General features: G+C 45.3%; 1 non-coding gene across 1 annotated transcript; it reads right to left on the reverse strand.

The window, feature by feature from the left end:
• Positions 1-20,260: 20,260 nt before the first annotated feature.
• Positions 20,261-20,364, reverse strand: LOC146854216 (U6 spliceosomal RNA). Its single transcript, XR_014958885.1, has one exon. It is a non-coding gene; the product is annotated as a U6 spliceosomal RNA (small nuclear RNA).
• Between the last annotated feature and the right edge of the window lie 51,725 nt (positions 20,365-72,089).

A 72,089-nucleotide genomic window follows, 5' to 3' on the forward strand; every position in this document is an offset into this window, starting at 1 on the left:
CGATTCCACCTCCTGTTCCGTTGGTGCGGTCTCTGTGGTTGATCTTGTAGCCGTCAGGGATGGCTATGGCGACGTCAAGTGCCGAGGAGGGGTTCATCAAGGTCTCCGTCAGGAAGGCAACATCTGGGGCGGTGGAGTCGAGTAGGTCCCAGAGTTCGACTGCGTGTTTGCGGGAGGAGCGGGTGTTGAGCAAAATGCATCTGAGGTTGTTGTGTTCTTTCTCGGTGGGTGGATTGGCGGATCGGATGCTGGTGAAGCTGCAGATCCGGCAGGAGAAGGGTCCTTGTGTGTGTTTCGGGAGGCCAGGAAGCAGGTGTGTGATCGTCTGGTGTTGAGTGAGTGGAGGGTGCTGGCATCATAGCAGTGTCGGGCGATGTGGCATTCGCAGGGGCCAGGGGTTCTGGCGCTGGGTGCGGTCCAGGCGCGGACGGGCGCAGAAGGGCTTGCCTTAGGCACACCTTTGGCACGCCAGCATCCGCCATATAGGGGAGGTGGGAGGGAGGAGCAGCTGGGAGGCGGAAGTGGGGCGGCGAATGGGCGACCAGGGGGGTGGAGACACAGGGGACGCAGCGGCAGGAACGGGGGCACAGAGGTAAACACGGGGGAAAATGAAGGAAAGCACAAGGCAGAAAAACAACACAACCAAAAATAGACAAGGCAGCAATACAGAATTAGACAAGGGAGCCAAATAAAACAAACAGAGCAAAATACGGCAGTACCGGACTACCGAGTCCGAGGGGCCTCGAACCTGCGGCAGCGGCGGTGACATGCAGCAGAGGCACAGAGACTCACTGGTGGAGCTGTGCGGTGAGGGGGGGCAACCTGCCTGAAGACAGGGTCAAGGGTCGCTCTCCTCACTGCGCAGCGGCCGCCATATAACGGGAGGTGGGAGGGAGGATCAGCTGGGAGGAGGGCGGGGTGGCGAATGGACGACCAGGGGGGTGGGGCTGCAGGGGACGCAGTGGCAGGAACGGGGGCACAGAGGTAAACACGGGGGAAAACGAAGGATAGCACAAGGCAGAAAAACAACACAACCAAAAATAGACAAGGCAGCAATACAGAATTAGACATGGGAGCAAAATAAAACAAACAGAGCAAAATACAGCAGTTCCGGACTCCCGAGGCTGAGGGGCCTCCAACCTGCGGCAGCGGCGGTGAAAGGCAGCAGAGGCACACACTCACTGGTGGAGCTGTGTGGCGAGGGGGAGCGACCTGCCTGAAGATAGGGTCATTACGTTTAGGATAGTAAAATGTTGTAAAAAAACTCCTATATAAAATAATATTACAGCTGCTGCTCCTCTTGGTCTGAACAGAGAATCACCTGCTCTCAGGAGCTGCTCCTCCCCACTGGCCCCATCTCATAAGTAATTTCTCTGCACTTGGTACCAAAGTAACTTTGCATATTACGGCCTTCAATAGACCTTCAAGCTGTGAGTTGGATTGCTGCCCAGCTTGACTCGTGATTGAGGGTGGAGCAGGCATCCCTGCTTTACTTAAGAGCATCATTAACCTTTCAGTCTAATAGCTGCATTTTTAACCGCATTTACAGCACCCAACACCTTTGCTGCAGAAAGTCATCCCAGATGCAAATCGTGGATGCATTTCTAACATTACATTTACTGGAAAAGCATTAAAAAGCTGTATTGTTGTGACTCGGAATATATACTGTGACAATAAATTGTGGCAGACCAGTAGTGTTCCACTGTCACTCCTGGGGTTATTACAGCTCACAAACAACTCAGTTCAAAGGGAGAGTCCAAGGGCATGAATTTAAAGACCACTAGGGATTATATCCCCAAACAACTAGTATTATCAAACAATGAAAATCCTAGGGTCTATACAATTACCGGAAGTACCAGTAAGCAAAAGAGCAGAAAAACGAAAAGGAACAAAACAACACCACCTCCAAGTTGTAACCTAAACCGGTGCGGTGATGGTCAACCTATTTGGTAAGAATTGGCAGACAGAGTGCGTCTAAGGGCAAATCGAGTGCGTCTAAGGGCAAATCCCTTTTAGGACGTAATCCCTCACTCACCAATGGTGACATGCTTCATCATAGGGACTCTCCTTCCAAAGGAAAATCCTAGTTCCTTTGGGGGCTACAACCCCCTCACTGTGAGGGAGGAGCTCAGGGATGTTTTGTTTAAAATGGGTTTACCTATCTTTGTATCTTCATGTAAACCTTTTTTGAAAAAAAGTGTGTTTTTGAGTATGATACAAGTTTGTTCATCATAGAGCCACTGTGTTGGGCTTATATGAGTATGCGCCCTTCAGATGGTAGGCTCTAGTAATATATGTACAGTAATTGTTTTGAGTGGACTTTTTGTCTGCTACTGTGGAGTTTTTGCTTTAGTTGATGACTTTCGCTCCTCGCATTTATGTCTGTATCACTAAGCGAGTGCGTTGGAGCGCTTTAATATATAGTATATGACACCACTGTTATATTAGTTTATTTTTATCCAAATTCTTGGTTGTTCTTCGTAGTTTCACGTGTGCTCTCTTTATCACTATAGAGACACTGTGTCATAACTACCTAGTTAGACGAACAGTTTCTTACTTTCACTGCAGCATAGCATCTCTGTGATAGCGTTCGTGGGTGTTCCAAAGCGGCGCACGCGCTAAGTGTAGTACAGTAAGGGGGGCACAACGAGGAGCATACCTGGCTGGTGGATGCTCCGCTGCGCACTCTGCATAGCCCGGGGGTCAGGAGGCGCTGTGATTTTCTTCTTTGCCGCCAGAGACCTTGCTGGACGCCGCGTTGGGGACTACAGCCCCCAGAATCCCTAGCGGCACTTCCGGCTTCGGCTTCCCTGCGCGCCCGGAGGCGCTTAAAGCTGTGAGGCTCCCTCGGTGGAGCGGGGGCACAACGAGGAGCATACCTGGCTGGTCAACGCTCCGCTGCGCACTCTGCATAGCCCGGGGGTCAGGAGGCGCTGTGATTTTCTTCTTTGCCGCCAGAGACCTTGCTGGACGCCGCGTTGGGGACTACAGCCCCCAGAATCCCTAGCGGCACTTCCGGCTTCCGCTTCCCTGTGCGCCCGGAGGCGCTTAAAGCTGTGAGGCTCCCTCGGTGGAGCGGGGGCACAACGAGGAGCATACCTGGCTGGTGGACGCTCCGCTGCGCACTCTGCATAGCCCGGGGGTCAGGAGGCGCTGTGATTTTCTTCTTTGCCGCCAGAGACCTTGCTGGACGCCGCGTTGGGGACTACAGCCCCCAGAATCCCTAGCGGCACTTCCGGCTTCCGCTTCCCTGCGCGCCCGGAGGCGCTTAAAGCTGTGAGGCTCCCTCGGTGGAGCGGGGGCACAACGAGGAGCATACCTGGCTGGTGGACGCTCCGCTGCGCACTCTGCATAGCCCGGGGGTCAGGAGGCGCTGTGATTTTCTTCTTTGCCGCCAGAGACCTTGCTGGACGCCGCGTTGGGGACTACAGCCCCCAGAATCCCTAGCGGCACTTCCGGCTTCCGCTTCCCTGTGCGCCCGGAGGCGCTTAAAGCTGTGAGGCTCCCTCGGTGGAGCGGGGGCACAACGAGGAGCATACCTGGCTGGTGGACGCTCCGCTGCGCACTCTGCATAGCCCGGGGGTCAGGAGGCGCTGTGATTTTCTTCTTTGCCGCCAGAGACCTTGCTGGACGCCGCGTTGGGGACTACAGCCCCCAGAATCCCTAGCGGCACTTCCGGCTTCCACTTCCCTGCGCGCCCGGAGGCGCTTAAAGCTGTGAGGCTCCCTCAGTGGAGCGGGGGCACAACGAGGAGCATACCTGGCTGGTGGACGCTCCGCTGCGCACTCTGCATAGCCCGGGGGTCAGGAGGCGCTGTGATTTTCTTCTTTGCCGCCAGAGACCTTGCTGGACGCCGCGTTGGGGACTACAGCCCCCAGAATCCCTAGCGGCACTTCCGGCTTCCGCTTCCCTGCGCGCCCGGAGGCGCTTAAAGCTGTGAGGCTCCCTCGGTGGAGCGGGGGCACAACGAGGAGCATACCTGGCTGGTGGACGCTCCGCTGCGCACTCTGCATAGCCCGGGGGTCAGGAGGCGCTGTGATTTTCTTCTTTGCCGCCAGAGACCTTGCTGGACGCCGCGTTGGGGACTACAGCCCCCAGAATCCCTAGCGGCACTTCCGGCTTCCGCTTCCCTGTGCGCCCGGAGGCGCTTAAAGCTGTGAGGCTCCCTCGGTGGAGCGGGGGCACAACGAGGAGCATACCTGGCTGGTGGACGCTCCGCTGCGCACTCTGCATAGCCCGGGGGTCAGGAGGCGCTGTGATTTTCTTCTTTGCCGCCAGAGACCTTGCTGGACGCCGCGTTGGGGACTACAGCCCCCAGAATCCCTAGCGGCACTTCCGGCTTCCGCTTCCCTGCGCGCCCGGAGGCGCTTAAAGCTGTGAGGCTCCCTCGGTGGAGCGGGGGCACAACGAGGAGCATACCTGGGTGGTGGACGCTCCGCTGCGCACTCTGCATAGCCCGGGGGTCAGGAGGCGCTGTGATTTTCTTCTTTGCCGCCAGAGACCTTGCTGGACGCCGCGTTGGGGACTACAGCCCCCAGAATCCCTAGCGGCACTTCCGGCTTCCGCTTCCCTGCGCGCCCGGAGGCGCTTAAAGCTGTGAGGCTCCCTCGGTGGAGCGGGGGCACAACGAGGAGCATACCTGGCTGGTGGACGCTCCGCTGCGCACTCTGCATAGCCCGGGGGTCAGGAGGCGCTGTGATTTTCTTCTTTGCCGCCAGAGACCTTGCTGGACGCCGCGTTGGGGACTACAGTCCCCAGAATCCCTAGTGGCACTTCCGGCTTCCGCTTCCCTGCGCGCCCGGAGGCGCTTAAAGCTGTGAGGCTCCCTCGGTGGAGCGGGGGCACAACGAGGAGCATACCTGGCTGGTGGACGCTCCGCTGCGCACTCTGCATAGCCCAGGGGTCAGGAGGCGCTGTGATTTTCTTCTTTGCCGCCAGAGACCTTGCTGGACGCCGCGTTGGGGACTACAGCCCCCAGAATCCCTAGCGGCACTTCCGGCTTCCGCTTCCCTGCACGCCCGGAGGCGCTTAAAGCTGTGAGGCTCCCTCCGCGTCGCGGGACGCACGCGGGCGGCGCCGGGCTAAGCCTGGGCAAAGGGCGGGCCCTCTGTGGCCCTCAGAGGCCAGAAGAGACTGGACTGGGCCAGGTTTCTGTGCATCTTGACGAATGGTGTTGATCGCGCATTGACTATTGTTGCCATTTGATATATCCATTTGTTTTTAATCTGATTGTCCTGTTTGTGAGTGCGTAGGCAGACACTAGGGTTTCTGGGCAGAAGCTTAACCTATAAGCGAACGGAATGGTTAAATCAAAAACTGATAAAGCGATGGCGGCTCCAGCTACCCTAGATAATTTCCTGGTCAGGAAAGTAACACAGATTAATAATGATGGACGTGTATCCTTGGGGAAAGGCACCGTGATTGAAGATACATTATTAGAAAATGATTCTCTAAGCCAGCCCCAAGACCCTGAGATCAACCCGAGTGGTGTTATCTCTACGGCCCTCCCAGTTTTCATTCCTGTAGAGGTGGAGGTCCATTCTGCTTCTCGGGTGTCGTCAAGTTCTGATGCTGATGTACTAAATGAGACCCAACCTGAGATTAGGCATACGAGATCATGTAGAACACGGTCTCAAAGGGAGAACGGGAAACATAATAATTGTAAGCCAAAAAAGAAGGTCGGTAAGCCAAATACTGGTACTGTTATACCAAACCCTTTTGTATTCGCGGCCACCAATGGTGCTGGTAATGGAGCTAATCTAAACTCGGATATGATTGCCTCACTTTTAAAAAACTTAGAAGCTTCTTTTACTGTCAAAATGGAGGAGCTTATTAAACCATTAACCACTAAGATTGATGATTTAGCTAAGGAAGTGATAAGGCTGGGTGACCTGTTATTGTCTCGGGAGATTGCTCAGCCTAGTGAAATTGATTACTCTGGGGGGAAAAGGAGAGATACTGCTGTTCCTAATGATATACAGAATAAGGGGAGGGGAGAATCTGCTGATACAGTTATCCCAGGACCTGTAACTTCTACCCAGCCGGATATTCCTGTGGAAACTGTTTTGCAGCAACAATTATCCATAACTCCCCACAGCAATAGAGCCTCTAGTGTGGCGAGACACAATGGTCATCTTAATCTACCACCAGACTGTGCTCCTTTTATAGTAGTACTGACCAATGTGCCCTCTTGTGGCACCCACCCTGCATCTCCCTATGATGAATCCTTTATCTCTCTGAAAAATAAGACAGTGTCCTGGCTTAACAAAAATTGTGGTTTTCCGATTTCCTATTTTGACGAGATATTAACAGTAAGGCGTGTAAATTGGGTAGGGCCGTCCAAAAAGTCTGGTTCAGGGGACTGTATAGTCGTAAATTTTAAACACCCCCAGCATGTAGCAACCGTACTTTTGAGAGCTTCTGCACTGGTTTATAACACAAATAGTATCTGTGTACGCCCCTTGGGTTATTTTTATGCACATCTGTGCAAACCACGACTGCAACAGAATTTAACCAGGCGGGGACGTGAACCTTTTACTCCCGTGCAAGAGACCCATCTTCTGCATAATATTACTAATTCCTGTGGTGTAGGTGGACCGATTGGCGTGTCTAATAGGAGTGTTAGTGCTGGACACTATCAATATGGGCCGAATCTTCACACACAGAATAGGTTCGAAGTATTATCTGGTCTTGAACTGTGCGATTGACGGGGGGCACCTGCAGCTCAGGACATCGGGGCTTCAGGTGAACCTACTAATCCAGATAATTTGGTAGGTAAATTGTCAGGATGTCTTGCTGTCTCTTGGAACATTGCGGGTCTTGCTGCCAAAATGTCTGATGTAAACTGGGTGATCTATATCAAACAATTCTCGATTATTTGTTTACAAGAAACCTGGGAATTGGGATGTGAACTCTTTTTGGAAGGGTATAGGGCCTTCTTTGTGCCAGCCTTGCCATCTGTGCGGGGTAGGCCCAAGGGGGGCCTTGTAATTTTTGTATCTATATTAATTCCCTGTGAAGTACAAAGAATTGTAGCACAGCATACAGGTGTAATGGGTGTAACCTTAAGTGGAGGTAATGTCCGTGTCGGGCTGGTGAACTTTTACAATGCTGTTCATGATAGTGGTGGCAGGAATCATATTTATTTTTTAAATTCCTTTGTTTCAAATTTTATGGAAAATGTGGGCCATAACCTCCTGATTATGGGGGATTTTAATTTGCATCCTTGTATAGACCCATTGCATAAATGTTTACCAGAAATGGTGTGTGATCGGGCAGACTGTCTCCATATGGAGCACACAAAGGAGGGTGAACTTTGTAATGACTTTTTGAATGACCATGACCTCTCTTTGGCTATGTCTTTAAAAGACCCGCTATTTCGCTTTGATACCCCTACTTTTAAAGGGCATGGAAGGGGTACCTTTATAGACCATATACTGGTCTCGCAGACGATGCAAACTTTTGTGGATTCTTTTACCATTGACTTTAGAGAATTCAGTGACCATAATCCTCTTATAATCGGTCTAAACTGCCCATGGTTCAAAAAAGGTATTACGAGTATCAGGCAAGGTAGTTTGGTTACAACAGATGGTAAGAGGCGCTTAAAATGGTCTATGGTCTCTGATGATGTCCTCTATAAGGATATCACTGTAGGTTGTGCCGAGGACATCAAAGTTTGTATGAATGGGGGAGGTGAACCCAAGCTGGTTCTAGAAGCGTACCAAAACATTACGGAAAGGGTAGCAGCATTTCTATCGGTCCCATATAAACCCCGACTTAACTTAGGCCCGAGATGGTTCAGTCATGACTGTACTCTAGCTGCCCGTAATTTGAGGGTAGCCTTGGCAGCAACCCCGAGGAACAGGGAGGCCGTAAAACTCTGTAGAAAGGAATATAAGGCTACTATTGCTGCCCGTAAAGAGTTTTTGAGGAAAGAGGCCTGGGAGGAATTGCTTGATCCCTCTACTTTGAATAACAGCACTAAATTTTGGGGTCTGGTAAAGAAACCTTTTTTGACTGGGGACTCGGGAGATGGACTGGTTTGTTGTATAACAAAGGAGGAATGGGAGAGTCATTTTAAAAGTTTATATTATTCAGAGGCAGATGCAACTATGGTTGCTGTCCCCTCTGATAGGGACAGTACTGCCATCATTTTTGATATAAATGAGGTTCTGGTCGCTATAAAGGGTCTTACTGCCAACAAAGCCCCTGGCCCTGATGGAATACCACCTGATCTTTATAAATCTGATCCGGACTTCTGGGCTCCCATTCTGACTGCTGTTTTTAATGCAGCAGCCATATTGGGCTGCCCGGAGACTTGGGGTCTCTCAACAATAGTTCCGGTCTTTAAGAAAGGAGACAGGGGTAGTGCTTTGTGTTATCGCCCAATCTCGTTAATTGATTCAATGGTGAAGATAATGGGGAGAGCTATACTCCAACGCCTAACAAGCTGGACGAACGAAAACAATATTTTGTCGACCTCTCAATATGGTTTTTGTGAAGGGCGTTCAACTATAACTCAATGTCTTAATTTGTTTCTTATATTGAATAAATATACTGTTGTGTATAAAGGAACAATTCACCTTGCCTTCATGGATCTGTCCTCTGCCTTCGACTGTGTTAACAGGGGGAGGCTGTGGCAGACCATGAAGGATAAAGGTATTGATAAGGGGATTGTGGAGTTCCTTGCGGACCTGCACAATGACACAAGAGCTAACGTGAGGTTTTCATCGACCGGGGAAACTACAGGAAGTTTTAGTATTAATAAAGGAGTACGTCAGGGGTGTATTTTGGCCCCTTTTCTTTTTAACTTTTATATAAATGACCTTGAGGCTGTCTTACAAGAGGTAAAATCAGACTGCCCTAGAGTTGGTCTGAGGGGTATCCCTCTACTTTTATATGCTGACGATGCGGTCTTAATTTCCAGAACAGAAGTTGGTCTCCAGGCACTATTGAATGTTTTTAATAATTTCATGTCTGATAGGGACCTTAAGGTCAACAACTCAAAATCCTATATTATGCATGTTGGCCGACAACCAAAGAAGAAGTTCAATTTTAAATTGAATGATGTCTCGATCCCTACCACCCAAACATTCACCTATTTAGGTATCTTATTTGATACCAAACTTAATTGGGCTCCTCACTTGGCCAAGAAAAAGGGGGAAATGACTAGAGTCAATGCCTCCATCTTCAATACTGCGTCTAAACTGGGGAATAAACCAAATGTGGCTATGATGAAATTATACAACTCTAAATCCATAGCCACTGCTGTATACGGTAGTGAGATATGGGGCTACATAAATGGCGAACAATTACAAATAGTTGAAAATAAATTTTTAAAACGCCTGTTATGTGTCCCATGTAGTACCTCGAACTTAATTGCACATGAAGAACTTGGCTGCCAGTATCTATCCGACATTGTCGGTTTAAAACCTCTGTTATGCTGGGTAAAACTATGGTTAAGTGATGAAATCCCTTTAACACATTTGATAGTGGAAGACCTTATATCACTTGATCATGCCATGTGTGTACCTTGGCTTAAATACCTGAAGTCCCAATTTTTGAAACTTGGTTGCCTGAATCTGTTTGATAAACCGAGGGATATAGTCAAGGGTGATGTAGAAGCAATTAAAAAAGTTTTCTCTATGAAATGTATTGCCCTAAGAGATGAAGTTGAGTTCTTAAAACCTAATGTTAGAAAGTATATTATGCTGAGTACTTGCAACTCTATGGAAAAGTATCTAACATGCCCCTTCACCTCACATGAGAAATGTTTGCTGACCCGATTCAGGTTTAACATTTTCCATCTTCTCTTATTTAGACCCACGGCAGATATTTTTAAGAAACCTGTAGCTCCCTGTGGCTGCGACGGGAAGTCTCCACAGGATATGCTACATTTTATGTTTTTATGTACATTTTATGAATATCCCCGTAGGAGATACCTTGTTACCCTTTTAAAGAAATTAATTTTTAAACAAATTAGACCTGCCTTTATGTACTTACAGCTGCTGCACCCGGATAGTGTCCTCCAGGTGTTAGAATTTTTAAAATTGACACTAAGATTTAGAAAATGTTTAGATGAGTAAATGTAACTTCCTCTGAACTATTAGTCACCCATTGCACCAATGCACTTTTTTTCCTGTACTGTTTTGCCTTTGCACTCTTTTATGGAATTTATGTATTGTATGTTTGTGTGATCGATTTTGTCATTAATGTGATGTTTTTTAATATGAACTGTTTATTGATGTGTACTTTTATGGATTGAAAAATATCCGAAATAAAGTCATTATCTATCTATCTATAGTATATGACACCACTGTTATATTAGTTTATTTTTATCCAAATTCTTGGTTGTTCTTCGTAGTTTCACGTGTGCTCTCTTTATCACTATAGAGACACTGTGTCATAACTACCTAGTTAGACGAACAGTTTCTTACTTTCACTGCAGCATAGCATCTCTGTGATAGCGTTCGTGGGTGTTCCAAAGCGGCGCACGCGCTAAGTGTAGTATTTCCAGTTTCAGGCTTGCGCACTAGCGCTAAAGATTATTAAGCATGCGCGATTCTAGCACCACCGGACACGGATTACTGACTCATCGGGAGAGTACTTAAGAGCGGGATTTTCGGAGCATACTTACCTCCGGCAGCAGGCTCTCTGGGTCCAGTGGTACCGACGGATAGGTGAGTGCGGTGGTAATCTTTGGTCCACTCGTTGCGTTCACTTCAGGTCGACAGAATAATCGCCTTGGTTTGGGGAATCTTTGGGAACTAGACTATGTTCTATCGCTAGGCATTAGTGATATGGTCCCACCTTCCTTTTTGCCTTTTTTCAAAAACCATGAGATGACACGATGGTTAGTTCCATTTAGTCAAGACAAATATTGCATTATGTGCCTCTCCATTATTATGAATATAGTTGTTATGGAGAGCGTGCATTTTTTACATAGGGTAAATGGCTATTTGTGTAATAGCCTTTTGCTGCTTGTATTGTCGTATCAGACCCACTGCAACGGTTATTTACTACTGATATTTTTTGTGTGTGAACCCCTCCCCCTTTGTTAACAGCTCCAAGCACAGCTTATATGATTGATACAGGTGGTTACTTTTACCACTGTACGATCAGGTTTGACTTCTTTTGAGTGTTTACCTACCTGTATTTGCACTCTACAAATTTTAAATATATTCTTTGTAGAGCGGTGCTGCCTTCCTGAGCGGTTGCCAGGTTGAGGTGAGGTCCTGTACCCTACTTTGGCGGGTAAGGTGCTTATTCCTTTTTTATCAAGATTGGTTGTACAGATTATTTTCAGTGCGTTTTCACATTGCTGACACGATTGTGCATATACCTGATGCATGTCATCTACTTTCTATTACAGGTATCAGCAGGTGTTATGAGAGGCCATTGACAGTGTTCAGGCCCCATATCCTTTTCAGTTTCTTTCACTTCACTTTTTGCAGTAGCTTGTTTTGTAAGGTCCTGACGAAAGCCTGATCCAGTTTGGGTCTTCTAGGGCTGAAACATGTTGACCATCTAAATTTACACCATAGCGGTTTAAATCCATACCGTAGGTGTATTCACTGCTTTTTAAATCCTGACAGTGGGCATTTCCTGATTAAAGCATATTTTTGATGCCTCCTAGCCAGTTTTAACCATCACTTGTTTTCACATATTCACCAATTTTCCTATATTGTTTGCGCTGCGTCCTCACTCATACATCTTGGCTCATCATATGTGGATTTAGTCGATCCTCTGACACTTTAAACAAAACATCCCTGAGCTCCTCCCTCACAGTAAGGGGGTTGTAGCCCCCAAAGGAACTAGGATTTTCCTTTGGGAGGAGAGTCCCTATGATGAAATATGTCACCATTGGTGAGTGAGGGATTACGTCCTAAAAGGGATTTGCCCTTAGACGCACTCTGTCTGCCAATTCTTACCAAATAGGTTGACCATCACCGCACCGGTTTAGGTTACAACTTGGAGGTGGTGTTGTTTTGTTCCTCTTCGTTTTTCTGCTCTGTTGCTTACTGATACTTCCGGTAATTGTATAGACCCTAGGATTTTCATTGTTTGATAATATTATTACAGCTCAGCTAGCAATCAAATATGGAGTTTTCACTGCTAAGTACCAAGGTGGATTGACCGTCGATAGCTATACTGCCTTCGAACAGGAGTAGTAAAGTGGCAATAGCACTGAAAAAGTGTTCATAGCATAGAAAGAAGTGTAGGGAATTTTCACAACACGGTAAACACACAGTGCATCTTGGGCTCTTTAACACACACTCAGCAGTGTAACATGTAGTTGACATAGGAGACACCATATCAACACGAAATGGATGCTCTCTAGATCACAGAAACCACTAACACACAAGACACAACTTTGACTTCCTTTTTCACCACAATAGCCATCCTGATAACATGGAAGACAGCGGGTAACCTTACAGTCATCCACTGGCCCACATGGCCATGTTCACTCTAGAACAATCCTCAATCAAGTCTTTAGCTCTTCTCACAAGCCACTCCCCACTATCTGCACATCTGATACAGTGGCGTAACGAAACTCGAGGGGGCTTCCCTGCAAGGCAAGTGTTGGGGCCCCCTCTGGACTCAATCAGGAACTCTGCAGCCAGAGCGCTGTGCTGTGGGGGCCCTGTGGAGCTTGGGGGCCCTGCCGAACCGTGGGTGCTGCGGGGCCTGTGTTACGCCCCTCATCTGATAGTCTACCTCCCCTACCTACATACAAGGCTTAGTTCTACCTTCAGTGCTATAATCTTCACTCTCATCTCCTCAGTATCAATTAATTACTTCAAGGACATTTTCTTGGGGACTTCAGTCTCCAGGGAATGCAGCTACAGGGACCATGGACACTCTAAGAAATGTGGTGTTTGATTGAGGGGGCTGAAAGACCTTCTCAAGCAACAACCACAATCCTTGTCTGGGTGAACCACAAAAGTCACCAAATTAACCTGTGCTTAACCCTTTGGTAGCTTGGCACAAAAGCAGTCAGGCTTCACTTAGAAGCACTGTGTTAGGTATTAATGCCGCACACATTAGAACTAAGAAATTGAAAACACAACACAAGAAAAATCCGATACCAAATGTAGAAAAATAGAGAACATTTTAATAAATAATTTCACATCAGAACAGCAAAAATCCAATCAGTAGAACTATAGATATGCAGTTTTGAAGATTTGGGTAAGTATAGCACCTAAAAGCACAAACTGCAGCTAGCGGTCTTCTAGTCGTGATAGTCCAGGGGAAAGTTACAAGTTCAGGCCAACCTTGATGGAGTGTGGGCCAGATACAGGGACAAGGTTATTCCTGCTGAAAAGATACTTTCTCAAAGTCTGGTGCAAAGAGTCCAGTTCACATGGAGGAGGCCACGAAAAACAGAGGGAGTGTCACAGATGGCCGTCTCTGTAGCACGAAGAGCAGGCCTGGTATCGCAGATGTTCGTCACTGTAGTGTGAAGATCTAGTCTGGCTTTGCGGATGGTGTAACTGGAGCTTCGAGCCTGCGGTCACAGCTGGCTGTCGATGTTGTAGTACGAAGTGCAGAGATTGCGCTACCGGTTGTCGCTGTCAGTCGCTGTAGCGTGAACAGTCAGGTTCACCGGAGCTTTGCCAGGGCTATTGATCCAGCGGTAAACCAGCCTCAGATACTCTGATACCATATACTCACCTGGGCCCATAAACACGCACACACTCACTCAGGCCAGTTAATACTCACTAGAGTCAATTCTGATATTTTCTTTCTAAGATTAGTTATTCGTCATGCCTAGCTAATCTTTCACTGATCAAAAAGTTCTTTCCGCTGGTCAATGGCCCATTAGTTGAACTAGTTGGTGGTGAAATGACATATATCAAAATATTCTTTCTGAAAATAAATGATCACAGACTCGGGAAAATTTTAAATGCTTTATCTAAATTATTTCAAGTGAGCCAAACTCAAAGTACAGTACAGTCTCCGTCTCCCAAAGAAGGAAAATTCAATTAGCAAGAATTTACAATGACGGTACTCAGAAAAGAGAGGATAGAGAGAGCAGCACAATTGCATATACACAGAATTATATATTCCTAAGATGGTGTGAAGACCAACCCCTTGGCCAAGGATCTGGGAAGGGTCCCCTGGGGAAAGGTCAGGAGACAAAGGGTTCAGGATTCAGGACAGGTTTCAGGACAAGATAAGGTGACCTCTTCTAGATCCGACCCCTCTCTGGCACTATCTTCCTCCTCGATTCTTCTGCGATCTTCTTCTAATTTATTTGGCTTAGATTTATAAGTCTGCAATTCAATTCTTCTTCAGCATTTGCTCATCAATCCGACAGCATCCAGAGCTCTGCAGCATTTCCGTCTCAACGCCCTTTTTCTCGAACAGCATCATGGTCTCTCGCTAACTAACTAAACTACCTCAATTATACCTTTCTAAAGCCATGTACCACCCATTAATGTTTCAATTTCATAAAACTCCTAATTCTAGTTGGACAGGCAAACGGGATGATCATCACACCATACTAAATTTTCAATAACGTCAATCAGCTTATTGTTAAATGATCCCGCCCCTTAATTTTTATTCATAAATCTTTATTCCCACCCGCATTCACACCTTTATCAAGCACAAAGTATACACTTCATATAATTTTCTTCCTTTTCACAGGACATCCTACTGGTTCCCAGGGTATGTTACTGTTCTCGTCCTTGGATGGCGTTCAAGGATTACATCGCGGCTTCTGGCTCATTTAGACTGCGCATGTGTAAAGGTCACGTGAGATATGGACTTCGGTTTCTAACAAAGGCCCTAATATGAACTAATAGGAAAGTCAAAAAGAAGTATATTAATTTCAAAATAAAATGATTTCACTGTATACCACCTATTTCTATTCTAATGCCATTTACGTTTAAATGCTCCCCCTACATTGGCAATTAGTAAATATCTTTGTTTAGTTTTCAGCAAGGCAGATGCTTAGCATGTGAGCTTTTAGCAGCCATTTTAGAAGCATCTGCGCAAGTGCAGAAAATTCCCTCCAAGCGACAGCTTGTCATACTGCGTACATGCAGTTGACGCATGTGCATTACAGTTGCCCGCGTTTCGCAGCCATTATAGATTTCACTCGAGTTACTTGTTAATAAGACACATAAGCAAGCTTCTTCTCTTTCTAATAATAGGAATTTAGTGCATATTAATTTCACAATACACAGTTAATATGAGTTATGAGTTATTACAAGAGGATTGTTTTCAAGCAAGTCTCCTTTTTACGAGTCCTTGCTCCATCACTATTGTTGCAGGCGACAGAGTCTCGGTGTGAACAGGCCAGTTTTGCGAACAACCCAGAACTTTAGCATTTCACCTTTACTTGCAGAGGAGTGAACTCTGATGCCAGCCAAGGTTCAAGGATCTGGGGAGTCACCACTTGGTGACTGGGAACTCACTCTAGCAAAGGCCAGCAGGGCTCAGGCAGGTCCAGTTGCAGGCCCAGGATGGTTCACTTGCTGCAGGTCAGATGGGCAGTTGCAGGGAGGCTTCTGGAGCTTGTTGCGTCCAATATGTATTTCTGGTGCCAGCCTTTGAAGTGGGAAAACGTCTAGGCTCTCCCCATCTGGTTCTGGAAGTATCCTTCCTTCCTCTGCCCAGGCTCCAAGAGGTCTGAGATGACAAAAGGCTTGTGTCAAGTTCTTTGTGAGTGGGCAAAAGGCAGCCCTCTGAAATGTAATTAGGGCAGGCGAACATCTCTACCCACCTATAATGGCAGGGTGGCCCATCCTGCCAACACTTAATCCCCCTTTGTCTCACTGTCTGGGAGGAATATACAGAGGCCAACTGCCAACTATTCACAGTCATGTGACCGAGGACACAGGCTGCAGTCACCAAATGGTTAGGATATGAAAATGGCAACCCAAGTTCACTGATTACAAACCAGTAGAGCAAAGACAACCCAAATCCTTTATGCAGTACTTTCAATCATTCATTCAAAACTGAGGCTCTGTAGCGGGTTCTGATGATGGCAGTCACTTGATTCAATCCCTTCACAGATGTCAGCTCCCACTCTGACATCCACAATCACGCTGAAGATGCATAAATTCCTATGAGGACTTGCTCAACAGAATCCAAGTCCTCGGCAGCTGGTACCCTCACAGCCACACTACTAACTCCATTTGCAAAGCAACCAAACTGTCACACTTCACCACACATGAAGAACCTTTCCTCTGTCTTCAGCCCACATGCTTTGAAGATGATAACATCAGATTCTCAATATTGCAATCCCTCTCCAGGCACATATGTTTCTGCTAAATGTGGTCAGTGCCTCCAGCACACAACGCATCGTCCGTTACACCAGTAAATCAGATGGCTGCTTCCTCACCCTTTTTTCCAATGACCTCATGAACCACTTTCCTCCTCCAGGACTACAAGTTGGGATTCAGACCACACTCACAGCCATCATACAAGTGGTGGATGAAGTCCAGTGCTCACAGATAGTAATAATCTCTATCAACTCCTCAGCCTGGATCTGTCTGCAGCATTTGATACACCAACCACATAGCCATATTCAACTCCTTCCCTTTATACGTTGGCTGAAATATCATCATACACAAATGGGACATATAATGCCTGACCAAGAGATACCTGCCCATTCAAGTGATCTCTTCAAGAAGATTGATTTCAAGCTAAATTGCTTGAAAATAAAGTTTGTCTTTGTCACCTATTTTCTCCATTGTCCATCTGCACAGAAAGTGACATCACAGGATTTCCCATCATCAATCTGCACAGGAAGTGCCATCACTGGATTGCGCATCATCCATTTGCATAGGAAGTGACATCACTGGTTTCCAGCCCATAAAAGAAGCCAAGCAAGAATACTTTTTCTTTACTTATTTTCTATTGCCCATCCGGCCAGGAAGTGACATCACTGGTTTCACACTAATGGACCTGTTTTATGGGAGCTGCAGCATGGACACACAGTGGATGCACCAATGGCGTGCCAAAGGCAAGCCCATCAGCGTCTGTACGTTCCTAGACCACACCCAATGCCAGGAATTCTTGCAGTTCCTCTTACCACCTATACCCCTGCTGTGCTCCTCCATGCTCTTAACCCCGGCTGCCACTCACCACAATGCATCACACAACAGAGAAGGAGTTTCACATGTGCCTCCTACAAGTTCTCATGCACTCTCCCACATCCTACACCCCCATTCCCACACCAACAGCAGCCAGTACCCTGCTTGCACACACAAACCAGCCATCTGCTTACGTTCGCACAGACCAAACGCCACCCAAACAGGCCACACTTGCATGCATGCACCTCAACACCCACTCGCTCACCAAACATACCACAGAGATATGGGACCTACTGCATAATCATGGAAAAATTGCTAAACACAACAATCTCTACAGCTATCCCTGCTGGCTACATGATCGTTAGGCAAGACCATCAGCCCAGTCCCGGGAATGGAGTCACATTCATATTCGGAGATATCATCAGCTGCACCAACTACACATACAGCCCCACCACCTTCATAAAACACCTCACATTCAATACCTCACATTCAATATATGCATCACAGCCAACTTCCCCGTTTGTGGATCCCTCGTAAACAGACCACCAGGACCCCGCACTAATTTCGCTGCACCTCTCATCATCAACACCAGCACCATCAGCCGCCTCAGAGATCTTAACTTTCATCTAAAAAAAAAAAACTCATCTGCCCAAAATGTAGGACCCTTTTAGAAAACTTCAAAAGCCATGGCCTCACCCACAAAGTTACTGAACCCACCAAAGAACACCTACTGGAGCTGAATACCTCCCCAATCAACAACATCGCAGTCAACAAGCTAGCAGCTATGACCAGGACAGACCACACCCTCAGTTTCAGCATATCCATCAGAGACTCACCATCACCAGAACCGCCTGCAGCAGCTGAAAAAGCATCTCAAAAGAGGAGTAGGCTTCCGCCCTCTCCGAGCTCTGGCCTGAGCACATCAGGGACTTGCTGAAAGCCATCAAAAAGCAAAACAGCTGACACTATGGCTGCCCTCAAGTGTAAATCAACGGCAAGAGCCCAACCACAGGCCATTTGGTACACAGAGGAACTCGGGTTGATGAAACACAACGGCAAGCAACCGGAGTGCACATGAAGATCAATTTGAGACACCGCAGATTTAAAAAAATCAAATCATTCTAAGATGCCACCACCATTAGATGTGGAACACCAAGCACACAGCTATTGCAGATCGCATTGACACCAGCACTAACAGCAGCAAGGAAATCTTCACCATCATCAAATATTTCACCATACCACCTGGGGTCTCAAGCAACATCACTCCTACACAAGATGTTCGCAACAAACTCTCGGAATTCTGCTGTAAAAAAAATCAACTCTATATACAACTTCGACCCTCAAGAGGAACCCTTCACCATGGCAACTCTGCTTGCCATCACAGCCAATGGACAAGCCATGGCCTACCATCACCACTTTCTAAATTGCTGTTACCATAAAGACCATCCACCCAGGGACTCCTTCTGACCCTTGCCAACACCATGCCTAACCAAAGGACTCCTACCAATCAGCGAAGCACTAACAACATCACCAGCGACTCAGCCACATTCCCTAGAAACATGCCACCATCAAGCCCCTAATCAAGAAACCATATGCTGACCCAGCCACGTATTCCAACTACAGACCCATCTCCATCCTACCATACCCGGCAAAGGTCTGAGAGGAACCACTCAACCAACACCTCAACAACCAGGAGCTCGTCAATGCCATGCAGTCCAGATTCAGGCCCAACCAGAGTACCAAGGCAGCACTCATTGACGCCACAGATGACATCCACATGATTCGTGACAGAGGGGCTCTCATTCTCCTGGACCTCTTTGCAGCATTTGATATGGTCTCACACCATCATCAGCAGGCACCTGCATAAGACTAGCATTCAGCAATCCACTCTCGCTGGATCTTCTCCATCTTAATGGATAGAACACAAGCGGTCAGCATGGCACTTTACTTCTCTGAAGCCCACCAACTCGTCTGCAGAGCGTCTCAAGATTCATCGCTCAGTCTCACCCTTTTCAACCCAGACATGATCCCTGTGGCCATTGTCATTCATGTACATGATATCGACATCCTCTCCTAGGTACACAACATGCAACTCATTCTCTCTCTCTTAGACAAAACCCCCAACACAAGAAACAATTTAATCAACTGCATGACTGAATTCACTAGCTGGATTAAAGCCAACTGTCTCAAGCTCAATACTGACAAGACAGAACAAATGAGCTTTGGCAAGAATACCTCACCTTAGGACTCCAGTTGGTGGCCTGCCAAACTCAGACTTACACCCACACCCAAAACCCATGCCAGGACCTCGGAGTTCTCATAGACAGCAAACTGGACATGACCGCACACTTCAACGCTATCACAGCATCCTGCTTCCACACCCTGAAGATGCTGAGGAAGATGTTCAAATGGCTCCCAAGCAACACTAGAATAACTATGATTCATGCCCTAGTCACCAGCAAGATTGGCAATGGCAACATACTCTATGCACGGATCACCAATCAGCTCACTAGAAGACTGCAAATCATCACAAACTTGGGTGCCAGACTTAGCGTCAACCTTCCAAACAGAACCCACATCACACCACACCTCAGGGAACTACACAGGCTCTCGAAACACAAACATGCTCAATTCAAACTCCTCACACACATGCTCAAGGTACTATACAACTCAGGCTCCACCTACTTGAACAGTCGCATTTCCTTCCACCAACCAGCCAGACACCTCCGCTCCGCAGTACTCCTACTTACACACATCCCACACAGGTACAGAACCAGATCAGGAGAACAGGCGTTCTCTAACATTCATCCTAAAGCATGGAACGAATCCCCGGTCCACACCAGGGCCTCCTCAACTCTTCTTGAATTCCACAAGAAGCTTAAGACCTGGCTTTTCAATTAAAGTACCTACCACAGGCAGGCCTTGGCACACACACCAGCTCAGTCCCAGGATACCCTTGCGGGTCATAGTGCACTATACAAATGCACATGACATAACCCGTGGTAGCAAATCTTAAGTTCAAGACTGTCTCACCTCAGTGAACCTTGTATGCATGTATTGATATTTTCATACTGAACATCACCTCCATGACAAACCATGCCACATGTGTTATGTGAGTAACAGCCCATTCGTGGTCACCACCAAGGTGACCATGAAGACCGTATCTTGAGTATCCTATTACCTGATGCCTTATAAGTAGGCACAAAGTATGTACAAAAAATATGGAACGCTTCACAAATTTGCGTGTCATCCTTGCGCAGGGGCCATTCGAATCTTCTCTGTATCGTTCCAATTTTAGTATATGTGCCGCCTGAAGCGTTCCATATTTTTTGTACATAAACACTGTATATATTTTTGTAATTTTGACCACCTTATCCTTACTTATTATCGCCGTTCACGCTGTTTTCCACACCCCTGTGTCACTGCGCCGCCCACCTTCACTAGCACACCCAGTACCCACATTGTGGGCTATGGTCATTGTATATTTATGTGTACTGTAGAGCTACTTAACTACTTATAAAAATAATAGTTTATTTCTTTCACCCTACCTTTCTCGTTGAGGTCTCAGTGGACTGGCAGCCGCAATGAAATAGGAAGAGTTTGATGCTGAATACTAGAGGACAGATACCCCAACAGGCTAGACATCTTATCAGTACCAATGTGCTTTAAAACAGGTTGTAAAACATGTTGTAGGTGCTAAAAAATAAATAAAACCAACGCACAGCAATTTAATTCTTTACAAGAAGAACTGCAGCCCTGTTTATGATGTCAAGCTCGTGAAGAACGAATTTAAAAGCAAAGGCTAAAACACATCTTTTAAATTGCCTTGAACACGTATTTTAGCAGAGGTTGTTAAAAACATCACACACGCTGCCAGCTATAAATGTCATCTTCCACGATGCACTTCAAAAATAGCTAGTAAGAAGCGCCACTCTTTCACTCTAGGCATGCTTTTTTCAGAGCCAAGGGTGAGTCATAACACTTAACTTTCCTGTCTGCTGTCTGTGTTATAATTCACTTGGCTGGCTTGAGTTTGTCCCTTCATCCATTTCTCTTTGTATTTTCTTTTTTATTTCCATTCTTCTATGTTGTTTAGCTTTATTTCTTTTACTTGCATATTGGTTCAGCTCCATCCTTAACTCATAATTTATTATGTAGGTATGTATTATAGGTGTTGCTTGTTTGTTACTCCATGTTTTTGTGTTCAAGTATGTCATTCTTGTGATTTTGTAGTGTTATGTTTAATTTTCATGTAAAAGGATTAATAAATGTTGTATAAAATAAACATTCATGCAAAGATGGGAGAATATAAAGATAGTCATTTGCAGACTCTGAGCAGAAACAATCTCCCCCCTGCATTCTATGTGCAACCAGAAAAATGAGGTCATACCAGGCATAAAAATGTCTTACCCTCTGCATCTCCAAACAGCATCTCATGAAAAATAACAGGTCCACCATGTCAGATTCAGAAAAGCATCTACACTCACAAATGTATGTTAGATAATTAAATTGTTGGATTTGTGAATGCAAGTTATTCGTCACAAATGATACCCTGCCCTCCAAAATCCATTTACTCCCACCATGGCTGGAATAGAAACCAAAATTAGCCGAGCTACAAACGTTTCAACCAGACCTACGCTGGCGGAGGACGCAGCTACAATATGTTATCAGGTCTTTCATGGGTAGGTCACAGCAGCACATCCAGCTGTGGAGGCAGTTGAGACGCATTCCAATGGAATACATAATTTCTTTCTAGGATCACAGCCCCTACACAACTATTTGCTATTCCTACCACCTGCTACTGCACACAGTGCCCAGGATATAAAGGAGTTTCCCTTTCTCAGCTGTCCAGAGTTCTCTCCTCCCTTACAGTTATAAACTCTGGCAGATCAGCCTCCATTGGCTTCACAGAAAATGTCCTGCCATGACCCTACACGTGGTGCAGGCCTTGTACTGAGATTTGATTCCCATAGAAGTTCTGCACCCGCCCGTAATAGGCGAAGGTGCTACAGGAGTCTATGTGCACACAGATATCACACTTGGATGAGGCTTCCTCCTTTGGAATGCATCCCAAAAGGGTTGAACTACTTGTGAATATTTGTTGTTGGTATAGATGCTTAATTGGTGTTCTTTCAGTCTTGGTTTTACTTGTCTAGTGGTTTACCTAAGGCAATGACTTCTGATCGGGGATTGAGTGATTATACATTAAGGGGACCCACTTCTCTTCTCCTGCCGGCCATCAACTGCTGCCGGACCAGGGGGGACTTCAACAACCAGCATCCTTTGCCTCCTCAGCGGCACGTGACCGCTTGCATCATCGTATAGCAAAAGGAGGCGCTATAAAAACACCCGTGGGCTCCCGCAGCGTGGGACGTGCGTGGGCGTGCCCAGGCCGTGCCCGGGCAAATCCAGAGTGAAGGGCGTGTCCATCTGCACCCGTCAGAGCCCAAAGGAGACCGGGCTCGACCACCCCCCTGAAATCTACTACAAAACTTTGAATAAACAGACGGTTCAAGTTTCAAAAGGTATTGTGTCTCCGGGATCCAACTTTTGCATTGTCATTAGTGAGCCCCAGTGTTTCTATTTGAGTACTTCTTGCAGAGGGCTTCATACTTGCAAATAGTTCAGGTGTAGGCTTGGCTGCGTTAGGGATGGGGAAGAGAAAAATCACAGACAGAGGAACAAGGGAAATCCCTGCCAAGAAGGCAAAAAAAAAGAGGCAAAAGTTACCAAGACTAACGTCAGGTGTGGGGGTATTAGACCGCATTGACAACCTTATGGCAGAATGCGAGGTTCTCCTTGATCCCCCTAGTTCCACTTCCCCTTCTAAATCAATCAGCGAGCAACTTCTGCCAAGCCCCATGCCCTCACACCGCATACCAGGTATATTTAAAAAAGCGGGAGAAATAAATAAATCACTGAATACAATTGACTCACCCTCTGCCAAGCCGGACATCGGCGATGAAAATAAGTCCATGAATGTTGGGGACTTTTCTCACTATATCTGCCATAATAGCTTTTCACCATTGCTAGAATGCACAGACTGAGGGCGTGCTTTATACCCCAAATAGTGTAGCACAATCTAACAGGACGCCATTGAATATATGCTCAAATGTGGATGCTTTACTAACCAATGGGATAGTTGGGAATAGTAGCAGGGCTAATCCATCCAGTAGCCCATCAAATAATATCAAATGAGGCCACAACCCAAAGATTGCTAGCACAACAAATAACGGCCATCGCTAAGGATATCAAATCACTTAAAATAGCTGTAGGTAACCTCGTAGCTTCCCATACAAGGTACACACCGAGGTACAGAGCATCCAAAATCAATTGCAGGTACAAGCAGCTGCACAAAAGCACATCCAAGGGGGTATAAGTAGCACGAGGCAGACGAAAGAGGTTAGGACTAACCACCACTCAGGAAGGCAAAGCGATAATCACACAGAGCAGACCCATCCCCCTGATCCGCCGTTTAGTAGTCACTCCACCTACAGTACAGGAACAGGCCGACCCAAAAGTAGTAGAGGTCAACTGGACAACTTAAGTAATTGTGAAAGACCATGGCGAGGGCCTGCACATCACCCAATTAGCTTTACATAAGCTCCACTGTGCTCACATAAATGTCCAGATATTGGAAAGACAATCTACTTAGTTAACGTCCCAAAAATCCAAGGGAGGTCACAAACAGAGGATGAGTGTTCTTTAATTAACAAATGCACCCACTGGATAAGGAGAGTGAGAGGATGTCGGTCAATTATTAGGGAAGACATCATCGGGGCTAAAAGACAATCTAGTAGGGGACTTTCTCGTATCCATATATTAACTGCTGGTAGCTCTCTAGGTTGATAAGGGGCAGATTATGTTCAGTGTGTGTTCTGGGATGCTGGTAAAATGGTGTCTTTCATAAATGTGCTATTTCCCGTCTCCACTCTTTCCTATTCATGATACCACCAACTGAAATCTGTTTACTAATGTCCTGTGTAAGGGCTTATTTTAACGACAGACAGCTATTCTAGACAAAATACCCAGCTAAATCAACAAAAATTGCACTAGTTTTTCCCCAAATATTGCTAGCTGACAGGTGCAAAATTACACACAACACGAGCAGATCGGACGCACGGATGCCGAAGGACTGGAAAACTCTATAGGATCCAAATGTCTTTGGGAGATTGATTGTTGGTCCTGCGGTTTGAGATCCTGGAATATCCACTCATAAGGAGGGACAGTGTAAACAGATTGACCTGGAATCCCTGGGCACAATAGAATAGAACTCTAACACCAGGATTTTTTAATTGGAATGATGGTATCCCTAGAGTAAACGGTGGACCCATTTCTCTTCAAGGACCATTCACGCTTGTAGGATACTCGCCATAGTTACTTGGGTATGTTGGTAGATTCTAAAAGGAGAGGCACATTATATTTGTCTTGATAAAGGTGGCCATTACTCTGCGAACACCACCGAAACGTGTCGACGCTTGGGATGAACTAAATCCAGTGTCCCGGCCAGTCATTATGATAAAAACACTTTGAGAGTTCTCTTACCTGGATTAGTCCATGAACCACTAATAAGAGTACTGTCGTAATTGCTGTCTGTCTCTGTCTCTTCTTCTTTTGTTTTATCTTTCTTTTAGACTATACACTTTTAATTGTTTTTAATATGTGGATATAGTGTATGTACTAGGGTACTAGGGTTTATATACGTGATATAATTGTCATACCTTGTGTCTGGTGGATGTTCCATGGGAGGAGTATGGGCTTTCCTATGCCTCCACCCATGTATTTTGAGGCAAACTCATATTTAAACGCTTTTAAACATGGGTTTGCACCAAAATGGTGCACCTACCCGAGAGGAATAAGCCTCAGGTGCACCTTCCTGCACAAAATTAATCCTAACTTAACACAAGGGTGCCTGTGTTGGAGCTAGACAGCCCAAAGTGAGCCACCACAAGGAGAGAGTGGAACTGGCCTGTACCTATATAAATACAGTGCTGTGCTGCTATCTCCCTTTCACACAGCACATCAACTTCCCTCGCTGTGCTACGTTGCATGAAATCTTAGTAAATATAAGCCCTACTGCATGCACTGTAGACAAGTGCAATTCCTTCAGAAACAGACACACAGATCCATTCTGCACCTATCCAAACATTCCTGATCAAGAAACATGTGGTTTGCTATTTAATTCAATGCAACAAAATGTATTGCCCCAGAAGGGTGAAAAAAAGGAGTTGGCCAGGCTGGAATTTACACATTTGCTCTGTGAGTTACTCACAGATCAGAAAAGTGCATGGTCAGCTTGACGAGCCATTTAACAGTTAATAGGTCATTAATTAGGTTATTCATCTGCATTACAATATTAAAATAATGTTCTTTTATCTTCACACCTGTGCGATTCTTAATGAAGCCGTCCTTTTTCCTATTTCAGATGATGTATTATTGCATATTCAATCTTATGGCCATGGGCTGATAACATAATGGAAAAAGTTGCCTATGTGTTGCTAAAGTCTGTTGAGTGAAAATTATGCTCGTCAGGCCAATTCTCTGGGGCCTGTGTGACTCAAGGGCAGTTAGTAAGTCCTTGTGGCAAGTAACCGATACTACCAGGCATGGCCTGTACAGGCAAGAGTGGCGGGGCGGGGTGGGAGGCGGAGTCTAAATGCGACGGGATTGGGAAAATTAAATAAATAATGGGAAAATTAAATAAATAAATAAAACCACTTACTTTGCGCTCACTGCATCGGCGATGCGGCGAGCGTAACGTATGTAATTTAAAGTATTTTTAAAGTATTTTTTATTCAATTTTCAATTTTCCCTATCCCATCGTCTTTCGACTTCCCCCACAGCCCCATTGCTCTTTCCGGTGCCAGCTGAGCCTGGATATTACTATGAACTCACTGAATTGCCAAGTACCTACTCTTCAAGTTTGACTTTTCAGGGCGTAGTGCAGTAGAAAAAAGACACTTTTTCTCCAAAGGTGTGCGGACAGTAAAACTAGGTCAGCACTTATATCACTTTATATAAATATAATGTCCAGACAGTGTTTTCTTTTGTAACAAAAAAATGGAGAGTTGGGAGTTATCTTAATCTTAAGTATGTGTAGTGGATTGTCTCTTTTAGTTGTTCATGCAGCTGCGTGCCTTGCATGTGCAGGTCACTCTGAATGGGCGTCTCACGTGCTGGTATGTATGGCTGTCAGCTGGGATTCCGTTACAGCGCCAGTGAGCTGTTGGAATCTAGGCTTTATGGAATTGAATAAGCAACACCCAAAAGGTGAAACCGTTTCGTGTGTAATCCTTTCACAACAGTATGGCCATCATAACGGGAAGTGAGTGTGCAGGGGCTCTCAGACGTGAACGGCCGCCACTCGGAGCGCCATGATAGGGTCAGGCATCTCATCCTTAGCCAGCAATGATGGTGCCGCTTGTAGGAAGCCTCGCTCTCTGGATGCAGGGGCTCGCGAAGGCCATCACATGGGAGGTCATCAATGCCGTTGGCCGCATGCCTGCATCAGGAGACTTCTTGAGCAAGCCATTCACGTGGACAGTCATCTTGGTGTCGGGCTGAGCAGTTCAATCTGACCTAGCAACTCCTGAAAGATTGGGCACAACTGGATCTCAGTCAGGAACAGAGCTCCACATATACTGAATACGGAAACACTAGAACAGGAAGACACACAATGAGCCAGGGAGCCGTATACACAATGGGAGAATACATGAGGACAGAGAATACTAAAACTGGGTCAGGGAACATTCACATTGATACAGGGAATGGACTGACACTAGGAAATAAATATCTCACTCAGAGAGATGGACATTCATGACAAGTAGGCACACACCTGCTCATTGGTACAGAGAGAGAGGCTAGAGAAACACTGACTCGCATACTGGGAGAAGGACACTGGCATGCCATAAGTGAAACACGTGATCATTATTTGAAGCTTGCAAAGACCATATATGCAGCCTCCTTATGGAGCCCCCACAAATGGGAAAAGCCAGAACTAGCAGACAGCAGTCTTAATAAGAAGGTACCGAGCAGAGCCAAGAGTCTGTGTAAAATTCACTCACTGTTCTATAGAAATAAACGAACCACATACCGAGAAGTAGAACCTGAAATAATGTAAATACAGATAGCGTTAGTAATTCTAGATATATGGATAAGATAATTTCCCATACGGGGAGCTATCATGTACTCACCCAGGGCAAGTGCATCTGTGTGGAAAGCTTACAAATGATTCCCCTGTGCTGATAAATACGCAATTCCTGCTTCTGCTGCAGCGTAGACGTCTGTACAGTATTCCTGTCTACCTGGAGTCTAATTGGTCTTGCTGAAAAGCCATCCCACTGCTGCGCCCCTGCAGATCTCCCCTCAAAGGTCAGTAGGACCGATCATATATTTAGCAACAAGACATTTGGCCTAAGTCGATATTTCCCCCTCACTTTGGTAACCTGGAAAGGTTAAGCGTAAAGGATGCATTTATTTTGTATACCAGAGTTGGCACATTGACAAAGTCCTTAGCGTCAGGGGGATCTGGAAAGCCAATTTTTCATCAAAACAAAATCCCAATTTCACCATTAAAGGTGCTAACAAACGAGGAAACAATGGCATACAAGAAGTGAGAGACTACACCAAAGAAGCCCCCTGACAGTTATTAAAAACAACCTGTTGCATGAAACTACATTATATACAACTGGTGCAATACAAACCACACCAAAAGAATAACTACACTCATGGTCCTCAAAAGACCTAATTACATTAAAAAAATACCTCATTCTTGAACATCCCACAAGGGCTACCTTTTACCTAACATTCACAAAGAAGGGCTCCCTCCTACTGGGGGCCAGATCAAGAAAAGCACTACTACCAACTCAATATTTCACGACCAATGTGATCACCCAAAGCATTTAATCAAAAGCATATAGTAAGAAATTGGATTGTTAATTGGTGAGTGATTACCCATCTCAAGGAATAATCACAACCCTTGTCAGGGTGAAAATCTAACACTAAATTACCCTGACCTCAATGCCCTGGTAGCATAGGCACAGAGTACACAGGCTTAACTTAGGGCAATATGTAAAGTATTTGTGCTGTACCAAAACAGTAACATAGTTGAAATGCAAAACAATACAAATCCCAAACTATGGGGCTGATTACAATGGCGGTTATAGGCACCGCCGCGGTGCCGGCGGTAGCAGAAAACATCCTTTTCCGCACTCCTGTGGCGGTCCCTGCATCCGCCGTATTAAGATGTGCAAACATAGCCCATTTCCCATCCGCTGCAGAGTTTCGGGATCGTGAACGGTGGCAGAGGGAGCCAATAGAGAGGGACTGCCAGACAAATCACAATGCCCCAAACAGCCCATCACACCACAGCGGAGAATCCAGCCATTCATAGACAGCGGAAGCACTACTGCGGTGAGCAAAATTCTAATCCCCTACACCTCCACACGTTCCTGACTGCTGTTCAAACTGCGGTTTATTGGTCTTTCTGCAGCAATTCCGACTGCCATGGATGGATTTTCAGCTTTTCCGGATGTTCCCGGCGAAGTATCGTGGAATTCGACCGCCGCGGTAGGATTTTTCAGGCAGTGCATCCTAATCTGGCCGCCGGTTTTGCCGTGGTACCTGCGGACGGTAATTTTCCGCTATCACGGCGGTCGGAATGCTTTTCTGACCGCCATCGTAATCGACCCCTAAATTAGGAAAATAGAGTAAAATTTAATAAACAAAATGACACAATAATCACAAAAATCCAATAGGGGAACCAGAGATATTAATTTTTAAAATTTTAAGGAGGACTAGCTCTAAGAAGCATAAAGTGCCTATGATAATCAATGGTTGCGGTAGACTGAGACCCAGGAGCAATTTAAAGATGATCTTGCAGGCAGAGCTTAAGGTCCGGCTGTTAGCATACTCCTTCACACTGGGAACTTCTAGTTTTGCAGTCGCCACGAACTATGCCCCCAATGAGGGACAGGAGGGTTTTCTGCGGGAGGCCGTCCGCGACCTGTCCGGTTCACCGGATAGATCGCTTATCTTGGGAAGGGGACTTCAACTTGGCTTTCGATGACTCCCTGGACCAGTCGGTGCAGCAATGGGGCCAGACTGGGGTGCTGTCGACTTCAGGGAAATGCTTACTACATTAGGCGGGTCTTACAGACTCCTGGAGGCACACACACCCTCATGCCAGGGATTACACATTTTATTCGCACCCCCATAAATCTTACACCCGAATTGATTACATCCTCACGTCGGACACACTAACCCCACATTTGCAGACAGCTGACATAACCCCGTGCCCGCTATCAGACCACTCTGCAGTATCCATAGCGCTGACCCTTACCACCACCCGCCCCACTCGTAGATTCTGGCGCCTGAGGGAACCCATGCTTCAACGTCCTACTGTGGTCCAGCAGATTGAGTCTTGCATTGCTAACTATCTTACCCTGAACGACACTCCGGGGGTACGGGTGACGACCCTCTGGGAGGCTCTAAAGGCTGTTGTTCGGGGAGAGTTCTTGGGCAGCCGCGGATAACAAGGCTCGCCGAGAGAAGCGAGAACGCCTCACTAAGGAAGTGAACGATGCCTGGTAGAGCGTATGATTTTATCTGTCGACGCCGAAAAGGCGTTCAACAGGGTCCACTGGCCCTACCTACGAGCCACCCTATCTCATTTCGGCCTCCCCGACCACTTTATCCAGTGGGTATTCTGTAGCTACGAGAACCCGGTCGCCACAGTGCGGGTGAATGGGACCGCTTTTCCCATACGCAGAGGGACACAACAGGGTTGTCCCCTGTTACAGCTCCTCTTCACCCTGCACATGGAGCTTATGGCCCAGAGAGTGCGTGCGGACCCTATCATTAAGGATTCACAATTTGGTGGCACTGAGCATAAGCTGAGTCTATACGCGGACGATGTAGTGGCTACACTGGAGCACCCCAGAGAATCCCTCCCGGCCTTCTTGGCGGAGTTGGACAGATTTGCTTCTGTCTCGGGCTTCAAGATTACCGTACATAATTCCCAGGCCCTAGCCCTTGCACTGGCGCCTGCCACGTTACGTCTTTTGCAACGCTCTTACCCTGTCCAGTGGGCTCAGGAATCCCTTCTGTAAATGGGGATGCAAATTGCAGCGGACATTCACTCCATCCAAACACTGAACTACACGGTCCTGCTCGGACAGGTGCAAAACTGTCTCCGGAACTGGAGGCCGCATGTGCTGTCTTGGCTGGGCTGCATTGCGGCGGTGAAAATTGTAATCTTGCCTAAAATTCTTTATATATTCCACACAATACCGCTGTTCCCCCAACTGGGGCCCTGCGCTCGTTACAGCGAGACCTGGAACGCTTCATCTGGCGCGATCAGAGAGCCCGTATGAGTAAGGAGCTCGCCTGTCGCAGTCCTGAAGAGGGTGGCCTGGGGATTCCCGACCTAGTGGCCTATTGGCAGGTGGCCCAGCTGCGAGCCCTAGTGGAGTGGTCCCGACCGGAATACGAAAAGCATTGGCTTTTCATGGATCGCTCCCTAGCTGGATGATCCCTCTGGAGCATACCTTTCCTCACTCGGCCTGGGAGGCCTCGCAATTTGTACCTCTCGGTGGTGACCCGCCCCACCCTTCTGGCCTTGGGCAGGGTGGCCGTTGATCAGGGGCTAACCACCTTCCCCGCTCCACTCACACCTATAGTTCGCAACCCTGGTTTTACACCGGGGCTAGATGAGATCGGATTCCGGCACTTAACGGGAGAGGCGAGCAGATCCATAGGTCACTTTTTCGATCTTGAAGGCCTTAGATCCTTTACAGACCTACCAAGGGAACTGGGCATGCCCGAAACGAACGGTACAGGTACCTCTAGATCCGCCATTGGGTTCTCCAGGGAGACGCTGGCGCGGAGCGCCGCCTCAACCCCTTTGAAAAATGTCTTCTTACCCGCCATTCGGACGCTCGCCTCACCTCGGACTTATATACGTTTGTGCGCCCCACAACTGGGGAGGAGAAGACCCCAGGACAGCTATGCTGGAAGAAAGAGCTCGGCAGAGAACTGACACAGAAAGAATGGTCAACCATCTACTACAGGGACCAACATACGGCTCGTAATATGACCTCCACAGAGACCGCCACCAAGGTGGCTTCTTACTGGTATCTGACCCCTGAACGTCTACACCGTGGCAATCCCTCTCGCAGTCCCCTCTGTTGGAGAGCATGCGGCTCTCTGGGCACACTCACTCACCTTCTCTGGGACTGTCCACTACTGGAGGACTATTGGCGACAGACGCTTAATGACATCGACTCTCATTTTGACACACAGATACCTCGGTTCCCTGCGTACATCATGCTAGGTCTCCCAAACACTCTCACATTCCCCCTTAAATCACGATGAGGCAAGCAGATGGCCTTGGCACTAGGTGCAGCAATCCAAAACATTCTTATGCGCTGGGGCACCACGACGCTGCCAACACGCCTCAGCTGGCTCCATCAGCTCTGGGGGATTTTGGGAATGGAAAATATATCGCTTACCATGGCCAAACTGACAGCGTCCTTCCATGGCCTTTGGGAACCCTTTCTTACCTTGCTTACGGTTAGAATCCGGGTTCTCTGGTTGGCACAGGTAGGTACTTGTGACAAGCAGGGAAGATTTCCTCTAGTCAGGGTAAGGGGTTACACTACTAAAACAACCCCTGCTCACCCTCTAGGTAGCTTGGCGCGAGCAGACAAGGGTTATCTCAGAGCGTTATAGGTTAAGCATTTGTGAACACATACAGTAACCAAGTGACAACACTACAAATGGACACCACACAGGTTTTTATATTAAAAAATAAGGATTCTTTATATAGAGTTACCACAAGACCATTAAACGACAAAAATACACAATACGGTTACTTTAGTTGGTAGAAGTTTGCTTAGTTCTCTTAAGTTCTTAAATGCGACACTTTAAGTCAATGTACCTTAGATGTGACACGCAGGGCAACGAAAGTGTTGCAACGATGCTGATGCGATGAAGTTCTTGGTGCAAAAGAAATAAAGACGGGATCTTCCAGATGCGTTACGCTTCTCCGATGTTGCGAGAAGACTCGACTCGATGCATCAGCTACAGCGGCGTCACCCTTGACGAGATGCGACGACAGTGGCCTTGGCAGCGGCACTCTTCTCCGACATTTGCGAGACGCTTCCGCTCGATGCAATGCTGCAGCGGCGACACCCTTTTGCGTGATGCAACGACAGCAGCTCCGACGGCGGCACGCTTCTCCGTGGATGCGAGGCGCTTTTCTTGATGCGGTGCAATGCGACAACTACGATGGCTGCGATGGCGACACGCTTCTTCCTCGATGCGAGACTCTTCTCTTGATGCGGTGCAATGCGTCAGCTACGATGGCTGCGATGGCGACACCCTTCTTCGGCGTTGCGGGACACTTCCGGATTGATGCGAGGCGCTTCCGCTCGATGCGATGCTGCAGCGGCGACACTCTCTGCGAGATGCGACGGCAACAGCTCCGACGGCGGCACGCTTCTCCTCCTTGCGTCGCGCTCCCAGCTCCTTGCGACACGCAGTCCCTCAGAAGGCCCAAAAACAGCAGCAGGCACTTCCAAAAGACTCTGGGGAGCTGGGGGTGAAGTCCACTGGTCCTGGGACTTCGTTCATGTGGCAATCTCAGCACAAGCCCTTGGAGATCTTTTAAGCACAAGTTGAAATAAAGTCTTTGTAGTCTTTCTCCTCTCCTTCCAGCAGCAAGGCAACCACTGCAGGCCAATCCCCCAGGTCAGGGACAGTACTCCTCCTTACAGCTTTCCCAGTTCCTTCTCCTCAGGCAGAGGTTCTTCTTGTCAAGCAGGATCTAATTTCTTGGGAGCAGGGTCCCAATACTTATACCCCAATTCCTTTGTTCCTCTGGGGTAGAGGGGCCTTTGCCCAGTCCAAACCAGTTCTTGAGCACTCTGTTGACATGACTCTGCCTTTCTATTCAGGGTGCAGGGCAGAGACATCAGCCGCTCCACAGGAGGTGGAGCCAGCACTGTGGTGGCAGAGCACAGCTCTATTCAGAGTCCAGGTGTACTCCTCCCACCCATCTGGCTGTCAATCTCCCTATTCACCACCAGGCTACCTAGCCCTGCCCCTCCAGCTTTCCCCAGCCCTGTCACTCACAGAAACCAGACAGGCAGATACACATCATAGCAGAGGCGGGCTGAAATGGTCAGGCAAGCAAATTCCAACTTGGTATTTGCAAACACAGAATATTAAAATAAACTTTACTAAAAGATGTATTTTATTATTCTGAGTTCAGGCATACTAAACTCGAATTTCTACCATGTTCCCTGGGTCTGTTAGGATCATAGGATGTAACAATTCTAACAGCCCATTCTGGCCTATGGAGAACAGGTAGCCTTACAATAGTGAAAAACAAAAATGGCTGTAATTCACTATTAGGACATGCCACACACATCAGGGATTGTCCTACCTTATGCTTACAATGCACCCTGCCCTTGGGCCTACCATAGGGGTGACTAATATGAAGTTAAGGGAAGGTTTAGGGACTGGGAAGTGGGTGCACTTGCCCAGTCAGCATGACAGTACCAGACTGCACGCAGGTTCTGCAATGGCAGACCTTAGACACATTTTACTAGGCCACTTCTGTGGGTGGCACAACCAGTGCTGCTAGCCAACCAGCAGCATTTGTATTTACAAGCCCTGGGCACTCCTGGTGCCCTTTACTGGGTCTGATAGTAAACCAAATAAGCCAATCATGGGATCCAACCAACATATACATTTTAAATAGGGAGCACTTGCACTGTGGCACTGGTTGGCAGTGGCACAGTGCTCTGAGCAGCTAACACCAGCAAAACACATGAGGCACAGCGAAAAAAAGTGGAAGGGAGACTCACGCCAAGGTGCCAGGTCTAACACTTACCTCTGAGTTTATGGAGTTCACATTCCCTAAATACCTCCGACTTCTGCGCCTTGCAGACCCGCCATGCTTATCGACTGCCACCACCACTTAAGGGCCCGTACTTCTACTGTACTCACATGACATACCTAGACCCACCATACCTAGACATAGTTAGCTGAGGAAGGGGAGGTGGGGGGATTTCGTTGTTTTCTTCCTTTTTCTTGGTTGAATTTTGCGAGGCAGACATATGGACTTGAAACCGGATTGCACTCCGATGAATGTAAGGCACCTACTGGCCTATTGTGTTTAATGTTGAAATGCAATAAAGACATTTAAACAAAAAAAAAAGAAACTTATCTTAATGTATGCAGATTGGACAAACCAACGATGTTCGTCCTGGTCACATTTTTTACCTTTGACTACAGTCTTTCTAAACACTTCTAAAGCCACACGAGGACCTCAGGTGAGGTAAAAGAAATTGGGTTATTAGTTGAAGGGAATGAGAGCCCCCCCTCAAGTAACAAACGCAGTCCTTACAGGGTGAAACACAAAAGTCACTCAATAAACCTGCGCTTAGCCCTCGGGTAGCTTGGCTCAAAACAACCAGGATTAACTTAGAGGCAATGCGTAAAGTATTTAAGCAGCATTCAATCAGTAATAAAGTGAAAACACAGAAAACACAACATAGTAAAAATTTCAAACCAATTTAGATAAATAGAGAGTTTTCATACATAAAATGACATCAAAACAGATTTTTGTCAATCAGTAGTAACTGGTTACGCTGGACTGGGACAAAGTCACAAGAACAGGCTGACCGTGATGGAGCACAGGCTGTCTACAGGACTGAGCTCCACCTGCTGGGAGTTGGACCTTCTGTTCTTGTTACAAGGTCTGGAGTTCGAGTAGCTCTGTGTCAGTTCTAGTAAAGCTTTTGAGGGGAAGCTTGCGGCTTTGCGTTTGCTCGCGTCAAATTTGATAGAACCACCAGATGTGCAAGGAAAATGCGCTCTGACCCCAGCGAAGGATCCAGAGCCTTGAGGATAGAATTTGGGGGGTCAGGAATCACTCCTACGGAGACTAGCAAATGGGACCAGGTCAGTTCCAGTTGGGTCTGGTCAGCTGGAGAGCAGGAAAGGCCTCTGGAAGCTTGTTATGTCTTGTAGTTTAAACAGCGGGTCAGCCAACTGACCTCGGAGTCACGTCTGGGGAGCCTAGGTTTGAGGTCAGCTGGTTCAATTTTCCTTCTTTAGACAGCAGAATAGTACTTTTTCTGAATCTCCCACTGGTCCAGAAGCATTTTGATAAGAGGTTCTAAAGTGCCACGCTTATCCCCAGTTTCAGCCTGGGGGTGTGGGATGTCCCCTTAATCTCACCTTCCCCTTTCCTGGGTTTGGTTCCAAATTGTATAGAGTAACAAAGGGCAAGCAGGCATAGGTTTGAGCTGCATTTGTTAGTGGTAGGCAGACCTTAGAAGTCAGGAAGGGATGGGCAAGTCTTTAGGTTACCCTTTGAAGCTCAGGAAGGGCATAGTACAACTCCCCCAGGGCATCCTGCCAAGGAGAAAAACACCCTGTCCTACACCTAATACCCTTTTGTCACCATGTCTCGAAGGAATACACTAACACCATAGGAGAGCCATTCACAGTCATGTGACCCTGGACACTGTAGAACGGCACATTTGGTTTAGGCCACAAATTGCCAAATTTCAAAAACTGTAATTTTCATAATAGTAGCTTAAAATCTGATTTTACCATTAAAGAGGATTTTAAATTACAATTCATTCTCTATCTGGTCCCAAACTGAAGTTATCACTTATTAAGTGTGATAAAGTAACCCAGTGTATGTGAAAGATAGCCTTATAAGAGCAAAAACGACTTTAGGAATTTTCACTGTCAGGACATGTGCAATTTAAGTACATATGCCCTATTTTTAAAATTCTCACCCTGTCTTATGATGGCTAGGGCCTAGCTTTGGTATGACTTACAAGTATTAAAAAGGAAGGTTTAGGCCTGGCAAAAGGTTTATTTTGCCATGTGAAAATGACAGTTTGAAACTGCACTGCAGGCTGCAGTGACAGGGCAGGCATGAGACAGGATTTACAGTGCTACTTTAGTAGGTGGCACAATAAGGGTTTCTGCCCACAAGTAGCATTTACAGGCCCTGGGTACATGTAGTACCATTTAGTAGGAACTTATAAGTAAACTAAAAGTATCAATCATGTGTAGCACAGTTTTAACATGTGAGGGCCCAGTCCAACAGGTGGCACGTAGAGACTCACAGGGCGTCAAGCAGAGGCCAAACATCATGGTCCAGCCCAGGTTCAGTTGCCACTGGTCAGCTAGACAGCTGCAGGCAAAGGCCTCTTGTAGCTTGTTGTGTCCCTGTATATTTACCAGGACGTCAGACTTATGAACTTTGGCATCTACTTCTAAATAGATAGAGAAACAGGCACCCTTGCACTCACTGATGGCCGCAGATAGCAGGCTCAGTCATCTTCTGATGTTCCTTAGGCCCATGAGTGTTCTGAAGTGGGTGCATGGAGATGCCACATTTATGTGTTGCATGAGCTAGTGGGTGGGAATGACACCTGGGCACGCCTTAACCATTGGGTTAAAAGTTCCCGGACACAACCCTATTCACTTTGGGCATTTTCAACATGATGAAAGTCTTCGGCCACACTAAACCTGACTGCTGAGGGCTAAACATGTGTGTGAGAATTGTACAATGGTAATGCTAATACCCTCTCACATCTAACACTAAAATCGAGTTTGGGGCAGTCACTGTACCCACAATAAACCAAGAGACAGACGTCTAGTAGATAAAGATTTCCACCAACCAGACAGTAGGTATACAATAATTATTTTGCCCTCCTGTTTTTGCCCTTTGAAGTGTTCTGGTGACTCTCAGTGTACCCCACAACCAGGACACCAACCGACTAAGTGTAAAAAATTAGAAAGCAAGACAATAATCCCTTTCCATCTAAGCACCCAGGCTCTGGACCAGCATCCCTGTATCCATCACTACTGCCACAACACTGCTCTAATTTAGAAAAGAGTTAAAGATACACCTCAGTTAACAACACTACATCACAATGCATAACCTTCTACTCTCCTTCCTCTCCTAGTACCCTCGCTGGGGCTTATGGCCTGTTCCTTCACCTGATTCATGCATGTTTGATAAGTGACTTTCCACTTCGGGCAGAGAGGCTTAAGGTGAGAATGAAGTTCATGCCAGTTTATTCCTTTTTCTTTTTATAAATACCTGGTGCCTGGGCCCAATCGAGCACCCATATGCTGCCACTTTTTGTTGGGGGCTGCAGGTAGAGCCTCAAAATGCCATGCAGTATCTGCCAGCTTCCCATGCACCTTCCTGGGCAGGTGCCAGAGCTGGCCACACACTGTTTTGCTCCCAACTCATGCAGGAGCCAGCAATTCCCGACTACCACCCACAGGCAGGAGAAACATGGCTCCAGGTTGAAGGCAGTGTGGCAGCGCACAGTGAACCTCCTGACACATTGTGAGGCAGGCAACATACCCAGAATTCTTTCCTCTATCCCAGGGAATGGGGTCCCCCTTACACTCTTGTATTGTGTTGGGCCCTCAGGGGCCCGGTCCCTGGAGCCAAAAGTGGCACTGGGGAGGTGGTCCAATGAACTCCCTCCCTTCCAATTCAATTATATTTAAAAAATGAGGTTGCACTAACTCCCAGGGTCTTGGCCTTCCTCAGGGGCATTGGGGCTGGAGAGGGGTAGGGGGTTTAAAGATGTAGTGCACAACACCTGCACTTTGTTTGCCACTCAGTCCTTCCGAAGACCAGACTGTATATCTGGCCGTGTTGGGCCAATCTGAAAAATGTTGGGCTCATTTTGCTCTTGGTGCCCAGCCCTAGCCACCAGCATCAGTTTCTTCAGACCCCCTGGGTTACAAAGGGGTGCTTTTTGTATGGAGCATGGTTTCTCCAGACACTGAACCCAATCTGTCCTCTGTCTGGCTTCTGGTACTCTCCTGCTTGTAAGGGCATCATGTGCAGCCCCTCCGGCATCATGGATTTGGATGTCTTGCCAGGCACCTGTGTGTCAGTAGAGTTGGGATAACCTTCCTAATGAGGAACACCCAGCTGCCAGAAATCTCAGGGTAAACATCCAAGTTCCACTAGGGGATCCACTACCCCAATTGTTCCTCAGGGGGTGTAAGTGGGCTAATGCCACTTACCCTGGAGAGGTCGATCCTAGTCCTTGAGGTCAACTGGAGATAAAGCCCTTCGGCCCAGCCTGGCAGAGGCATCAGGTGGCTTCTTCTTCGGTGGAAAGTTCTAGAAGCCAGGCACCCATGGCGAAATCCTAGGATGCCACATCATTACTCCACCTCATCCCCAACAATCCTGCAGAGCATTCTAGGACATCCAATATGATGATTTCAAGCTGCTTGTCGAAAGAGCTCCCCTGAGAGCTTTAGCTCCACCCCTACAAGATACAGCTGCCCGACCCTTTCCCTTATTTTTTTCCTTTTTTTTATTAATCAGCTTGAAAATAATACTGTAATTCATACTATATTCATACATAATAGGTATCATTAAAAATTATACATATCAAAGAGCACAACTGACGACTTTGTGGAAGAGAGAAATGAACAGTGTGGATAAGACACGGCGTGCCAATATATCCATGAAAAAAAAGAAAAAGGGGAGAGAATAAAAGAATAAAATGCAATTACCCAATAGCAAAGCTAAATATCTTGCATCAACTATTCAACCATTGCGTAACTGAAGCCCAAATTTGTGCCCCCCTTTCGCGTCTCCTCCTACCACCCCTCATAAACACAGCTGATTCCAGATTATGGAGAGCTAGAATCCTTGCTCTCCAATTCAGAAAAGTAGGGGGGGGTAGGGCTAACCCATTCCGATGTGATGCACAGTCGTGTAACAGACATAGCAATAAATATTAGAGCTGTGATATAACTCGCTCTTAAAAAAAAAGAATCTGTCTCACATCCTAATATTACTAGTTCCGGAGATAACTCCACTGGAATTTTAAGACTTGTATTCATAAATGCCTGAACATCTTGAAGAAACTGAGCCAATTTAGAGCAAGTAAAAAACATATGTACGTCATTAGCTGCTACTAAACCACATCTCGGGCAACTATGCAGGCCCCTACCTCCCCATTTAGATATTTTAGCTGGGGTATAGTAAAGGTCAAATAGAGCTATGTAGCTTTGGGATCGTAAGCTCCCTGAAATTAAGACTGTGCTAGATCGCTCTAATGTATGAGTAATATCTATACTAGCCTTACCTAACTTAGTTTCCCATTTGAAATTATAGAATAGGAGATCATCGGGGAGGCATAATAATAGATTTTGATAGAGCGGCCCAATTCGCGAGTTCTTCAAGATCATATCCATAAGGTTATGCTTAACAAACAAAGTGGGGGTATTATGTGAAAGTTTAACTAAATAACTCCGAAGCTGCAGGTACTTAAAGAATTCATGCGTATCCAGACTAAACTTATTTTTTAGTAAAAGAAAAGACGCCATGGTGCCCTCATGTGCTAAATCGCCCAAAATGATAATACCGTGATGCCTCCACCGAAATGTGATTTGATCTTGGAAGATAGAAGGTAACAGTCTAGCTGACGATAAAGGGGTAAAAAAATTAACATTAGTGATAGACCATCTATGCCATACCTTCCTCCATACTGAATACCTTGAGCTGATTACTGCCCGACCCTTTCCCACCAAAACTTTGAAAGCAATCCACTCCTACGTGGGGCCCTCCTTTTTCTCTGGAGGCCTTGGCTGTCCCATTCAAGGTGTGTCGCCCAGTAGGGGGACAAAGGCCAGAAAATGATTATGAGCTGGGCCAGGGAAATATGACAATTCATACATTGTCAGAAGGAGTTTAGATATGAAATACTTGCATGATTGCTTGCAAAGTATACCATATATGTCTCTTGACCCTCTAGGCCCAGGTGGGGTGAAACTGTACTTTAGTGCAGATTTCGCCTGTAGCCACTCGGTAGTTATAGTTAGGGTTACCAGAGATAAGAATTCCACAGATTTTTCACCCTGAATAACTTTGTGCCCATTACACAAATCTACACAAAACCCTCCAGACCTATTCTTCCTTCTACTGTGCCAGATGATGGAAAGTTTTGTGGTGCTTGGACAAAGGGGTGCATAGAAAAAAGGGTGTCCGAAATTAGGTTTTGACCCCAGTGCATTTTTCATAAAATTTTTGTATTAGACATAGCGGCAGAAATTTCACAGGAATGTGCATTAGACTATGTAGGTGATCCTTTTTGCTATTGCAAGTGATGTTCTGAAGTTATAAGGGCCAAACCTTTAGCGATATTTATAGCACAATACTACTGAAAGTAGCAAGGAAGCCCCAAAAATAAAAGTAGACTGCATATCTAAAGTTTCAGATTTACTACATGAATAACTGAAAGACCCATTTATGGCCACATGCTAATGGAAACCAAAAACAAATACATAGCAAATGGGATGCGTCTTAATCTACATCAGTTTTCTTTGAATGCTCTCTGGCACACAAAATAAAGCTGTACCCAACAAGCCATACAAAAACCATCTTCCTTATTTACACCTGTGCCACAAAATTGAAAAGTGAGCTAAACAAATTACTATATGGAGGAAATGATAATTGGCCACGAGGGAAAAAAAAAGAATCTAATTATAACAACGACTGATGTTCATTCACTTTGGTAGTCATATGTAGCACAATACTACTAAAAGTAGCAAGGAAACCCAAAAAATAAACTAGCCAGCATATGATAAGTTTCAGAATTACTACATGAACAACTAAAAGACATCTATGGCCAAATGATTATGTAAAGCAATAAACAAATACGTCACAAATACAATAGTTAAAAATAAAGAAGTCACATTAAATCGGATTGCCACTCTGTAGTTATAGTTAGGATTCCCAGAGATAGCAATTCCTCGGATATTTGCTCTCAAATAACTTTCCTCCCATTTGACAAATCACCACAAAACTTTCCAGACCTATAGCATTTTCTACATTTTGTGATGTGAATTTTGTAGTGAATCGTTAAGGGAGTGCAAAGATAAAAGCAGGGGGGTCCTAAAACACATTTTTACACCAATGCATTTTCCATAGACTATTGTATTCGATGTAGCACGAAAACGGCTGAGCGGATTTACATGAAATTTGGCAGGTTATACATTATGATGCACAGATGATCCTTAAGGTAAGTAGGGTAAGTATTTTTCAGATACAAGGCATTTAAACTTAGTGATATGTGTGATCGCAGTACTTTCATTTAATTTCACAGAATTTCGCAAAACTACCACAGTACATGGCAATGACAAGTCATTACCTGATTGGATAATGACTGCCTTTACAAAAGTTTAAGGCACAAATGTTGTTTTAAGGCCACTTTGCTAGTGTTCAGGTTTTGCGCCTTAGATATAGGTAAGTATTCGATTTTTTTCCTCCCTATTACAACTTTAGTAAAGTGCTAATAGGTTAGGAAAAAAAATATACATTTATTCAGATTTAAAAAAAAATGTTACAGAGTACCAAGGTGCTACCAAGGATATGCTGCCATACTTAATAAAAAAAATATTAAACATCCTGAACATTTAAAGACACTGTAATAGAGTACATTGGACAAATATAGTGTATTTACAATTTTTATCATATTTAATTCTGTAAAAAGTATACAAAGTACTGTGGAAATACCTAAACACTATTGAGCAAATTAAAAGAAAGTTTTAAAAAGACATCTTTAATAAAAAAAAATATGGTACTTGCTAGATCCAAGCAGAGTACTCCGTAATATTATTTTATGGCAATACCCATGCGTCACACACTCCCAGGGGCAACACAATACTTTTATTCAGATGTACAAAGCAAAGCAAGGCCTCCAAGTGTGGCCCTGCATTGATTGGCATATCTTAAGAAACGCAAGGCAGCACAATTTCCTGTTTTGCATTACTCTGCACACCATAATCTACATTGCTTCAAACTTTTACATATATCCATACGCCACTCCACTGTACTCCACTACACTATACACCACTCTAATCTATGGTATTTCCAGTATAGGCCACTCCAGTGTACACCACTCCATGGCGCTCCATTTCATGCCACTCCACCGTATGCTACTCAAGTCTATGCCTCTCCACTGTATGAGACACAAATCTACACCACTCCACTCCACTCTATGCTATTACACTCTACCCAACTTCACTGCATGCTCACTCATGTCTACACTACTCCACTGTTTGCCACTCCACTGTATGATACTCTACTATATCCTTATACTGTGCACAACACCACTGCACAACGCTCTACTCTATTACACTGTACTCAACTCCACTCTACGCCACTTCAGTGTATGCTACTCCACTGTACATCACTCCACTCTATGCTATTCCACTGTACATCACTCCAGTCTATGCTATTCCACGGTCTAACACTCCACTGTATGATATTTTACTACACACAACTCCACTGTATGCTACTTCTATCTATAATACTCCTGTGTATGCCACTCCACACCACTCCATTCTTTTGGACGCGACTCCCTGAACGCCACTCTACTGTATGCTAATCCTTTGGACGCCACAACACTCTACGCCACTCCGCTGTATGCTATTCCACTCAACCCAACTCCACTGTACTGCACTCCAGTCTATGCTACTACACTGTATTCCACTCAACTGTTTGGAACTTCACCTCGACGCAATTGTACTGTGCGCCACTCCTCTGTACTCAAGTTCAATCTTTGCCACTCTACTTTATGATATTCCACTCTACCCCACTCCGCAGTACACAACTCCATTCTCCACTATTCCATTGGATGTCACTACACTGAATGCCATTCCACTGTATGCTATTACACTTTAACCCATTCCACTGTACGCCACTCTAGTCTATGCCACTCCCTTCTACGCTACTACACTATACACTATTTCACTTAATGCCACTCCACTGTACACATTCCACTCAACGCCACTCCAGTCTAAGCTATTCCACTGTACGTGCTATAAAACTCTACTACACTCTATGTCACTGTACTAGATTGCACTCCACTCTATCCCTATACCCTCCACTGTCCAAATTTGTACTTGCCTCTATGCTTGTACACTCTATTGTACAACACTCTATGAGAGTTTCCAGTACTGTACAACACAGTGCTCCACTCCACTGTATGTGACGCCACTCCCGTTTAGCCCAGTTTCCTCGACTCTACGCTATGCCGCTTTAGTGTACAGTGCTCCACTTTATGCTAATCCACTATACCCTACTCCACTGAACACCACTTCATTGTACTGTACACCACTCCACTCTATGCTTTTCTACTCTGTGCCACTGCACTCCTATACATTCCGCTGTATGGTATTCGACTGTACGCTATTCCACTACATTGTACCGCACTGTAAGGTAATTCACTCTATGCCACTATAGTGTTCTCCACTCCACTCCACTCCACTCTACAACACTCTCCTCCACTCTATATAACTCCACTCCATGAAAGTCTACTACAAATTATGGCACTTTAGGACACTCAACTCCACTCTATCCCTGTGCACTCCACTGTCTAACTCTATACTCCTCTCTATACCCTACGCCTCACCAATCTACTCTACTGTACGAGACCACACTCCAATATATAACAGTTTACTACCTATGCTACACCACTCCAATTTACTCTACGACATGCCAATATATACTTTTATACTTTACCCCACACTATGTTACACCACTCCACTCAACTCTATTGTACGAACCTTTCCCTCACTCAATGCTACTGTACAACAATCCACTTTACGCAGCTTCTCTGTTTGACACACTACTGTACTCTATGCAACTACACTCTACAACACTGTATGCCCCTCTATGACACTTTGCTCAGTCTATACCGCTACACTCCACTTTACTGTACTGTATGCCATTGCACAGCACTCTATTCCACTCTATGCTGCTCTACGACACTCTGATCCACTATACAATACTGTACGTAACTCTTTGTATCATAAGGGGTAAGAAGAAAGCTAAGTACAAGATCTATTTTGTTTAAATACTACTAGTCATCAGGCCTAAATCTATATACAAGGAAAGGTGCATGTGAAATAGACATCTACATATGACTGGAAACAATTCTTTTTTTAGTTTTTCCTTTTTACATTATATTTTTCTCTTGTTCCTTTATCTTTTTGTACTTTTGATTTTTTTGATGTTTGTTTCACACAAATAATACAATATTTACATTACATCGACACAAACACATATGTACAAAATCACCAAACAATTTTTCAAAAGACAATAAATAACAGTGCTATACAACAGAATCAAAATGTTTTTATATAAAAATAAGAGAGGGAATTGTGGTTTTTTTTTTTTTTGTTTGTTTTTTTATTTTATAAAAATTTTATTGTGCAGAGAAAAAGGGTACAAGCACGGGCCTACAACCTCCTGGGCCGGCCGCTAGTATGTAGAAATGATCAAGCAGTTCAAAAAACAATGACTGGCCCGCTGGGGCTCCGCTAAATGACAGGAGATCAGGCTGCACATAAAGGAAGTCAGGATACACCCTTTTTACATAACTATCAACCAAAGTAAAGAAAAACAAAAAGCAAGGCGAAAAACATTGAAAAGGCGTCTAACCATAGCAGAGGAACTCCACATAGGACCACCCTAGGGTGGTCAATAAAAGGGGGGTCTGAGAGGGAGGGGGGGCTACGGGAAAACCAAATCTATACTCAGATGAACAAAGTAAGCAAGGAACCCTCAAGGATCAGGGGGACAAGGCAACCTCAGACGTATCCACCAGGGGGGGAGAACAGATAGTCCCTCGATACACATTCCACTGACCCCAGATTCTACCCCACGCCCCCGGTTTACCACGAGCCACATACACCGTCTTCTCCCTGAACATGCACCAGTCCATGTTCTCCTTCCATACGGACACGGTGGGAGGCCGTTGGGAACCCCAAAGCTGCGCAATATCTCTCTTTGCGATCATGTTCCCAAGGGCCGCCCACCGAGCCTGGGCCGCATTATAGTCATTGGGCTCCCACACATTCAGAACACATCGGCGCACCTCCGGCAGCAGAGCGACCCCAGTGACTCGTTTCATAACATCATGCACCTGGCGCCAATATTCCGCCACCTCGCGGCACTCCCAGAGGATGTGGAGAAAGGTGGCACTGAGCCCGCAGCCACGCTTACAGAGCCCGTCGTCAGAAAACCCCATCGAGACCAAACGGGGACCCGTCACATAGACACAATGGAGAATCTTAAGCTGAACCAGACGGAGACGGGCCGGGATGGCAACCTCCTTAGGGGATGACAGCGCAGACTGCCAGTCCTCGTCGTCCAACTCCACCCCATCTCCCGTCCATGCCTCCCGAAGACGCACCAAGAGATCAGCCCGATTATTTATTAGTTTTTTATAAATCAGGGAGATAGTACTGTCGGGGACGTGTCCGTCGAGTATACGGTCCTCGAGAGGCGAAGAAACAGGGACCGTGGTCCCCTACCCAAAGACCGAGAGTAGGGCGTGCCGAACCTGGGCATAGCGGAAGAACTCCCTTTCACTAAGCTCGTACTTGCTCTGAAGCGCCGCAAAGGATTTAACCGCGCCTTTAACCCATAGGTCCCCCACTCTGCTAATGCCGATCGTATCCCAGTGCTCAAAGCCTTTCGTTGTCCAGAGGCTTCCCAAGCGCTCTGAGGCGAATAGAGGAGTAGCACACGTTAACCGCTCACTCCAGCCCACGGCTACATTCGCCGCCTTCCACACACGTAACGCAATCCTAGTAGGGCCCGTGAGGGTCCTTCCGGCAGATCGAGAGTAAAGCGCTCTGTTATAGTTACCGCCGGGAAGCAGGAATTTATCCATCTCATATGCCGGGTTCGAGCCAGGAGCGTACGTAGCATGGTTAATGGCAGACAGCTGGGAGGCCCAATAGTACCTTCTAATGTCAGGAAGCGCGATGCCCCCGTCATACCAGGGAAGAGTCAGCTTTGCCAAAGCGATACGCGCACGACCGTCCCAAACCAGTTTCCTCTGCAAACTCTCCACTTCCCTAAAGTAGGCCGCCGGAATGATATCGAAGGAGTTCTGGAGAGCGTAAAGAAATCTGGGAAGGGACATCATTTTAAACAGTGCTGCGCGACCAAGTGGAGACAAGGGCAACTTACACCACCGAGCCGTGTCCGCCCTCAAACGCCGGAGGGGAGACAGGAGATTCTGCTCATAGCGGACCGCCGGATCCAACGAAACGTATACCCCCAAGTATTTAAAGCCGGATTGAGATGTTTGGATCGGAAGCCGAGGCGGCAAGAGAGGAAGGCCACCGGAGATAGGATACACGCAAGATTTGGACCAGTTAATTATCAAACCCGAATTTCTCCCGAAGGAAGTAAGGACATCAAAAAGCACATTGAGCGACTTCCGCGGCGAGGTGAGGTACAGAAGAATATCATCCGCGTACAACGAGACCCGATCCTCGAAGCCCGGGGCCCACCGGATCCCTCTGATCGAGGGCTCCCAGCGGAGCCAGGCAGCGAGCGGTTCCAAGGCGAGAGCAAAGAGCAGAGGGGACAACGGGCACCCCTGCCTAGTACCCATCCCGAGCGCGAAGGGCCGAGAAACCCGCCCATTGACAACCACCTGAGCCATTGGACCAGCATAGAGGAGCTTCACCCAACCAATAAATCCCTCCCCAAAGCCAAACTTCGCCAATACGGCCCAAAGGAATGGCCACTCGATGGTATCAAAGGCCATCGTGGCGTCTAAGGAAACCAATATGGCCGGTTCAGAGAAGTACTCCGCCCTAGCGAGGACGCCATGTAGACGCCGCAAGTTGAGAGCGGTATTACGATGAGGGATAAAGCCGCATTGATCCGGATGTATCAAATCACAGATAACTCCCAGCAAGCGATTAGCGAGAACCTTGGCAAGGATTTTCGGTTCGGCATTTAGTAGGGAAATAGGCCTGTATGAGGCACAGCGGTCTCGTGGCTTACCGTCCTTGGGAATAACAACTATAGTAGTCAGACGCTGGTCGTCGGGAAGGGAACCCCGCTCGAGCGACTCCAGAAACATACGACGGAGGAAGGGCGCGATTTTATCCGGGCGTAGTTTATACAGTTCAATCGGCAGTCCGTTGGGGCCCATAGCCTTGCCCGAGCGAAGGGAACGAATCGCGGTAGCAATCTCGGCGACAGACAGGGAGGCATCCATCTGCTCACGGTCCTCGACGAGAGTCATCCTCATCTCTATCAGACACCGGGGAGTACACCGCCCGGAGGTGGTCAGCAAAACACTCCACAATCTCACCAGGGTCAGTCACACACACTCCATCCGAAACCCGAAGCTCCGGGACCACACGATTCACTCTCTCCTTCTTATCCAACCAAGCAATCAGTTTACCCGCCTTGTCCCCAGCATCATACAACCTACCCTGTTGCTCCCTATACATGCTCTTGGCAGCGTCAGTGACAAGAGACTTATATTCAAACTGCTTCAAGCTGAGGGCATGAAGCCCATCCTGAGTGACACCCGTCTCCAAAGCTGCCTCCAGCCCCGATATTTCAGTCTCCAGCTTCACCACCGCCTCATTCTTAACCCTCTTAGCCTCCACTATCTGGGATAGGGCATGCCCGCGGAGCACTGTTTTGAAGGCTTCCCACAGGGACACTGAGGACAACACCGACCCCTCATTCTCGAGAAAATACTGATCAATCGACTTAACAAAGCTATCACGAATCTTGGGGTCTCGCAAGTACCAAGGGTTAATAGGGGCGATCCGCCCAGCGGACCGCATCCCGGTGTCGAAAAGCATCCACAGTGGGGAATGATCAGAAATACCCCGGGCCAAGTGCTTGACCTCTCGAATCCGGGCAGTCTGGGCCGCGGGCATAAGAAAATAATCCAATCTGGAGAGACTCCCATGGGCCCCAGAGTGAAATGTGTACTGACACTGTGTCGGATGCATTAACCTCCAACAATCCACCAGACCGAAGGTATCCAAGAGTCCGCCGAGCCACGCCTGGGCAGCAGGGAGGGCCCTGGGCGGGTGGCGATCCAAATCACCCGAAACAACCGAATTAAAAGCCCCACCCATAAGCAAAAGACTGTCAGGAAGCTCAAGCAGCATACGACCCAAGTCTGAGAAAGTGGAGTTCCGGAGGCCCGGGGGAACATAAACCGAAACCAAGGAAAGGGACTGTCCCTCCCACCTCCCAATCAGAGCCACATAGCGCCCTCTATCGTCTAGGACAACCCTGGCGATCTCTAGCGGAAGTGAAGATCGTAGGAGAATGCCCACCCCTCTGGAGCCAGTGGTGAAACCGGAATGGGCCACGAGTCGGTATCCCCCCCCTGTTCATGGCGTGACAAACATTACCAACCAGATGCGTCTCCTGTAAGAATACCACATCAGGAGTCAAACGACGCAAATACTGCAGCACAACACCCCGTTTGATACGATCCCCCAATCCGTTGACGTTCCAAGACATCAGCCTCAACCCGTCCCCCCCCATCCCCTCCAGTAGATCAAAGGTCCCCCAGCAAATAGCGCGACACCTGAAACTGAAACAGAGCCAATACCTCGCCTTGAAAACAAAAAACACAAATCCGAACAACCCCTCCCACCCACCAACCCCCCCCCCCAAATTCAACTCCCCCCACCCTGCACCCCTGCGGTCCAGAAAACCACCCCAACTTGCAGTGTGCCTGTCGCCATACAAACCCCATTCTACGAAAAGACCCCGGAGGAGGAAAGGGACCCGTCCCTGCCCGCCCCCAACATAGATCATAATTAAACAAAATGTACAAAAGAAGTAGAACCCAGCCGAACAAAACAAAATGTCAAAGTCAAGGACCAAAAGTCACTCCGAAAGAGGCCCGCCACCCTCGGCACCACCAGAAGGCCCAGGCCGGTCACCCCGGTCCGGCAGAGAATCCAGCCAGTCACTCACAGTCGCAGGACAGTCAAAAAGGGTAGTCCGGTCTTCGTATTCCACTCGGAGCTTAGCAGGAAAAAGCATTGAGTACTTAAGACCCAGGTCCCGGAGACGGCGCTTCACCCCCTGGAAACCCATCCGCTGTTTCTGGACCAGTTGGGTGAAGTCCGGGAAAAAGTTAACGGATGAGTTCTCATATCGGACCGGGCCATGTACCCGTGAGGCCTGCAGAATAGCATCTCGGTCTCTGTAGTGAAAAAGTTTTGCGACAATAGGCCTCGGGGGAGCTCCCGGTCGCGGCCGACCGCCTGGGACTCGATGGGCCCGCTCCACGGCAAAGAACTTACTCAGGCCAGCGGGGGCAAGCTGTTTGAGGATGAGTTCCTCAACCATAAGATCCACCGGGCGATTGTCGGAGGTCTCCGGAACACCTATGACGCGGATGTTATTGCGTCGAGCCCGTCCCTCGAAGTCCTCCAGCCGCCGGGCCATCAGGTCGTTGGTCGACTTGAGGTCGCCGAGAGCAGTCTGCAGGTCCGACACATCCGTACCAAGGGTGGACGTCCACAAATCCAGCGACTGGACCCTCTCATTGGTCTTAGAGAGATCCGCCCGAATTAGCGTAACATCAATGGCCACCGTGTCGATTTTACGGGCCAAGGCCTCGTACTGCTGAGCGATGGTCTCCTTGATGCCATTAATGGCGCCCATGATGTCCTGCAGGGACAAATCCGGAGGGGCGGACGGAACACCCCCAGCGTCATCTGGGAGAACACTGGCCGTCCCAGGGGACCCTTTACCCTGAGTGTAGCGGTCCATGTTGTTGGTCTGGACCGGTCCCCCACGTAGGGATGTCTTGGTCTTACGCCTCTCGGGATCCCCTCTGCCTCCCATGTGGAACCACGCTCGCCGAAGGGGACCACCGAGCAAGCGTCAAAGTGGCACGGGCGAAGCCGACACGAGCCGTACCAGGGACCGCAATGTGGCGGTGCGAGAGGATCAAAGTCAATGGGCACACTGGGTTCAGGCGGAGGCAAAGGCACGAAGCGAAGGCCGAGTAAAAACCCAGCCGCACAAAGCAACTCCACTGTCCAGCCACTCAGAGATCCAAAAGTGAAACCGAAAGTGATGAGACGGCCGCTGGCACAGCCCCGATGCCGTTGTTGTTCAACTATGCCCCGGCTCCACAGTTCACCTTCGCACCGGGCACAGCCATCAGTTGGGCCTCAAAAGTTCAAACCACCATAGATCAGGTCTCCCAGGTCCGATTTGGTTTCTGAAAAGTGTTTAGGGTTCAGCCAACGTTCATCTTCCAGAATCCGTCAACCAAGTCAGGATAAAGTCAGGATAAGTTCCGAGGAGCAGCGAGGGTCCGGGGAGCCCTGTGCTCACGCGACCATCGTGGATGCGTGCTAGGCTCCTCCTCCGGAATTGGGTTTCTTGACAAGTAATTCAAAGGCTCGCGGTCGATGGGACCACGACACGCGTTTCGGCGTATACAAAAGCACTCTAGGCCTGGAACTTTAATCATGATACAATAATGAGCACTATGTGCTTCATTTACTTTGATGTCTATGCCAATGTTGCCAAAAGAACACACATTCTTCTTAATAAATCCATAGTAGAATAGAGTGTAAGAACGCACTTTCTTTGTTCCGTGAAGCTAACACCCAAGAAATCCTCACAGAGAAGAAAGGAATACATGACCTTATGACTCCCTGAATAGAAAAGAAGACGGAGAATAGATATAGTTGCCTGTGTAGAGAGATAGTGCTCGAGAGAAATAGGTATGCTTTAGGGATTCTTATATTAGTTAAAAAAGAGAGAGAAAGGAGCAAGTCTTTTATATAGCGACTATCTTTAGTCTTTTCATGATTATTTGGACCCAGTATGCCAAGATTGTTGTTAGTTAAAAGGTACTTCGGAGACATGGTATATACCTGTGATCCTGGGCCAAGGCAATGATATCCGCTTTAAGTAAGCTTGTGAAGATGTCACAAAAATTCTGTGTTTTCTGTAATGATATGTAAGAAGAGGACAATGTACTGGTTATGTCCATCCATTGTTTAATTCAGATAGTGATATGTTGAAAAGACATATGACATGAGTTACATGGTATGTACCTTCTTGCAGGGGACTACTACTGGATGTCCAATTTGGGTATTAAAATGGTTTAAGCCTCATAGAGAATTCACAATCTGTGAAAAAAAAATCCTTATTTAATCACTGGTTTATTCTTTAAGTAGAACAGAAGGACTACTTATTTTTCCTATTTTTTCCTGATTTTTTAGTTAATTAAGAGAAAGTGATTCTGTTCTAGCCAACCATGCAGAGAAGAAGGTTGTGGTGCAGAGTTGTGATACTTACAATGGATGTAGATAATGATGTTCATCCATATTTAAGACTTAATTAAAATATGAAAAAATGGTTTTCACAGAAGAGGTGACTGATGTATGGTACTGCAAAGAGTAAAGGATATATTTGTAGGTTTTTAATCAGATATCTGCAAATGAGGTCCCTTATTTACTTCATTCTATATCTACTACGGTTTTACTTACTTGGTGTTTATTGGGTGTAGCCACACCGTCAGTGTAGAATTTTGGAATTAGGTCAATAATTTGTATTCCCCTTCCACCGGTCTTTATCTGAAAGTATAGATACATGTTGATGTAAAATAAACCACATTGAGTGCCCTCATATTCTCCGATTGTATCGGCAACCCAATCTTATACTGCTTATTTGATTGGGATGACAGAACATGATGGTATTGGTATTAGTAAAATTCAGTGCCCATCATTGTTTATCATATATAGAAAATGATATAGCTGTAATATAGACAGAATCTACCAGGTGTGTATACGTACCGATATCAATATGATTATCCATTGCATAGATGGACTTATAATTCTCGCAGCCTGTCTGTGAGGGGATATCTGGTCTAGGCATGTCCAGTATTTAAAAAAGAAATTGTCTGGGCCTTTGTTCCCAGTGGACCACACTATTAATAGCACTTGTTGGAGCTACCCAACTAACTCTTATTATCTTTGCACTTTATATTGCTTTCTTAAGTTTCCTTTTCTTCTGTCCCTCATGTTATAGTGTACTGATATTCTTATTGACATCCCTTTACAACTAAAATGTTGTTTACCATCTAACATTTAGTACCATCTATTGGGCTAATAAAACGTAATGGCCAATCTTATGACATTTGGCTTTGCTGATGATGACTTTGCATCAATGGTGGGGAGTACAAGATCATTTGGCCAGCAATCTATGCCAATCCTGATAAAAATGAGGATTTCAACAAACTCCTGGCTTTAAAGAAAAAGACCAAAAGGATAGAACTGCATGGTCAATACATGCTGGAATATTTAAGGGCAGGTGTAATCCCCCAAGGATTGAGAGTTAAAAACATCCCGGGACTATTTGTCCAACTAAAAGCATTTCTTGAAAAATGGTAGATGATTGCGAACCGATGTTCGTGTGATTTAATGATGTTGATCGTTGAAACGGCCCAAAAAATGCTACAAGTATTCATCTCTGAAATCCTAGAACTAGAAAACAAAATCAAAAACAACACAGTTGTAGATGAAGCCAAAAAACATCAATCAATCAATTTGTAGAGCACGCTACACACCTGTGAGGGTCTCAAGGTGCTGAGAGGGGGGGGGGGAGCAGCTACTGATCAAACAGCCAGGTCTTTAGGAGTCTCCTGAAGGTCAGCAGGTCTTGGGTCTGTCGTAGGTGGGTGGGGAGGGTGTTCCATGTCTTGGCGGCGAGGTGGGAGAAAGATCTGCCACCGGCAGTTGTTCTGCAGATGAGTGGGACGGTGGCGAGGGCGAGGTTGGCGGAGCGGAGATGGCGGTTTGGGGTGTAGAAGGCAAGTCGGTTGTTGAGTTATGCTGGTCCGGTGTTGTGGAGTACCGTGTGAGCGTGGATGAGTTGCTTGAAGGTGATCCTCTTGTTGACGGGGAGCCAGTGCAGGTTCCTAAGGTGGGCGGTGATGTGACTGTGGCGGGGAATGTCGAGGACGCGGCACGTGGAGGCGTTCTGTATGCTTTGGAGTCTCTTCTGGAGTTTGGCCATGGTTCCTGCGTAGAGGGCGTTGAAATAGTCCAGATTGCTGGTGACGAGGGCCTGGATGACCGTTCTTCTGGTTCTGGTGGGGATCCATCTGTAGATCAAGAAATAAACTCATATACGGAATATCTTCACAAAAGGAAAACCGACAAACTAAAAAAAAGACATCTGTTTCTCTAATAGAGAAAATACGTACCCATATTTATCAGAACATTATTACACACAACAGGAAGGTGGCCAACAAGAACAACAAGATTACAGATGATATAATAGAAAAGTAACAACATTTTCAGAGACGTCAGATTCAGATAATGACAGTGCACCTAATCAGTTTGAAAATAGAAATGGTCGGTATACATCTAGACCCTACCAAGTGCCACAGTCTTTTCTAGGGAGGCGCAATCAAAGGAGAGGCAACTGGTGGCCTTAATATCAACCATGTTACCAGGGAAATCATCAGACAAATTAGAACCAATTTCTAGCAACGCGCAACGCCCAATACTGGAGAGAGTAAAAGAAATCCCAGGATTCAATTGAACCACCTCAGATTTGACACCTGCCACCCATTCCTTGTTACGTAAAGGCTCACATTTGTTACACATTCTGGCTTGAGCAAATTTGAACTGTTCAGTGACTTAACAACATTTTTTAGAAAGATTTGATTAAACCTGTTCTTTGCAAAACACAATGCACCTACGACACAAATCAGCAAATCGGGCCTAATGCCTAAATCAAACTTTACGCCCACTGTTGATCAAGAACCTCCAGAGGCTATTGTATTTGAACAGATGGTATATCAAAAAATGACTGCGGCCACCAAATATGTACAAAGAACTCCTTACAATATCCAACCAGAGGAATATCAGGCTCTATTAAATTTGAAAAACAACTCTGCTATTACCATCAAAAGCTGTGATAAAGGTGGGGGTATCGTAATTATGAATACCACCAGTTATGTGTCAAAAATAGAGGACATGTTAAAAGATACCAATTTCTATGCTAAAATCACTAGGAATCCAACGGACAAAATAAAATCAAAAATTCAGCGCATTACGAGCAAAGCACTCAGAAATGGTGACATTTGCGATAAGGAATTTGCCTATCTTAATGTACAGAATCCAAGGATGGCATGCCTGTATGGTGTACCCAAAATACACAAAAATGAGATGGATCTACCATACAGACCCATCGTCACGACGATAGGGTCTGTCACAAAGCTATTGTCTAAATACCTGGATGCCATCCTACGCCCTCACATCAACAAAACTCCGGCATATGTCCAAGATACGCGACATATCATAAACCTTATTGAGGAGGTTCCCTTTAATCCACAACAACAATGGCTAGTAACCCTTGATATAGAAAGTCTTTATAGCAACATCCCCATTCAAGGGCCATTGCAAGCAGTGGAATGGTTTATTCAAACCATGACCATCGACTTCAATGAAAGCTTCATCATCAAGTTCCTCAAAGAAGTTCTTGATGACAATATCTTTGAGTTCAACAGCCAGCTATTCCAACAAATAAAGGATGTATGCATGGGCGCATCCTGTGCACCAACAGTGGTGAATATTTATATGACCAAATTTGAATATATACATATCTACAATGAGGTGGCACCCTTTTTCGAATCCATCTGGAAATGGTCGCGCTTCATAGACGATATCTTTTTCATTTGGTCAGATACTGAGGAGAATCTAAATTAGTTTTTTTTATATATTTCTTTTTATTTAACAATCATCGACATGAAAACATACTTTACAGAGGATTCATCATAATCACATGCTGTGGAGACAATCAGTAGCCATTCATTACCACATAGTATACGTAAGGAAGATAACGGAGTAGGGGCATCTTCGTGTTCAATCCTGTGCGGTGGGCGGCATATCTCCCCTCGGTAAGAGTTCCAAGGACTCCATACACGTGACCACTTTTTGGGGCAACCCCGGGACACATATACTGTCTTTTCTCTGTGCATGCACCAATCTAGGTCTTTTTTCCAGGCTGCAATTGTGGGTGGTTGTGCTGCTCCCCATAACTGCGTAATGTTCCTCTTTTCCACCATCAGACCAAGAGTGGCCTACTGTGTGTGATATGTATTTTGGTCGGTGGGTTCCCATATGTTTAGGAGTTTTCATATCTAAATGAGTTTTTCATATGGTTAAATCTGTGTGATAAAAATTTACATTTTACATCTGTGGTAAATAATAACCAGATAGAATTTCTGGACATTATTATCAAACATGTTGCAGGAAAACTGGCTGTTGACCTGTTTACTAAGCCCACGGCGCGTAACAAGCTCTTACACTATGACAGTTTCCACCCCATGTCACAGAAAAATAGGATCCCCTTTGGTCAGTTTCTGCATTTACGCAGAAACTGTACCACCATCACTAACGTTGACTTGAGAGCTTCAGACATGAGAGAAAAATTTCTAGCTCGAGGATACCCACGAAAACTGGTGAAATACTCGAATAAGAGAGCGAGGTTTTATGACAGACAACACTTACTGACCAATATCAACAAACATAATACCACCGCACTAGTATTTGTCACTAGACATTCAATGATGAATGATCAAATAAGACAAATCATCTCTTCAAATTGGCACATTCTTAATGTCGACAAAGAAACCAAAGAGAAAATACCAAAGCCTTTATTTGCCTACCGCAAGAATAAAAATCTTAAAGATCTAATTGTAAGATCACGGCTATCCCAAATAAAACTACCAGTACAGAGAAGTATTGTGGGGACTTCAGCAGTGGTAGGAAACGTTAGATGCGGTACTTGTAAAATCTGCCCCCTGGCAATAGAAAGTGACACAATACAACTGAACGGTTAAACTGTAAAGCTGAAAAACATGACCAATTGTAAAACCAAAAATTTGATTTACCTTTTACTCATGTGGATTGGGGTATATAGGTAAAATAGCACGCAGCCTCAACATACGACTCACTGAGCATCGCTCAGCGATTCGCACTAAAAAGATTTCAGCGCCGATAGTGGATCACTATGTAACATTAAACCACACTGAAGATAACATTAAATGGTTTATCCTTGAAACAATCTCTCCCAAACATAATCAAAGCAGTGAACCTACTAGGAAAAAACACGAGGTATATTGGATATTTATGTTAGATACCTTTAAGAAAGGATTGAATCAGGATATACCATGGGCCCAAGTAATCAAATATAATCAGTAATACACCATATACTTGGTGAACCTGCTAAATAATATTCCACTCTTACTGTTTTCCTGACACGTATTACCCCTAATGGACTACCGTGCCAGGAGATAGTTCAATCAAAAAACTTCTTCATTAGACCCTGAAAACAATATTCTCCAAAGTAATGCTATGTAAGCAGACTATATTTATAATTGAAAGTGACCGTAGCATACATAGGCCACAATCTCAATACCAATTCATTAAAAGTAACACAGACGTGAATTATCCACTTCAAAATGGATGCCGTTGTTAAGCTGCACTTTAGTCCCCTTTCTATCTCAATATGCAGGCTCCAGCAGGGCAGTTTCTAGATCTAGTATCAGCCCATTTTTGATGACGTCAGACGCTATCCAGATACGATAATCGGTTATAAAAAGTCTTACGACTTACGGGCATATCTCGCTGCCGTTTACCCATTTGTGCCGTTTTTTTGCCAAAATTACGGTGAGTGATGCTGTGATCTCCATACTAAAATCAGAAGCTTATATCCCACACTAAGAAAATGTGGGGGAGGTTGCCTACATTTTATAATAAGTCTTAAGTCCTGCCTAGACGGTACATGAGTAAAACCAGAAAAACCCATAGGTTCATATTGGTGAGGACTAAATATGTTGCCCGTTTTATGTCGGATTAATAGAAGCTCCTTGCAATCTTTAGTCTACCGATACGGGTAACCTATACTACCATTAGCACTTGTGCATAACCGATAATTTTCGCTGACATCACGATCATATTCTTTCGAAACAGAACAATAAGTACAGAAAATGAGCTGCCTTTTCGTTACAGAATTAACATAAGTTCCTGGTACTCCTTAGTCTATCTATACAAGGGATAATCATATTGATATCGATACGTATACACACCTGGTAGATTCCGTCTATATTACGGCTATATCATTTTATATATATGATAAATAATGATGGGCACCGAATTTTACTAATACCAATACCATCATGTTCTGTCATCCCAATCGAATAAGCAATATAAGATTGGGTTGCTGATACAATTGGAGAATATTAGGGCGCTCAATGTGGTTTATTTTACATCTACATGTATCTATACTTTCACATAAAGACCCCTGGAAGGGGATTACAAATTATTGACCTAATTCCAAAAATCTACACTGACGGTGTGGCTACACCCAATAAACACCAAGCAAAACCGTAGTAGATATAGAATAAAGTAAATAAGGGACATCATTTGCAGATATCTGATTAAAAACCTACAAATATATCCTTTACTTTTTGCAGTACCATACGTCAGTCGCCTCTTCTGTGAAATTCTTTATTTTTCCATATTTTAATGAAGTCTTAAATATGGATGAACATCATTATCTACATCCATTGTAAGTATCACAACTTTGCACCACAACCTTCTTTTCTGTATGGTTGGCTAGAACAGAATCACTTTCTCTTAATTAACTAAAAAATCAGGAAAAAAATAGGAAAAATAAGTAGTCCTTCTGTTCTACTTAAAGAATAAACCATTGATTAAATAAATAAATTTGTTTTCACAGATTGTGAATTCTCTATGAGGCTTAAACCATTTTAATACCCAACTTGGACATCCAGTAGTAGAACCCTGCAAGAAGGTACATACCATGTAATTCATGTTATATGTCTTTTTAACATATCACTATCTGAATTAAGCAATGGATGGACATAACCAGTACCTTGTCCTCTTGTTACATATCATTACAGAAAACACAGAATTTATGTGATGTCTTCACAAGCAAAGATTAATAATCTTTGTTAACTTAAAGCGGATATCATTGCCTCGGCCCAGGATCATAGGTATATACCATGTCTATGAAGTACCTTTTAACTAACAACAATCTTGACATACTGGGTCCAAATAATCATGAAAAGGCTAAAGAGAGTCGCTATATAAAAGACTTGCTCCTAAAAAGCGCACCTATTTTTCTCAAACACTATCTCTCTGCACCGGCAACTATATCTATTCTCCATCTTCTTTTCTATTCAAGCAGTCACAAGGTCATGTTCCTTTCTTCTCTTAGAGGAGTTCTTGGGTATTAGCTTCACGGAACAAAGATAGTGCGTTCTTACCCTCTATTCTACTATGGATTTATTAAGCAGAATGTCAACATTGGCATAGACATCAAAGTAAATGAAGCACATAGGGCTCATTATTGTATCATGATTAAAGTTCCAGGCCTAGAGTGCTTTTTTATGCTTTATATTGTCTCCATTCTGCACTTTGTTATAGAGAAAGTGAGGCGGTTCTCCTGACGAAGGCTAATATGCCGAATCGAGCGGCGTGTTCCCATCGACCGCCAGCCCTGCGAATTATTTGTCAAGATACCAATTCCCTCTCTTATTGTTATATAAAAACATTTTGATTCTGTTGTATAGCACTGTTATTTATTGTCTTTTGAAAAATAGTTTTGTGTTTTTGTACATATGTGTTTGTGTCTATGTAATGTAAATATTGTATTATTTGTGTGAAACAACAATCATCAAAAATATCAAAAGTACAAAAAGATAAAGGAACAAGAGAAAAATATAACATAAAAAGGAAAAAATAAAAAAATCTATTTTGTAATAAAAAGAATTATTTCCAGTCATATGTACATGTCAATTTCACATGCACCTTTCTTTGTATATAGATTTAGGCCTGATGATTAGTAGTATTTAAACAAAATAGATCTTGTGCTTAGCTTTCTTCTTACCCCATATGGTATTTTTCCCTACAGCTAGCAAGATTCATTGTTTTCAGTAGGGGTCCCTTTCTTTCTAAAATCGGAACTCTATGTATGCCACTGCACACCACTTTACTTCACTCTACTCTATGACACAGCACTCCACTTTACTACACTGTATGCCATAGTCTCCAACACTTTCCAAGCCTGTTCGTTACGCCACTACACTCTACTGTACAACACAGTACTCCAATTTATGACACTTTACTCAACTGTATGCTACCCTACTACAGTGTACTCTACTCGACTATACTCCTTTACACTTTATCCCACTATACTACCATATTCCACTCTACGTCACTCCACTGTCCGACACTCCACTGTATGGAGCTCCACTCTACAACCCTGCACCACACTCTATGCCATTCTATGACACTCTACTTTACTGCAAAACACTCTACTCCATTACAGAAGACACCTTGTCACTATATAACACTTTACTACATTATAAGTTACACCACTCCACTTTGCTCTACTCAACTCTATTCCACCCTACGATACTCTACGACAATAGACTTTAAAACACTCTCTTCCACTGCACTCCACATAATGACACTGCACTCAACGACACTGAATTCTACAATGTGAAACACATTTTTCTTTAAAACAAATTAAATACACATTGAGATTCAATGAAAAGGTTAAAACTTAGTTATCGTTGGGAAAACTTTTTCTTGCCTGTGCATTCCAAACCTAAATTAGATAAACTGTAGAAATTCTGAAGTCATAGTTATAACTTTCATTTACAATTTATCCACCACCGTCAAATTTTTATAAATAGCGCATTTCCATACACACTCTTTTCAGCGCACTATCATTCTACATGGACCACAGACAAATCTTTCTTGCCTTCCCATGATTTTCCTCTCACCTTCAGCCTCATCACTTCTTTAGAAAAAAAACATTGATTTCCCTGCATCCATATCGGCTGCTTCGGCCACCTCCTTCGCTGCCATGGTGATACCCTTTCCTTTAGCCAGAGCCTCCTGGTGCATTTTTTCTAATTTAGCATGCTACTGAAACGTGTTTTGAAGACTTCAGTTGGCACAGCCAGAGTTCACATCGTTAACATCTGCAAATGTAATCGGCTCCCCCCCATTCCACACCACCAAACCCCTTAAAAATACATTGCCAAGGAGAAAAAACGGAAGGACAGGGACAGCTTCCTGGTAAGATTACTCCTATATCATTCTGTGAAAAAAAACTTTACCTCTAGGACAATTTTTTACCTTCCTGGACTCACATACATCTCTACTTACTGACACTACGTCAGCTGCCTGTTTGCTAAAATATGATCCCATAAAAACATCTAAGCATGCTCTTCAAAACGATCCATGGCGTCTGCTGAGCGCCCTCGTACCCGCATGGAACTTCATACGACCCTCTGTCTTCCAGGACCGCTCCACTCAAACTTACTTGCCACATATAAGCCACCCTTATTTTCCTCATTCAAGGCCATTTTCGAAGCTCGCCCTCCCTCGTTAGACAATCTGATTTCTTACTCACCTGATACCTACTACAACTATCCCGAGTCAGCTCCTTGCCCAAGGAAGTTTGTACAAAGCTCAACAGTGGCGGCCACCACAAACAAAGGGTGATCTGGCGAGTGGAGAGAACGCAGGAGAGGGAGCGCGCGGGGGGATTTTAGTAATGATGTATATAAAAAAAGAACTTACCTGAAGCTGCCACAGACAGCCTGCATCGCATCGCACCTCCTGTCCACTTCCTGGCACTAGAACATAGTTTTATTTTTCATTTGCAGGCTCTGAGCCAGGCAGTGGGGCGATATTCCTCCTGCGGAGGAGTCACCGCTGGCTAAACTCAATCCGTTCTATGCTTTGCTAGTCATTTGATGCATTCCCATTTACAAACACCTGTCAATCAGATATAAGCACTCAAAACAGAAACACTCCTGAACTTGAATACTCCATTAAATAATCAAATGACATAGTGCAATAAAAATCATGTCACTTGGTCTAACTATACTGGGTAAGGAAGACAACATATGTTACAGTGGAATCCTAATCCCGTGCACAAATGTTCCTGTGCATGCATGTGCATGGGCAGCAATACACTGTCTGATTAGGTAACACTGCAGCACACCAGAGTGGGTACAATGGTGATGAGAACATACAGTCGCAACTGCCTCACAACAATACTGTCCGTGCCCTGCAGGCTGAGGAGGACTGCAGCAGGCACGGTGCTGAAGTACCAGTTACCCCAAAAAATATTGAACGTGCCCATACCAGTTGTGCAGGGCTGTGCAGACAATGCACACGTCACAATTGCAGGTTCTAACCAGGCCATTATACACACAATCCATGCACTCAGCTCCTCTCCATAGCCCTGTATAGCTAGATTTAAAATGACACGCGCCTCATTTATTGCTGTACTACCCCCAAAACACGCTCTTAGGCGCCCACAATAGCAGCCAAGATGCCAGGTCTATCTTTTCAAAATTGGACAGGGACTAATCCTCTTCCAGTAAAGCGAAGCCGCAGCTCCAGACCGAATACTAATTTGGACTGTATTTTCATTTTTATAACCGAATTATTCCACTCCATTATGATCACAAATTGCATTGCCCCTCTCAGTGCCACCCCTGTGTGTGGCTGTTTTTAAAATATGTGCATGTAAAAGGAGAGCGGGCGCGCGGCTGCCAGCCAGCATTTAAATAATGAAGCCAACAACATGGCCCCTGATAAGCAAATGTGGAACGCGGGACAAGAATACAATTCATCATTAAATTTCATGCTGTCATTTTTTTATTATTGCCTCCCAGTATTATCATTGCCTTCAGTCTAACAAAAAGAAGGGCAGAGAGGAGGCTGGTACTGAGAATATAGTGATGCGCGGTAGATGTTTCGAAGAAAACAGTCGCATGACGCATATCCGTGCCCTACAGTCCAAAATAATTAATAGGGCCCAGCCCTACGTCACTGGGTACATAAATCATTCCACATTTAGCGTGCCAATGGATGGTGGTGTTTAACAGTGGCGGGGGTACAACACAAAATGGTGGACTCTCCTTTCTTTAAAAAGCAACTTTTCACTAGTTTTTTAATGGAGGTAGAAGATTTTGTATTGTAATGGTACAGTGATGTGGAGAAGGAGCAGAACCAGGTTTTCCATAAGTGCAACAGCATCATGGCCGAAGTTTTGGAAAAGAAGAGATATGGAAGTTGCATTAGAGATCACAGCTGTAGAGTTCTTCAGGGGAGGGCAACTTTGCTGTTATATGCAGAGATGGGTTACTAGGTTCAGAGGATGCAGTTCTTCTCAGGTTGCTTGGGTAAATTGATCTTTGATTGTTTACGTTACGTCTTTGGAGATTGTGAAAATAGGATGTGTCGCGCGATTTGTGATCACAGAATATTCAGGTGTGTGGTACATTAGAGAGAATGTGAGTGGAGTAATGATCCAAAGCCTTGGGATTTGTGTGCGTGTTGGGCTCCTCAGAAGTAGGCATGTCAAGTGAGATATACCACGCAGAGGTTAGGCTTTTAGTCCCCGGGAGGAGAGTTCTTGTGGCAGAAAGATGGAGAGTGTTTGCAGACATTTTAATCAACTTATGCAGGTGATGCAGCCACAGCTTGATGTCAGGCAGATCATTGTGGAAGTGGATAAGAGGTTTGTGCTCTTGACAGTAGTGTATTTAATGATGTATGAGGTGAGTACCTCATGTGAATCATGCCCATGGGTGGTCAAGTGCCTCTGTGAAGAGCCAGTTTGCATGCTGTGTTTTTTGGGTGTAGACTACACTGAGGCGTTTGTTGATGGAGTGAGGCTGTATTAAAGGGCAGTTGTGGCTCTGGGGTGGGCAGTAGGTTACTTTGGTCTGTGTCAGCATATGATCAGCTTTGTTCCAGGTTACTGTTCTGAATATCTTGATTTATAATGGTATTAAGCCACCGAGTTTCGTTATCCAAAGGGTTTTGAGGGCTAATGGGGAAATGGAGGCGTGGAAGAGGGGGAGCCAATGGTGGCATAGTCATTAGAGATGTTGTTCAAGCACAGTGTTGCTATCCCTAACCAGGGTAGAAGTGTTTAAGTTTCAATCATTTTTATTGAGTTTTATAACATACATTGCTTAAGCGGGCATTTCCACTACAAAACAGAACAGTACCCAGCCCCGCCAGCCTCTCTGTCTTCTATCCCTTGGGTCAACTCCCACTATGCAGTTTGCTATGAAGAATCACATGAGACCATCAAAAACATAGCGTTCTAATCAGAGTCGCATAGAGACCTGTCCAGGAGCCCTAGGGCCAACAATCTTGTCAGGCACATTAATCCTCTATTGCCTTTCTTAAAATACCCAAGGGCCGAGTCCCACAGTTCCACAAATGTATTTTATTTTTCCTTCAAATCCTATGCAATTTTGTCATGGGCTATCATCTGCGATATCCTTTGTTCCCAGAGCTCTCTTGTGGGGATGACAGCTTTGCCCCATAGCCTCAAGATTGTTTGCTTGGTATCTAATAGTAGGTGGGAAATTCTCTTACCTAGCTAGAATGTTTTAGGTATATACCCTCTATCGGATTCCTGATAAAACAGTTTTGTATCTTGTGGGACTAAGAAGAAAAAGCATAGTTATGTTATTCCAGCAGGGAATGCCCTTAGATTAAAAAAGTATAGGTTAATTTTAATGGAGCCAAGTTTGAGTCCAATTATTTGTTGTTGATGAAGGTTTCCAGATTCTCGGTCGAGGCTGAGGGTAATCCTTAATAAGCCAGTGTGAATAAGACCTCTGAGGAGTTATTCACATCCGGAGGTCTGATCTGTTATGAGCTCTCTTTGTTTTAGGTTGCATGGGTAAAATTAAATACCACAAAATAACATGTAGGCTATTGAACTTCAGGAGCAGAATCATTATCGGGCAGCCTTACTACTCAATCATGGGGTATCACCTTAATGCTACTTTAGGTTGATCACCCATTGATGTACAAAATCACCCGTGAGGCTACATCTGCTTAAGTATGGAAAACATTTAGGATCACCAGCCACATTTATGTTTAAAATCGAATTTGTTTGCAATTACTTTTATGGTCAAAAAATACTTTTAGATGGAAAATCGCACTTGAACCTTGAAGCAAAGGATTGTGGTATCACATTTAAAATTAAAACCAATCATTGCTGCAATAGCAGCAGGAGTGAAGCAACACTTAGGATCGCAAATCTAATTTGGTGCAAAGCAAAAATATGTGGCAACGTCACTGCTGGTGCAAGAGCATCAGAAATGTGAAAATATTTGTAGGAGTCAAAAAACACATTTAGGTGCAAAATCCCTTTTTGGTTCAAATCACTTTTAGGTGCCAAAGGATCCTCAGCGTAACATCACCTTAAGTGTAAAAACGCTTTTAATTGGAAAATACATCTAGGTGCCAAAGTATATTTTGATGTTAAATCATCACTGGTTTAAATTCAACAGATACGTGGAAGCACATTTAGGTGCAAAAACATAATTTGAGAAAAAGGCACATTTCAGTGCAAAATCACCATTGCGGCAGCATCAACAGGAGTGTGGACACACTGTCAGGAGCATAAGTATGCCTGCATTGCAGTGCATGGATGCTTTTCTTCAATGCCCATATGCTGTAATGTGAAGGACTCTTTAGGTAGGAGGACTAACACACCCAAGAACAACAGGTGAGAATAAAGTACTCATGTGGCCTGATCCAAAGTGTGAATAACATTTTCTTTGAAGGGGTTGACCCATCCAAGCAAATGGCTAGAAGGGGCGGATCGATACAAACCAATGGCTGGAAGGGGCGGACCAATACAAACTAATGGCTGGAAGGGGTTGACCCATACAAACCAATGGCTGGAAGGGACTGAAACAAAGCCCCTATCTGTGTACGGGTTTGGTGTTGATAAGGTAAACTAAAGAGGGCTGTAACCAGACCTAAAAAGAAATGGGTAAATAGTTTGTTGATTACATTTGTGACATTATGGACAAAGTCATCTTGACAGTCTAAAAAATGAAGCCAGTATATAGTCCATCAGCCTGAGCAAATGGCTCCACATTCACCTTGGGAAGAAGGCAACATAGGTCCTTGTCAGAAGGTCTCCTGTTTACCTTACAGACCTCCTAGACAGGGGATCATTACTCCTATATCTTAGTGACCAAGAGTTTTCACCATGTAATCCACATACAATATGCCCAATGGACATTTCACACACTCATATGAATGAATGAATGAATTAATACTTTCTTATATAGCGCATGGCTAACCATGGGCATCCCAGCGCTGTAAGACCTAGAGGATGAAAATAGACCTACTTAAACAAGAAAGTTTTTAGTTGCTTCCTGAAGATGGTAATGTTTGATTCATGCCTGATGTTATCGGGGAGCTTATTCCAGAGGTTAGCCGCTTGTACAGAGAGAAGCCGGCCGCCCATCCGGGCGAGCCTCACCCTGGGCACCACGAGAAGATTACGGTGATTGGATCTGAGGGATCTTATTGATTTATGGCGCTGAAACCAAGGGTTCAGAATAGAGGGGCCCATATTATGAATGGACTTATGAGCCAAACACAGAGCCTTAAATGTGATCCTCTCCTGAATTGGGAGCCAATGAAGAGTACGAATTGAAGATTTTGCTGAGCAGCGTTTGGGGATCTTCATGAGCAGACGTGCTGCGCAGTTCTGAACACCTTGCAAAGTTTTTAAAGTGGCTGCCGATGTCCCCAGATATATAGCATTAGCATAGTCCAGTCTTGAGAGAATTAACGACTGGACCAGAATGCGTCTTGCTTCAAAGGGAAGAAGGTCAAGGACTTTTTTTAGCGATCTCATGAGACCATAGCAGGTTGCCGCTACCTTGTTGGCCTGATGTTGGAAGTTTAGAGTGTCATCCATCCAAACCCCTAAACTTTTTATTTTGGTCTTAGGTTTGGGGGGGGTTTCGAGACAGCTGGGCCACCAGGGATCAAGGTTTATCGGAGCTTTGAAGCCCAACAGCATGATATCTGTTTTGGCTCCATTTAATTTTAGGCAAGAGGAAGTCATCCATTCCAGGACACTGGAGAGACAAGGGGTGAGATTGTTGAGCCCATGATGTAGATTATTGTCCCTTGCCGAAGAAACCACCAGCTGCGTGTCATCGGCGTATGTGACAAGCTGAATTCCCCAAGGGAGCACCACATCAGCCAACGGTCTCATATAAATGTTAAAGAGTGTAGGGCTGAGGGATGATCCCTGGGGAACGCCGTGGCTCAGATGCAACTGGTTTGATGACACCTCGTCCTCAAAGACAGAGAAATACCTGTCGGATAAAAAGGAGTGCAGCCATTTGAGAGCCAATCCTGATATCCCAGCAAGACGCAGCCGGTGTAGCAGGAGAGAGTGATTTACCGTATCGAAAGCTGCGCTGAGGTCCAATAGGACCACCGCAGCGCAGCCTCCAGCATCCACAATCCTCCTGGTAGCCTCGACTACCGCCACCAGCGCTGTTTCGGTACCTTGCTTAGGTCTGAAACCAGTCTGAGAAGAATGAAGGGCGCCCGAGGATTCAACAAAAGAAGAGAGGACATGGTTGACGTGCTTTTCAGCTATTTTGCTGAGACTGAGTAACAACGAAATAGGTCTATAATTGGTCAGGTCTTCTGGGTCCAGCTTAGGTTTTTTTAATAAAGCGCGTACCTTTGCTCTCTTCCAATTCGGGGGAACCACTCCTGAGGTCAAAGATGAATTAATGACCTGCATTATGATAGCTGAGTAGTGTCTTGCAGAGATCTGCAAGTACATCCCCTGGGTAGGCACTCCAATGGGTAATCAAACTAAGTTGATTCATACAAAAGTGAATCCTTTTGAGATGCGTGTTTTTAAATGCTTTTATTCAGCAAATTAGTTCAATTCGATATTGTTTGGCATATCAAATGTTCATTTGTAATCCATACTAGCAGATCTATGAATCTTGATCTCCTATGCATTTCGGGCTGGGACGCCCTTGGTCACGGAGCACTGTTGAGGAAGGGAGGGAGGGATGAGTCAGTGAGGGTATACCGCCTGGATTTACACGTGCTTAATGTGACTAAGTGCAACAATAACTAAAACGGGTGTGTTTGCTAACGTTTTAGTGACTGAGTGAAGGTACTGGGTAGTGCAATGGAAATTACTGCGTGTGTTGGTTGAATGCGCGCTGCGCAATGACATGCTGGGTTCTGTAGCGCTGTGGGCGAAGGACACTTACTTCATAGATACCGGTGGCAAAGCGTGCCGTCCATTGCTTAGTCGGGGGGTCTGCGTGTGGTACGGGCGGGTGCTCGTTATGTTTAAACACTCGGTGATGTGACGTGAAGAAACGTAAACATAAACAAAGGACTACTCGGAAGTATGCACGGTGGCGGCCATCTTAGAATGTGGGGAGATAGAGTACAGGTAATGCAAACTGGGGAGAATGCAGAGAGACAATGTCAAAAAACAGAAGTAGTATTACATGAATAAACAGTAACATAATAAGCAATGCATCATATTAGTATTACAGGTAACAACTATACTCAATACGGTCATTAAGACCATGCGGCTTCAGAGTCTGTAACAGATAAATCCATTCAAGTTCTCTTTTTAACAAGAGTTTATGATTGTCAATCCCTTCTCGTTTGGTGAGGGTTTCAAGTACTATGAATTTTAATTGGGCGATGGAATGCCGAGCCTCAGCAAAATGCATGGCGATGTTGGATTTCTCAACTTTCAGCCTGATGTTAGATTTATGCTCGTTGAGGCGAGTTTTAATTTTCCGTTCGGTTTTACCGATGTACAGCTTTCCACAGGGACATTTCAAAGCATATATCAAATTCACAGGTAGCATCAACTTGAAGTTTAATGTTGTGACCTTTCATTGGGTGCTGGATACTGTTGCCTTTGATGACACTATTGCAGTGATTGCAATTGAAGCAAGGTATGGTGCCACGGTGTTGTGTGTGGGTTTCAGTGGGTTTAGACAAAATTTCCTTGAAATTTCTGCTTCTTGTGTGTGCAAAAATTGGTGGTTTCTCAAAAATGCCCTTGAAGTCGGGTTCACTTTGTAAGATGGGCCAGTGCTTCCGTATAATCTTCTTGTATGTAGGGCTGGCTGTGGAGTATTTGGATACTATCACCATACGTTGTTCTTGCACTCTATTGCTTTTCAAAAGGCTATCTTCTCTGGTGATGAGAGCAACTGTGATCTTGATATTGACGTCAAGGAAGGAGATATCTGTGTCACTTATGTGCCATGTTAGTTTCATTCTTGGATCTTTGCTGTTGATTTCTGTTAACATGGAGAACTTTGAAAAACAGTACATATATACCAACTCTAAGTTCAAAGATCATGCCAAAATGTACGTCAGATATATAGATGACCTGTTTTTCATGTGGTCCAACACCAAAGAGTCTCTTCAGGATCTGTTAACAGAAATCAACAGCAAAGATCCAAGAATAAAACTAACATGGCACATAAGTGACACAGATATCTCCTTCCTTGACGTCAATATCAAGATCACACCAGAGGGATTCATTACCGATTTACACAGAAAAAACACAGACAGAAACAATACCTTACATTTTTCCAGCTTCCACCAAGGGTCCCTGAAGCAACACCTGCCATATTCGCAAATGTTGCGTGTTAAACGCATCGTTTCAGACGAACAGACTTACATCATGCGCATTAATGAGATGCGTGAACGATTCCGTGCTAGAGGATATCCTGAACATACTCTGAATGAAGCACAATCTAGAGTTGCTCTCATCACCAGAGAAGATAGCCTTTTGAAAAGCAATAGAGTGCAAGAACAACGTATGGTGATAGTATCCAAATACTCCACAGCCAGCCCTACATACAAGAAGATTATACGGAAGCACTGGCCCATCTTACAAAGTGAACCCGACTTCAAGGGCATTTTTGAGAAACCACCAATTTTTGCACACACAAGAAGCAGAAATTTCAAGGAAATTTTGTCTAAACCCACTGAAACCCACACACAACACCGTGGCACCATACCTTGCTTCAATTGCAATCACTGCAATAGTGTCATCAAAGGCAACAGTATCCAGCACCCAATGAAAGGTCACAACATTAAACTTCAAGTTGATGCTACCTGTGACTCGATGAATTTGATATATGCTTTGAAATGTCCCTGTGGAAAGCTGTACATCGGTAAAACCGAACGGAAAATTAAAACTCGCCTCAACGAGCATAAATCTAACATCAGGCTGAAAGTTGAGAAATCCAACATCGCCATGCATTTTGCTGAGGCTCGGCATTCCATCGCCCAATTAAAATTCATAGTACTTGAAACCCTCACCAAACGAGAAGGGATTGACAATCATAAACTCTTGTTAAAAAGAGAACTTGAATGGATTTATCTGTTACAGACTCTGAAGCCGCATGGTCTTAATGACCGTATTGAGTATAGTTGTTACCTGTAATACTAATATGATGCATTGCTTATTATGTTACTGTTTATTCATGTAATACTACTTCTGTTTTTTGACATTGTCTCTCTGCATTCTCCCCAGTTTGCATTACCTGTACTCTATCTCCCCACATTCTAAGATGGCCGCCACCGTGCATACTTCCGAGTAGTCCTTTGTTTATGTTTACGTTTCTTCACGTCACATCACCGAGTGTTTAAACATAACGAGCACCCGCCCGTACCACACGCAGACCCCCCGACTAAGCAATGGACGGCACGCTTTGCCACCGGTATCTATGAAGTAAGTGTCCTTCGCCCACAGCGCTACAGAACCCAGCATGTCATTGCGCAGCGCGCATTCAACCAACACACGCAGTAATTTCCATTGCACTACCCAGTACCTTCACTCAGTCACTAAAACGTTAGCAAACACACCCGTTTTAGTTATTGTTGCACTTAGTCACATTAAGCACGTGTAAATCCAGGCGGTATACCCTCACTGACTCATCCCTCCCTCCCTTCCTCAACAGTGCTCCGTGACCAAGGGCGTCCCAGCCCGAAATGCATAGGAGATCAAGATTCATAGATCTGCTAGTATGGATTACAAATGAACATTTGATATGCCAAACAATATCGAATTGAACTAATTTGCTGAATAAAAGCATTTAAAAACACGCATCTCAAAAGGATTCACTTTTGTATGAATCAACTTAGTTTGATTACCCATTGGAGTGCCTACCCAGGGGATGTACTTGCAGATCTCTGCAAGACACTACTCAGCTATTCATTGATGGTGTTAGGACGGATAACACCACCCTGATTGCGCACCCAGACCTTATTGAACGAAAATACCTTTCACCTAGCTTATGCAGTGCACCACCCACGCCTCTTTCTGCATTATGATAGGGCAGACTGTTTTAGAGACAAGTTTGAGTACAGCCGGAGGAGCGATGTCCTTAGGCGAGCCCGATTTTAAGTTGGTAAGAAGACGTTCCACCGTGACAAGATCTAATAGCTGGAAGGCCATGAGATCATCGCCTGACTTAGGAGCAACCAACTCCGAGCTTTCGGTAACATTGTCCAATTTATCAGGCGTAGGAGGGATTGCTGGAAAACTAGTGTAGATGTTAGACACTTTTGTCGCAAAGAAGTTGGCTAACGCCTCACAATGTTTATGCAAGTCAGGTGGCGGATTGATGGGCCTAGGAGTAGCAACCAGTGATTGAAAGACCTTGAAGATCTCTCTGGTGGAATTCTCTGCCTCTGAAATTTTTATTTGATAGTATTCTGCTTGAGTGAGTTTGAGTAATTTTTTATAAGACCTGAGGGCTATTTTATATTCCATTTTAGCAACGGGAGAAAAGACTTTCCTCCATTTCCTCTCTGCCCGTTTGCAAGACTGTTTATGTTGTTTGAGAGTATCAGTATACCATGGATGTTTGCTATGGCCTTCACGCTGTCGCATTTCATTTTTAGGCAGGATGGTATTTAGAGTGTAGTTCAGCCAGTGATCAAAGGCTTCATTGGCAGCCACAGGATCCTCAAAAAGGGATGGTGGACATCTCCTAAGGGCAGCTTCCCAGTCGCTGACCGATAGTCTGGACCAGACTCGGCCTACTTTCTTTGGAAGTCTAACTTTATGGTTCTGCGTGTCAGGAGACCAAGCAAAAGAAAGTAGGGCGTGATCTGACCATGGGATGAAATGGGGAGGATCACACACTATATTCTTGAGATTAGTGAAACAGTGGTCCAACAAATGACCTGCTGTATCTGTAGGGGAGGTCACTATTTGGTCAAGGTGGACTAATCCCAAGGTATCCAGCAGGCATTGAGTCGCAGCTGTATCTGTTTCATCCAGATGAATATTAAGATCGCCCAGAATGGAAAAATTAGACGAGCTGCTAATAGAGAGAGAGATTTTGTCAAGAAGATTGTGACAGAAGCTGTGATGGTCACCCGGGGGTCTATAGACCAAGATCCCTGAGAAAGTACTCGTGGGCGAAATGGAGATGGAAAAGCCGAGGCTCTCGCAGTCTGTGAGAGGGCTGTCTTGAGTTCTGCAACTAAATATATTCTTATGGATAATTGCCACACCTCCTCCACGTCCTGTCTGGCGATCTAATCTAATAATAGAGTAATTGGGAGGGAGGGCCTGAACAATATCCGGGTCAGATGATTCAGTGAGCCACGTCTCGGTTAGGAAGAGTATGTCTGGGGCTCTTTCCTCTAGAATCAGGTTTATTTCTATTGAATGCTGCGGAAGGGATCTACAATTTAACAAGGCAAAAATAATAGGGGTGTTAGTAGTTTCCACTGAATTAAGGGGATTGCAGTGCAGTGTAGTGCAGCGATGGCAATGGGTAGATATGCTCTCGAAAATGGCCACCGGGGGACAGAGTGATCTAGCGTGATCTCTTAGTGTCAATAAAAACTCACCATTATAAACAAGTTTGTTAGGGTTTTGAGCTGCCATGACTGCGGTCCTAAGCTCCGTCCTGCTCCGTCCTGGCACGGACGGGCACAGACGGGCTATCCCGTCTGTGCCCGTGTCACCATATTAGTGAAGTGCAGGCAGCAGCGGCCGCCATAAACAAAGGATGGTGAGGCGGGTAGGTTCGCGCAGGTGGGGTAAAAATACAATATTTAATTGAAAAAATGTACCATTTCATGCCGGCCACCTCCAGCGTTGCGTCTAGTTGTGCCACCTCTCCTCTATCTGCCTGGTACCAGCAGCACAGAGATTGGTCTGTGCAGGCAGGAAAGACACCATGCACAGACCAGGGAGTCTGT

The sequence above is a fragment of the Triturus cristatus genome, chromosome 4_1, assembly GCF_964204655.1.
Source record: "Triturus cristatus chromosome 4_1, aTriCri1.1, whole genome shotgun sequence".
Lineage (NCBI taxonomy): Eukaryota > Metazoa > Chordata > Amphibia > Caudata > Salamandridae > Triturus > Triturus cristatus.